We start from the raw sequence: 72089 nt of genomic DNA, 5'->3' as shown, positions 1-72089 counted from the left end.
ATATGAATGTTTCATATCTCAATCTTATATGTAATAATCTACTTGTCTTTGAACTTGCTAATAACAACAACAAAAAAGAATATTATATTGATCTGAGACATATTCTGAACTTCCTTAACAACACAGAGATCATTTACAAAAGACCTTGCAGGGCTGTAAATGATTAAATAGACATAGAAATGGGGAGGTGGATGGAATGTAACGCAGTACTGTTTTAGAAAAAAATAATTGACAGCACCAATAGTCGACTGGAAGAAGAAAATATTGTCTAAGAGAGTTGATGTTACTTTATAGCTATATTGCAAAAGTGCCTGGAAGACCCGCTGAGAACATTGCCCTACTGTATTAGAAGCTGTGTAAAAATAAAAATTAAAAAAAAAACAGCAAAAAAAACCCCATATGAATACCTTGAATTCAGTCTCCAAAGATTTCTTTCTCTGACAACAAATCAGGAAAGCATGGTTTAAAGTTACATCATGTCATGGATCAAAGTGGTGGTCCTCTGTCACAGCTATTAACAATTATACTGTGCTCTTTACAGTTACACTAGTAGAAAAACATCATGACATGGGAAAGAAATTTAAGAAAGAATTACAAATAATTTGAGGCTAATTTATATTGAAAAATTCAAGGTCCTAAACAGTAGAAATAGAAGATGATTAAAAAGTCTTTTCGAACATTGGCAGTGAAAACTTGAAAATCTGAAATGAAGTAACTATCAGAAGCACTTTTGAAAGGCAGAGAGAGAACACTTATGTATTGTTAATGGCAATGTCATCTTCAAAGGCAAACCTTAACAGTATTAGCATATCACAAAGCAATTAGGTTGTTTTTTTCCTTGTGCAATATGATCAAAAACTTCATATCCAAGAGTAGGAAATCATAACTACTTTACCAGATAGGTAGCATTTTCTCATACGACTTCATCACTAAACCAACAACAACAAAAAAACACCTCAAAATTAAATTAATCAAAATGTTACAGAATCTGACTCAGTCCTGCATGACATCAAAAAGAAATTAGGTTACGTTAATAACAAGTTCAATTTTTCAATATATACTACAGATCCCTGCCAGGATATTTATGTGTATTGAAGCAGATAATGAGAAGCTTTGCTGTTAGTTGTCTAATGCAAATGACATAGTAATGTTTAATGTTTAAGTAGCTTTGACTCACTTTGCAAAAAGGTATTTTGAGTTTGGAATTTTGGTAATCATAGGTTTGGGAGCTTATTTAGGCATGTTTGTTTTGAGTTTTACTGCTGTGGTAGTTCTCACCCTTTTTAAGCCAGGCCCTATTATTTTCTGACAAAATGCATAATTACTTGGTAACTAGCAGAATATTACTTGAACTTGTAGTCTCAGCACTGACTTCCCAAGTGGCTATCACAAATGGGCACTGGAGGATAATTAAACCAAGAAGATTGCAGCAAGAGGAAAGTTTGCTTATCTTGTACTTGTCAGTATGTATATAACACAGCTTTCCTCTCTGCCAGAGCCCCTAAAGCTCTGCAAAATTGGAACCTCCTGCTTCAGCTGATTGTTTGGAAACAAGCTGATTCTTGTGCTACAGTTGGGCACAGTTTTTTTGGCCATGGATTATTTTTACAATATTTTTAAAACACAAAACACCACAATAGAATTTTTTTAAACATGCAGTTTTGGTGCACTGTTGGCTAGTTGAGCGTCTTTATGCAAAGTCCATTCCAACAAAAAGCACTGTTTACTTCAACACTTTGTACGCTGACTGAATGTAAAAAGGTGTTTATTTTCTGAATCACCAGTGGTTCAAAACACTTAAGTTAGGTCCATCTACTGCTATAATCTTTCATGAACTAACCAACAGAAGCTGCCATGCTGTTGTAGGCAAATTATTAAAAGGAAAATCTTAGAAGCAACTCAGTGTTGAGTTTAACCACAAAAGATGTTACATTCTCTGGTCTTCAATCAGACCAAAAAACTTCAGTGGAAGGTTGGCCTGAGAAAGTAGTCCAAGATTAAGTTTATTACTGGTCTTCAGATCTATATCAAGTTAAATACTAATAGGGATTATCTGCCTTGTCTCAAACACTGACAACACTTATCTATGGCTTTCCGATAGACAGCTTTTCCAGATAGACAGCTTTCTGAATAGGTTTTTAATATCTGATGAACTTTATTTCAAATAGCAACTGCTTTTCGTGCCCTTTATTAACACTATAAAGTAGTGATTAATAGGCTAACAGATTAGAAAGCAAAGAACAGGGATCTATTGTGACCTTCAACTGTTTGCAAGGTGTCACTGGTAAATCACTCCTTTTCCTCTATTTCATGATCATTCTTTTCAACTGTCAAGGAATACTGAAGAAAAATACTGAGAATTGTTTATCATTCTTAAATATGTTTGTTTGGTAGGTTTTTAGTTTTGCTCTGGTCATCTGCATTGTATTGTTGTATTCTTGTACAGGGACACTGTTGAAAATCTCCCTGAATTTGCATAAAGTTTATGATTTGTCTCTGTTTGAACAACAGCAAAAGTAGCCCCAAAGGCCCATATGGCAACATGAATCAGTGAAGATCCACCCCTCTGTAGGTTTGAAGAGTGTCCTTATTTAAGTACAAGGATTACAGGTTAATGCTTTTCGTGGAATTCTCTAAATAAATGCTTGTATTAGGAAGCAAGATAGAAGTAATACTGAAATAAATACACCTGATACATGCAGCAACACTATAACAACAGTTTTGACCTAATAATGTAATTTTACACACCTTCTGGCTTCTAATGGCCACCAGACACAATAACAAGGTGTTAAATCAGGTAGGGAATATATTCAGTAAGGAACTTAAAAGTTTCTGAAAAACAACAACAGCATTACTAAGGGCTAACAACACTGCCAACTAAATTTGCATTGACCCTGATAAACCAATAATTAACTACTGTCAGTGGAAAGCCTCTAGTAAATTCAAAATATATTTTTGAAGAGGCGCAAGATACAGTATTACAACAGTTACTCATCCATCTTCAGTCTTTCCAAGGCAGGATTAGTAGTGCTTCAGATGTATTAGGGAACTTCTTTTCTCCATACTGCCTAGGAACATATCTGTTTATCAAAACTGTACCTGAGGAAATTCACTCCCTCTGCAGGTTGCCGTTTAAGATGGCAAGGGAAGCAAAGTCTATGTATCTTTGGCTTATTCAACCCCCTGCCTCCCAATACACTAACTCAGCTCCAAGTCTTTGCCAAAGAAACAGGAGCAATGGCAACAACGACAACTGTAGAAGCACAAAGAAATGTGTAAAGTATCAACATACACAGTTTGGGCATGGGCACAGAGCAGAGCAGGGAGACAGTAGGGCCAAACGAGGCTCTAGCAAACAAACATTTAGTAAATACTGTGTTTTTACAGAGCTACTGTGCTAAAGCCACAATTCTGCTGTGGTACTGGTATACTATTCATCACTACTTCACATTTGATAATCCTGCATATTTAATGAAATAATGTCTAGAAAAGTTATAAATTATCCATTGAGGAGACAGAAATAGCATCGTCATTTATTCGCTGCATCAACTTTGCCAGACAAGCCTTTAAATTCAACCACATTGAGTGATCATTATTACAGCATTCACTAGCACCTACAGGAAAGCGGTATGCTTAAACAGAAAAGATTCCTTCTAGACAGAGGATCAACAAACAGTTAATTCAAGGCTAGGAACAATTAAACCAGTAGGAGATAGATGCCTAAGGAGGGGTGGATTCACCAACAAGGCAGAAGCAATAGCTGTGGTAAAACAGAGCAGTATGAGCTTTCTTCTCATGCATCCCTCTCAGCTAGGCACCTCTGAATATCTGGCCACAGTGCCTTGCCCCAGGTCACAGGATACACAGCTAGCGAAGTCAAATCCATTTCTTTCAAGATCCAACCTAGCCCTTAATCATAAGAGAGTCTTTCCTTTAGGGGTAGGGTTTACTATGTTTAAAATAAGAACAGTGTACCCAGAACACCAGGACAGGAGTGAAATAGGAGTGCTAGGACAAAATTGTACTTTTTTGCCCCTTGAAGCAGTTGCAATTGTAGTTCAAAAGGTTTGAGGTTCTTTGGTTTTGAGGTTTTTGTTTGGTCCAGGAAGGAGAGATTGAAGGGGTGGGTGGGAGCTGTTAATTTGGGGGTTTTTATCTCATGCTCTGATTTGAAAGGTTTCAGGCATTAAAAGGTATAGTAAACCAGTCCCAGACTTCTTATTTCTTATGCCACAAATAATAAATTATATATGTTATCAATGGGTAACACACATCAGACAAATACATCAGTGTAGAAGGACCAGTTCTGGTAAGCAAACAACCCATTTGCAAACATTAATCAGAAAAAAACCCAAACCATTCAGGCACTTAATGCAAATGATTCACTGGAGTTTAATGTTTGTTATCCAACAAACGGGTTGCTAATTTATCTATATATATTGTGCCACTTGCACAAAACCTTCTATAACTGGGACAATAACTTTATGAACTATATCTGACTTATTAAATTCTATCCATTTATTAATGTAATAATCCTCCACAACACTTACAAAGCAGCAGTGTACTTGGTACAAGTGATGATGACAGTGTCATCTTCTCAACAGAAAAATAATCTTTCCATTGATTTGAAGGAGCTTAGGTTGACTGGGTTTCCCAGCAAAACACAAAAGCAAATGATTTGATCTCTGTTTCCTGAGACTCACCATGGAACAAGTGAGAGATTTTACCAGATGCAATTAACTTCATTTGGAACTATTTATCGGCACTGATCTGAAAATCTTGTTGACGTCAAGCTGTACCGCACAGCTCAGGAAATTATTTCTTTTTTTCACTTCCCATTTGCCCTTGGATTTCTTGCCTTAAAGCTATATTGAAAAGTTTAGCAGCATAACTTCTACATTTAAATCCTTCTCCACCAGCCGCATGCTTTCAGTCTCTGTAATTTCCTCTCAGTGAAATGGTGGTTAAAATCGTTTGCAACAGCATTCCTAGCCTGTTTCCCAATGGTTCCTTAATGCCAGAATAACCGATAGCTGAAGTGCTTTATTCTCAGTCATCAGATGTAATATGTATTTAGGTTCACATTCTTTTTAAAGATTCCAAATGCTCAACAGGGAGTTTCCATTTGCTATACAATCTACACTGTGGCTAATTCAGTCAAAAAGTCAGGCAGAAAGGTAACAGACACAGTAGAGCAGAATACACAAAAATAAGGAAGCAACAGCCAATTTGAGAGTAAAATTATTTTGGAAATTCCCTGAACATTTCTCTGACTTTTAAGATGCCCTCAGGTTTGACCTTGTCCTTCTTCCCCAATCCCTGCCTTTTTTTTAAAGGCTGGAGCTCAGTAAATATTTCAGCAAAAGCCTAACTGAGTATCTGCCACAGAGCAAAGTTTAGGCCCCACTTGACTATATTTAAACAACACAGTAAAGCATCATGTCATTAAAGAAAATACATTAGTCACCAGATAAATGCTAAGACAGAGGAAGAGATGAGATCATACTTGAACTTCATACTCCTCCAACATACTTGATGGAAAAAAATGAACAAGCAAGTCAATCTTTTATAGAAAGGTTTCACCCTTTCCTGGAAAAAACGGGAGAAATATGGAATCTTACATTTCCCGTTCCTGAGGAGAAAATGTCTCTAGTTGACTCAGTTACCTTTAGAATTTAGAATCTGGATGAGTATGGTCAAGAGAAGAAATTCTCTGCCATTAAGGTTGGAACTGAAGTCTTTGATCTCAGAATTCCCAAGCTCTGCACTGTGATGCAAGCCCCTGCTTTTCATTAAAAAAAAAAAAACAAAAAACAAAAAACTTTTTGAACAGGTACATACAACTATATGTAGCACTACTGCAAAGTGTTATATCTGATTATCTATTGATATTTTTATTATGTTCTTACCCTATGGCTAAAGTGTTCCTCAGTCATGCTGCTCCCATTTAAAGAGAAACTTTCTTAAGCAAAACTCAATCTTCAGTTCTCTGGTTAAAAGAGAACCATACTCACCATGTTCAAAATAGAAAATGCTGCTCAACGTTACTGTTTGCTTAAAAGGTGAGGTGTGCTTTTTTTGTAAGGTAAATGCAGTGTATTTGAAGTGAAGAAAATTAACATCTGAGGAGCTAGAGCTGGAGCAAATACAAAACTGTGGCAAAGAGGGAAAGGCAGATGAACAAGATCTGAAAAAGATCAAGCCCTACACTGAAGAATTCTATACCTATTTTAAGGTATAGAGGCTCTGCTTCTACAGTCTCCAATGTATGCATACACACTATTTATCCACTGGTTGTCAATATTAGCTGAAGTAGTCAAATTTGGTTTATTTCCTTTGGAATTTATCAATCCACTTATGTCAATTCAGTTTCTGCCGTTCAGCAGGATTTGTTGCCATTCAGTGGGACCTTGACCAGCTTGAGAGTCGGGCAGAGAAGAACCTCATGAGGCTTAATAAGGACAAGTGCAGACTCCTGCATCTGGGAAGGAACAATCCCATGCACCAGTACAGGCTGGGGTTGACCTGCTGGACTCTTGTGTCCAGTTCTGGGCTCCACAGCTCAAGAGGGACAGAGAACTTCTGGAGAGAGTCCAGCACAGGGCCACCAAGATGATCAGGGGACTGGAACATCTTTCTTATGAGGAAAGGCTGCGGGAACTGGGGCTGTTTAGTCTAGAAAAGAGGAAACTGAGGGGGGATCTTATTCATATTTACAAATATGTAAATAGTGGTTGTCAGGAGGTTGGAGCGTCACTTTTTTCTATTGTACCTAGCAACAGGACAAGGAGTAATGGGATGTAGCTGAACACAAAAAGTTCCATTTAAATATAAGAAAAAATTATTTTACTGTTTCACTGTGAGGGTGAGGGAGTGCGGGCACAGGCTGCCCAGGGAGGTTGCGGAGTCTCCATCCCTGGAGATCTTCAAGACTTGTCTGGACACATTTCTATGCGACCTGATCTAGGTGAACCTGCTTCTGCAGGGGGGTTGGACTAGATGATGGACTAAAAGTCCCTTCCAATCCCTACCATTCTACAGTTCTATGATTCTATGAACATGCATGAGGCATTTACTGAACCATAGACTGTTACACAATAATTTTTGCTATATATTTTATTATACTACATAACCCATATACATCACAAAAACAAACAATTCACAACACACGATTAATTTAATTATTCTGAAGATAATTCTGCATTCTGAATTTAAGGAAGTATAAAGTTTTTACTCTGAATCCAGCTTGCTTAGTGTCTACAAAAAAAGAGCAAGTAGTACATTTTCATTGTTTTTTTAAAAAAAAGTTTCTGAGTCTTTGAAATGGATATTGTTCAAATGAATCAGGTAAATACACATTAAAACCAAATTAATGCTGTTTATGGTATTTTTAAAATTGTTTTTCTATGTGAATTCTTTCCAGGTTCCACCCAACATCAGGATCTGACAAAGATATTGAAACAAAGCCAGGAAGGACACTTTTATGCTCTTCCCAGCTCCCATTAAGCTCCTGGCATACAACTTCTTCTGCCTTCTATGGGACAAGAAGAAGAAAGTGGCAGTGAAAAAAAGCATATGCATGACAGCAGTTAGTCAAGAGTCTACTCAACAAGGAGACCAAATATGACATTCAAAGCAACAGAAGTGGAAAAACACTCCACATCCTAACCCAGTGCAGTCATCTTAGGACACAATCTTTCTAATTTTGTCTATTGTTCTATAACATGAACTGGGATCAGTTCTAATTAACATGCTGAAGACATTAGTAAAGGTCCATTTTGGATATCTTCATAAAGTTGATTCTGCATGATGTTGAGTGCTTTAGTCAGTCTTAAGTTCATCAGAAATCAAACATATCCAGAGCTGCTTTGGATCAGATGCTCTTAAGAGATGCAACAAAAGCTGAGAATTTGGTTGAAAACAGGTAGTAGTCTGATGTAGCTTGTATGGAACAGCTCATTAGTGGTTTCTGACTACTACAAGGAAAGTTGGTATTTACTTGTAATGGACACATCTGGAAAGAATCAAATCATAAAAAAGGTCAAAAGAAAAATGAAATAATAAAACATTGCCAATACAGTTGTTCAACATAGTTGGGCTCCAGTTCAAAATACACTTGATGTGCCCTTTCCTGTAAAAAGGTGAAAGAAGTTACTTCTGTTCTTTTTCTTCCTGAATACAATGAGTCTATAGTGGAAAACAAATAGTAAACATTAATTACTTTTTTATTTACAATTGCAGAAACTCAGCTATCCAACAATTAAAGTAAATCCTACTCAAATTCAGGCTCCCGCTCACAAATCAAGACAGTAGTTTAATGTCCATTTTCCCTCTTCACAGGAACTGCACAGTGCTCTCTTGCAAGTAGGCTCTGTGTGACAGACAAGATGATTATTTGGGGAAAGGAGGTTCTTTACATTTTATTGCTCCTCTAAAAAGCTATGTGGACGGCTTAGAAAGGGGTAAAAAAGGCCATGCTTGGCAGACACAAGGCAAGATTGATGGAAGAATGCCAGAGAGATTACAAGATGCAGCAGGTCAAAGCTTCACACAGAGGACAGTGTCATGAAATCGACAATGATGAATCTGCAAAAAAAGAGTAGGTAGCAGAATTGTTGGGGGTAGGGGGATGGTAAGCACAAGAAATCTTTAAACCTGTCATACCATATCAATCACTTCTCACTTTTATCAAAAAGATAACGACTCTATTTTTTTTATTGTAGTCAAACCCAGCCTTGAGCTTAAAAGCAACTGAGACCACTCTATGGAAATCATAGGAGGGCTAAAGCATGCTACTAGTGAGTCATTTTTGGTCTCAAAGCCTTTTCTTAGAGTTTGCAAGGATAACTTTCTTACTTAAAGACCACAGTGAGAAACAATTGAGAAGACTATTTTTCCCCAGTTTTTTTGAAGCTCAGGAATTTTTTTTTCCTTGTTTTTGTCACTTAAGATTAATGAAGAGATGGTAGCTCCCATGGAGCAGATGTTCTTCTAAGTTGAGTAAGGTGATAAAGTAGAAACAGAAATAATTTTGTTGTCTTATAAGACAGGGGAAAACGATCATATATTTGGCTTTTTTAGAATAAGCAAAAGCAAGTATTTTTATTTCAACATGTGCCCTCAAAATGCCCAAGTTTTCTTCCATGGGTCAGTTTTAACTTTCTTCAGAGCAACAACATTTAAAATTTTTTTCCCCTACATAAAACCTTCCACTCTTCCCCCTTCTCTCCCAGGCTTCATATAATAACTTAGGCTAGAAGGGACCTGTGGAATTATCTGATTCAATGTTCTCTTCAAAGCAAGTTACTCAGGACCATGTCCAGCTGAGTTTTGTATACATCCAAGGATGGAGATTTCGTCTCCTCTTTGGGAAACTTTTTCTAATATCTGACTACACTTGCTGGATGCTTTTTCTAATAACTAACAATTTAATTTGTTGCCACTTGTGCTTGTTGCCTCTTATTTCTGCTATGTACTTCCAAGAAGTGTCTGTCTTCAAAGTCTAGCAGTTTTCTTCCTGAAGAGCTCAGATTAGGTCTTAAATTGTGAAAAGATGATTGGGAAAAGATTCAGTCTTAGAAATGTCCTTATAATGTGAAAACTACAATTAAAGCACTTTAGTAGGTGTTGTTGGGGCTACACTGCCATAACTTTGCATATTGAATAACAAAACAGGTATCTTTGCTTCTCAGTCCAATGTGATGTCTTAATAATTATTTTTTATAGAAAAATGAATTGTCTCAATGTGAGTAATAAATAAAAGGAATAATTTCATTTGCTTCATTTACAAATAACTTTGGTTTGAAACCAAACTATTTAAACTGTCATTTAAAAAGGTCAGCTAACCAATATTTATTATAGCCAAGAGACTCTTAAGCTTACATAATAGCAAGACACAGGAAGAATTTATAAAGAAACTCTTTTGAAATAAAGACCTTCTGAGGGAAAGATTATGCTGCCCTCATCATACAAAAAAAAAAAATCTTTATTATTCATTAAAATATTTAAGTAGTGTTTACAGCATTTTTTAAACATTTTATTTGTATGAAATTCACATAGATGACTACATATTTTGAATGCTTCTTTAATTTTGCACATCATAGAAGAAGTAAGTTCTCTCACAGTTAATAAACAAACAAAACATATGCTATTTGTAGTAAAACTAATGCATCCAGGTGGTATATATAAATTAATATAAATTTCTGACTTCCTCCCACAACTATATTTAGCATTACATATCACGATTAATCAAATCATCTCCTCAGACCTTGTTCTTGGGGTAAATGACAGTACATTTTTCTTTCAAGCATGGAAAGAGAATAGAGGAATTTTAAAAGATTCTAAATCTGAAGATGGGACACCAAATGCACTCAGCATTTGTTTTTCATCATAGGATGCCTTACCACCGTTATATTTCCTTATATTGCAATGTTCTATGGTACTGAAATGCTGTAAGGTCCTTAGCAGACCGCTTCCCAGTTAACTCAAATACAGAACTTTCCTTTCAGCAGGCACGTGCAATGTATGCCAGCAATAAAATAGCCATTGAGATCTCTACAATTCTCACACACTCTGGACAGACTTTCTAGCATATTGAATACAAAGAAGAAGGGTATTAAGTTCATGTGCTCCAAAAGTATACAACAGTTTGTCTGTATTTTCATATAGATTTTTAGAAAGATTTTATATAAATTTGCTTTTTTCAGAGTTCCTAACACAGAGATTTTTAGACGTATCCTAATACTCAACATTTCTAAGATGGCATAGAATATTCTGTGACAAAGTTTTTCAGCATTAATGTCAGACTTAAGCAACTATAGTATTCTATACAGAATGGTTGTTATCAATTGGTATGAGAGAAAAATATTCATTTGATATGATCATCAATGTGGTTTATACATATTTCATTTTTAGACAGCAAATGAACATGCTTCAAATGGCAAGATTATGTGATTATGAATGTGTATGCCTTTATTCTTGAATAGAAATACATACAAAAACCTTGAAACCTTCTGAAAAATGGCCACCTTCAAACTTGGGTGTTTTGGAGTGCACACACACACACCACCCCTAGCCTTTCCCCTTTGGTCCTATTAGTAGCCTTAACGCCAATATACAGCTCTCAGGATTTTAACAAAGGGCTACAAAGTAGAATGTTAGGGTAGCATTGGAAATACTTCAGTTCCTATTAAACAGTTAAGTTTCCTTTTTAATGAAAGAGGAGAGGTATTCCAACCATGGCAGACACTGGAGTTATTTTATTATCCATCTCTGTCTACTTGCACCTACTTTGCACTGTTACAACTCTCTCTCTCAGGATATTTCTATCAAAGTTCTTCACTTTCTACACATTTTTCTGCCACCAGATAAACTTACCCTTGGTAGGGTCTGGACTGTGTGGATACAGGAAGCCTACAACTCCAAAAGAACCAATGATATGCACACTTAACTTGGGTTACTCCTTTTGAAAGATGAGTAAATTATCATAAGGCAGTAGAATTAAGAACTTGCACATGCCAGCAATTTCTGGAAGCAGTTTGCTCTCTCTCTATGTTAACATCACCACATTCAACTACCAGTTTGTGAGTTTGCACCATTGACCTCTGTGAGTGTACCGGTACTCTTCTTGTGAAGACACTATGTATACAAGCTGTCATGCAGCAGCTACACTTAAAAATATTAGAAAGAAGCATATGTTAACAGGAAGAGTCACACTCCTTGATATAAACCACTCAAGTACTATTTTTTTTTCAACCACAATGAAGAATAATTTGCAGTTTGTTAGCAAGAATTTTCCAAAAATGAAGGGTTCCAACCCTCTCCCAGCAACAAAAACCACAGTAATGAGGGCTGGCAGTAGGCACACTCAGTTTCAGCTGGGTGAAATTAAAAATGCCTCATATGTGGGAGCTTAGGAATTGAATTTGCCTAGCAAAAATGCAATAATTCCATGTACAAACACTTCTGTTCTAAGAGGTTTTAAAGTCCCTCACAACCACAGATGTTTATTTCTATCCTTCTAAACTACAATAAACTAAGCATTGTTTAAGATATATTAATATCTTGTTACAAGAAAGAATAATTGTCTTAATTTTTTTTCTTTGCAATTACATCTTCTGTTAAGATTAGGCAAACATCGAAACTAAAAGCACCTGCCATCTTCATACATTCCTTGCTGAAATCAGGGTATGCCTCTCATAGGTACTCTTATTCATCATATTCACAGAAAATGGTTGCTGATACTATACTGATCAATAAAATACATCTTTTCAAACTGTTAATAAACCATTAATAACAATGGTGGGTACACAAGAATTTAAACTTAACAATAGTGAACACCAATGTCATTTGATAGTTAAGAGATAAAACATAGTAGTTTTAACCGTGGAATGAGTTCTCACTCAAATTGCTTGCCTGCTGTTTATGATTGCCACATTCCAAGAGTTTTCCTGTAATGAAGCCACAAAACCATCAGGTAATTATGCCTATTGGCTTTTCTAGAGCTCATAGATCCACCAATCACCATAATCAGGAAATACACTATTCCTCTTTTGACATCATTAGCCTGCTTATATTCCCCTTAACCTTATAAGGAGGAAGAATTTGGTCACAGCTGAATACTTACGCAAGTCACATCCCTTTGTCTCTGCAGTCAGTGACAAATACAATCCGAGAACTTCTCCTTCAGAAAGACAATATATTCTATAGAGGGATCAACTGTATATCTTTGTATACCTTCTCTTTCACCTCTTTCACGTGGATAGTCCTACATCAAGTCCAGTTTTGACTGTAAAACCATTCAAGGGCATGTGGTCTTTTTGTGAAACAAGAGAAACAGAAACCAGCACACCTCTAGGCAACTTGTTCCAACTGGTAATCTTGCTCACTACAAAATACATCTTTATTTCCCATTTGAATTTCTTTGAGCAGTTTTTGAGACACCATTGCTGTCTCTCTCTCTAGATCAAAGATCTCTGTTCCTCCCTGTTCTGGTTTAGCAAGGAGCAGCTTTTGGCTTAGTAACAGGGGGAACGGGTTGCAGTGAAGACCCGGTAAAGAGTTTGCGGACTCTCCCCCGGCTCCTGGGTTCAGACCCACCTCCGGCCCGGCTGGGCCAATCTGGCGCCTCTGCCATCACTATTTAGGGGACGGGAATTTGGAATGCGAGGCAGGAGGTGTATGAGTGATACAAGATGGAGGCGACCACGCGGACCCTTCAGCCAGAGGAGGAGGAAGGAAGGAGAAGCAATAGACCAGAGACCCTTCTGCAAGCCGTGGCGAGAATGCAAGCTGTGCTCCTGCAACCTATGGAGATCCATGGCAGGACTGAGAGCCACCAGCAGCTCCATGTGAGTGAGCCCGGACGGGCAAGGGACTGTGTGGGGAGACGGCCATGGCCCAGGCCGTGCTGGAGAGCCTGTGTGCCGCAGAGCAGCCCCACACGAGAGGCAGAGAGGAGCTGCAGCCTTTGGAATGGGTGCGCGTCGGAGCAGCCCGTGCAGGGCTGCCATGCGTGTGAGTTACCCCACGGACTTGCAGGGAGGACTGGTGTGGAGTTCACCCGTCCTTTGGAGGGACAAACGGCAGAAGCTATCGGGAACAGACTGAAACCCCCACTGTCTGCCCCCCCGAACCGTTCAGGAGGGGACAGGGTAAAAACCCCGGGATCAGGGCTCTGAGCCCGGGAAGAGGGGAGGTGTGGCAAGAAGGTGTTCTTAAAAAGGCTGGTTGGACTCTTCATTGATGTATTACTCTGTGTTGTTTCATTTTGGTTATGTTTTGGGTTTTTGTGGGTATGTTTTAGTTGATGCTGCATTAAATTGTTTTTCTGTTTTCTTCCCCAAACCGAGTGGCCTGGTCTGTTTTGTCCCGAACCTTAAGTGGCAATTAAGCTCTCCCTGCCCTTGAGCAATTCTCAGCCTCTTCGTTACTCGAGGCTAATCGTGGTCTTTGTTCCCTGATGGGCCTAAACCAGGACACTCCCCAACTATAACCTTAGGCACTTTCCCTTTTTTTTTTAATTAATTGAATGAATGAATTGGATGTCTTCCTGTAAAATATTTTCCAGTTTTAAATTTATTTTTATTTTATTCTGGGTTTTTTTTAATCTTTTATTCTTCCCTTCTGTGCTAATCAAAGACAGAATCTGATGCCAGTCTTCTGTAGAACGGAATCCCACAGCCCTTCCTATGGCTGCTCCTGTTTATAAAAATTAACTGCAGTTGCCATTAAACTCACTGAAAATAAATTTCCACCATTTTTCTCAATACAATGCCATAATCCATTTTAGTCTTCGCACCCTATGTAATCTGCATCCTGTAGTGATCTTCCCATTATTTGAACCACAGTTGTTATGAGAAATAAATGATGAATTCAATGTCTCACCTTGAAAAAAAAAAAGAAAAAGAAAACCACCAGAAAAAACCCTATAAGATAAGCCTCAGTGAAGGTTTAAAGAACATTCCCTGCTTGTCCCCTGAGCTTGGTAACTATCAATTATAAAACACTAAGGGCCATTAAAGGACCATTTTCTGAGAGAAAAGTGCATTTGTCATTGTTTTGTATAAAAGGAAGGTGTTACCTTCATTTATTTGAAGGTAAAAATCTAAACTGCAGATATAAATGAAACTACTAGAACTCATAGATTTCTGTTACAGTAAGACCACCTTCCAAGCTCACCTTGTAAGTGATATTTCATTTATTCCAAAATAAAAATAATATAATCTTATCCAAAGCTCTTCACGAAGTTACAAATATCTTGACACTGGGATCAACTAGAAGATAAACTACAGCAAAGGTGTTTAAAAAAGAAACGCAAAACACCATACTGTCTCCAATTCTCTTCCCTAGAATTTTTAGCAACAGGAATACAATTAATATCTTCTGATCAGTTTTGCCTTGGGCAGTACAGGTGCCCAAAATGCAGATGAAATTTAAGAGTTCATACATGCTTTCAGAGGTCATGTGTTTTGGGGTTGTTCCTTTCTAGTAATCTACAAGACTCCTTGCTATAAATTTTTCCTTCTAGCAATCACATGCCATGATTTTGCTGGCTATTTTTATTCATTAATACCAGCTGCTTCACAGTGCCTGAAGGTAACGGAAAAAATAAGTATATGTGCTTTAACCATATGGTAAAAACTGATGAAGGCCTTTTATGTAGGATAATCCATACATCCAGGCTAAAATTCACTCTATGCAAGACCAGATTAAAAGGCCTGTTCTCCACTTGAACCTTCAAGGACTCACATCACTTCAAGTTTCTGAGCCAAATCCAAATGTGTACAGTTGCACTGCTCCCATGAAGTCAGAGGAGAAATACTGGGTTTCCTTCAGTGTGGGTTTTCTGATCAAGAGGTAAGTGAGCCTTTATTAGCCTTTTGTACAGGGATAGATTTTACCATCACACTTAAAACTATAAAAGCATAGGCTCCCTTCTAACAACCATTTGTCATACTACACTTTGGTTCCAAAAGTGTTCTGTTGCCATCATTGCTAAACAAATAAGGTTTTCTCTGAGATGATCTAGTTCCAAAGTTAAATGTATAGACCAAAAAAAAAAAAAAAAGGATGATACAGCTGCAAAAATAATGAATTTGAATTACATGTTCTAATCATATAAAGTATTAAATAAAATCGAGGACATTAAGTGCTAGCACACAATCAAGTACAGAAGGCTTTACTTCAACAAATACTAAGTCCATGCAAAAAGTTTCATACCTCAACCACAACAGTCCCGAACACAGAATCACAGGACACACTGGAACAAAATATAAGATCAAAATAAAGAGGGAAATGGGGCTGACAGAAGAGTAACACCAAAAAGAAGATGGAACAGAGTTACAGATGGATTTATCCTGGGGTACTATTAGAATCTCAAGTTAAGTCAATTCCAGGAAACTCTTGATTTTCCAGTGGTTACACCTGGAAAAAGGTATATTCTATGGGACTCTTTCCAGATGATCTTCCAACTTAGTTAATGGATTATTTTGAGTTCATTATATTTCTGCTACATAACAAAGGGGGTGGTGGGGGATGCTATATATGCATTTTTGCATGCATTTGTGAATTTTCTTTTATATGTCTCCCATCTTCTCCTTTACTACTGCTTTCAAGTATGAAACATTTTCTCCTTAATATAGCCAGCATATCCTCTAATACAAAAGGACAATCAAGTATTACAAAATCTTGAGCATTTATTTGTGTTGCAATGTAATTTTAAACATGGACACAGATGAAAACACCCTTGTATCATTGGGTATAGAGTATCTTAAAGATTTGCCATTGGCTTAAATAAAAAAAAAAAAACTTGCAAGCATGGGACAAAGTTAAAACCTACTTGGAAAGATAATTCTCACAGAACTCCTCAGTGTTATAGAGTAGAATTAATCTCTCAACATGACTCTAAACCTAATTTTACCAAGTGATTAAATAAAAGTGAACAGTGGACTTTTTCTTTACTATACTCTCCATGACTACCAGGCTAAATCAAACCATCATTTTTCTATTTCGTTTATTTAAAAAAAAAAAAAAAAAACCTTTGCTTGAATCTAAAATAGCCTTTTTTAAAATCTTGAACAGTAACAAAATCTAAAAGTATTACAAAGTCACACAGTGGCTTTGAGCAAGGAGGAAACCATTTTGAATTCTAAAAAGCTTCTCATATGTCTTAAATGCTGACTTTGTTCTCTAATGACAATATTAAAAGGCCTAGGAGGTTTGTCTAGGCAACCTTGACTACTAAAGAGAGCAACCTGGAAGTGCTTAAAATAATATTCTGTGTACTCCCTTACTGTCCAAGAAACATTTCAACACTGAAAAAGATACTCTTTGTTCTTCCTCACTTATTTTCATTCTACTGACTTTCAATATGTAAAGCCTGTTTGTATAGTTTTCCCAACTGCCAGCAGAGAAAGAATGACACAATCTGAAAAATGACGTTGTATTATTTCTGCCAGAAGGTATGCATCTGTCCTCTGCACAAAATTAGGCAATAGTGGCATCCAGCTCATTCTTCCATGTCTGTATTAGCCTGCACTCCCAAAAGGGATAATCATGTGGCTTTGTCACTGAAGAAAACAGATGAAGCTCAAGAGAAACTTACATCGTGTTCTCTCTTTTCATGTATCTCTCTCTGTATACATCTACAAATGTATATACAAACACTTACAAATACCTTAGTATCTCTTGAATGTCAATGTCATGGTTTAGGCCCAGTCAGCAACTAAGCACTACGTGACTGCTCGCTCACTCCTCCTCACCCTGGTACGATGGGGAGGAAAATGGGAAGAAAAAGGTAAAACCTCATGTGTTAAGTGCAATTTAATAAAACAACACAAGGAGAGAAGAAACAATAACAATAATACTAATAAAAGAACATATAAAGCAAGCGATGCACAATGCAATTGCTCATCACCTGGAACCCAGTTCTCAGCTTCTTCCCAAGCCGCTGTCTGCTATCCTAGCCAGCTGTGTCCCTTTGCTACCTCATTTTAAGCCCAGGACAGTGAATAGAATAAAAAATTAGAATAGAATAAAAAAATATATGCCTCACAATTGTCACATTATTATTTTTTCAAAAAAAGTGCTCTTTCATTTTTAAATATCTCTTTCTTTAAAAGCTCTCTTGTATTTCTTACTTTGTGGTTCCCAGAATTAGTACCAGAACTTTGCAGAACTAATTCTGCAAGCCAGACATGATCAGTAAAAAATTCACCTCTCGATCGTAAGTTAGGATAAAACTCATCTAGTAACACGATTCCACCATAGGAAGTACACCTTGTTCATCCATCAGACAACTTGTGCTGTTAAAACAGACTAACATGTCTGGTGCATATTGCCAGTAAATGAGAAAATTTTCATAACATGAAAAGCAAATGCAAATTTAGTTTAAATTTCTTTTTTTGCTTGTAAAGATGGTTGAAGACTTATGTTTGGTTTTAATGTTAATTGAACCAGTTAAGACACAAGTAAAACATTTGGCTTATGAGTGATAAGTATCACTTAGCACCAATCCAGAGAAATAAATAAACCTGAAATTACAGAAGTTAGAATTGGCAAGCTCTTCTAAGAAGCAATGAAAAGCTCTATCAACGGGTAGAAAGATTAGTCTTGTCTAATTTTAGATCACTGACACTGATGAATTAAAGTTCCTTAAGATGAAGCTGAACCGTATAAAACTACATGCAACAGAAACAAAGATATAATTATTTTTGCTTAGGATATTCAGTGAGGAAATTAAAAAAATAATTTAATTATTTTCTTTATTACAGGAGTAGCCTGTTGTCATTACACTAAATGCAGGTTTTTGTTAGAAGGAAACAAAACCAAAAAAAACCCAACATAACATCAGTGTCTCAATATGGCTACTCAGATAAACATACACTCTACATATCTGAATAAAAGAAAGCTTAAATCAATCCATAATAAAATCCCATTTAGTTCCTCCTTTTTCATTTGGGCAAAAGATCAGAGCAAATACAAATAAGCATATTACATTTGAACAGCAGGTCTGTCTGGTATTTAATTCTGAGAAAGACCAAGACAGTCCTGCTTGTCCAATAGAACTCTGCAAAGACAAGATTTGTATTCTTCTACACATATTTAGAAGGAATGTTCCATTTTACCAAATAGGAGAGAAGGAGGAAAATAAATCCTTCAGCAAGCGCTGAAGTTTTCAACCTTATTCCAATCTTCCAACTAAGTCACTCTAATACATGAGAGCAAGACCTGTTAAGCAGTGTCAGAAAAGATCAAGTACTGACTCCTGTAGTGAATCCCAAAGTGTACCCATTTTTTTGCACTTACAAAATGACTTTCCAGAGACAGGATTCACTTCTCAGTATAAGAGGTCATTCGCCAGCACTGTCTGCCACAGAAAGAAGGTTGAAGTGTCTTGAAAGTGTACTAAGGCAAGAACATGTTAAGCCAGCGGTCCCCATAGCAGCCTGTTGTCACAGAAGTCTACATAGCATTTTGCACTGCACTCAAATTAATCCCAGAGTATGAGAAGTAAGGGCAGATCTGCTGTTATCCCACTAGGCATGACATCTAGTTAGTGCAGAGTTAACAGGTCCACAGAGAGGCTGTGACAGGGCTCATAAACATGCTCAGTATAACCATTCCTCTGCAGAACCAGTTTTGTATTTTCAGTCTGGGTTGAAAATACTCATGGTACCAGAAACAAGGGAAAATTCTAAAACATAAAGAAACTTAGCACTTCACAAGTGCACTTTCCTGTCCTCCTACAATTTAAAAGTGCTACTAAAACAAATTTAACAGCTCTTGGACAATTGAAAGGTAATTTAAAAAGTGGTGATATTCAGTTCTTTGAACAAGCTTAATCTTGCAGCTTTTATGCAATCAGCTCTTTACTAAAGAACCCTGCTTAAGACCAGTTAGGATTAAATTCCTTCAGCATTTTCTCAGTGCTTATTTGAAGTTTTCATGTTCCCCCATAATCTCTCCAACCTCCGACACCTCACCCCTCACAGGACTGGTATGTTTCTACTTAGAGAACCGCAGACTTCTTTTTTGGTCTTTGTTCCCAATGAAGCCTGTAACAAATAAGCCTTTTTGATTATTTCTTAGTTTGCGACTCAGTACCATGGATGGTGTTAGAACAGATCTGTTAACATTCTGCAAATGAAGCACTACCAGATGCAGCTTAACTGTGTCATACTGCAAACAAGGAGGCTTTCCTCACTATCAAAGTTTGTTCTTTTACCTTGAAATACTAAAGAATGACAGCCTTTATGTTAGATTAGTAGCAAACAAGGTTTAATTGCTTTGATCCATATTGTCTATGGATCCATATGAAAACATTAGAGAAAATGAAAGACAACAAAGGAGAGATAAGGTCAAAGGATTAAGTATGCATTATTAAGAGACATTAAGATAAGGTTGTAATTCAGAGCTCTTCACTTGCTTAATACTCAGAATTTCAGTAGCTTCCATGTCACTTAAGCTCATACTGTTTTTTTCCTCCATTTTTGAGAAGAAATTATTCAGACCGTTGTACTAACAAAGTGATATATCATTACAAGAATAAAAAAGTCCCACAAGTAATTGCAGTACTCTACCTCCAGATCTGGCACAAACTCTTTCAGCAGGCTTCACACTCACATTGCCACCTGGAGTTCCATACATAGGACCATACAGAAGTAGAGATGGTAACACATGGAGGTAGTCACAGGCAATTGCAGCTATCTTTACCATTTCTCTGGCTACATCAGAAGAGCAGTTTCTGCCCAATTTGGAAAAAAGTCAGGATTTCTGGAGTTGCAGCTGCTCTGGCCTTCAAAGCTCTAGTTAAGAAGCAAAGGTTTACTGAGTTTGGTTGGGATGGAGTCAACTTTCTTTACAGCAGTCCAGATGGCATTGCATTTTCATTTTGTGACTAAAATAGTATTGGTAACACACCATGTTTTGGCTACTGCTGACAGTGCTTGCACTGGCTTTCTCTGTTTCTCAGCAAGTAGGTTGATGACTGGAAGCTGTGATATGAAAAGCAGCAGCAGAAGCACAGAGAGATGGTGAACTAGGACACTTTGTTTCACACTACAGTAATTGTTGTGTATAAATACGAGGCGGGATTAAAAAACATAATCCCCACATATCCCCAAAACATAGATCATGAAAACATGCTCCCGACACAGTAAAAATAGCAAAGCTCACTAAAAAATGTGCTTAAGAAACCCAAAAAACCTGTAGCATCTGCTACAGCAAGAAAGTAGCTGAAAGTCCAAAGAGAATCAACTCCTGGAGCCCCATAATGACAGTTAAGAGTCCAAGTAAGCCTTAAGTATGAAAGATCAAGGTCATCAGACCCAAGACAAATAATTCCAAAGCAGTAAAAGTTAAGGCAGCAACCACATGGCAGAAAATGCTTCCTTCTCTGAGAAAAGCAAGTGGAAGAACATTAGTACTCCACATGATTTCATGTTCCACAGACAAGGTTCAACATTTGATGCACAAGACTATTCTAGATGAACATTTCACCAGATAAAGCAGTGGTATTGGCCTTGCTTCCAACTCTACATCTAATGTGTAAGTGATGCAGTCCCAAAGTTCAGGGTCTCAGTTTCTTCTTTGCTCCATTTAACTGGAGCATCTTCAGATGCTTGCCTTCTAAGCCTTGGTTGGTTTGAAGCTGTTGTCTCAGCTTTCACTGGGTTACCAGCATTTTTGGCAATGTACAAGCCAATATATACCAGCAACTTATAATCATAGAATGGTAGGTTTGGAAGGGACCTTTAGAGATCATCTAGTCCAACCCAGCTGCAGAAGCAGGTCCACCTAGATCAGGTTGCATAGGAACATGTCCAGTTGGGTCTTGAAGACCTCCAAGGAAGGCGACTCCATAACCCCTCTGGGCAGCCTGTGCCACTGCTCCCTCACCCTCACAGTGAAATAGTTTTTTCTTATATTTAAGTGGAACTTTTTGTGTTCCAGCTTCATCCTGTTACCAGCTACTATAGAAAAAAGGGATGTCCCAGCCTCCTGATACCCACCCTTTAAATGTTGCAGTCCCCTGATCATCCTGGTGGTCCTGTGCTGGACTCTCTCCAGCACTTCCCTGTCCCTCTTGAGCTGAGGAGCCCAGAACTGGACACAGGACTCCAGATGAGGCCTCACCAAGGCAGAGTAGAGGGGGAGAAGAACCTCCCTTGACCTGCTGGCCAAACTCTTCTTGATGCATCCCCGGATGCCACTGGCCTTCTTGGCCATGAGGGCACATTGCGGGCTTATGTTTAGCTTATTATCAGGACTCTCTCTGGAGAGCTGCTCTTCAGCAGTTCGACCCCCAGTCTGTACTGGTGCATGGGGTAAGTCACGGCATCGAAATGACTGGAACTTCCTCATATGTGATGGACAGAAAAGGAAGTTTGGCCAAAATGGGAACATGTTAACCACTAAAATACTGACTGCTCCATTTATAATGTTTATAATGTTCGTTTATAATGTTTCAATCTTTTTGTTTTTATTATTCTTTTTTTGAATGCTTCTGTACTTTGAAATTTAATAATGAACAAATTTAATGAAAACGTAACTGTTATTCTGGAACAATGGTTTCGAACTTGAGAGTTGCTCCTCCCAAAAAGGCTCACAGACTACCATTAAAAGAATGTCAGAAGATAATTAAACAAGAACACAGGCTAATGCTTACTAAAACAAAAAACTCTACACACCTGTAATAATATGCAAACCAAAAAATATTATAGGCCTCTGTCACATCAAACTTGATCAAAATAAAACTCCATTGTCACAGAACACTCTCCAGTCCTTTCTCTCATAGTTTTCACATAGTTTTGGCTGATAAAACTGGAAACCAGCATGAGTTCCCTTGTAAACTGTGTCGTTTTGCTCGGCACATTCAAGCCTGAAACAATTATAGAGTATTTTATGAGAAAAGGAAGAAAAAGATACAAGACAGGAATGCAATATGAGCACATATTTTAGTAAAATTGCACATGGAGTTTGAGCCAACATTGAAAATTCCTCAGGAACCACGAAATCCATAATAAATTCATACTGCATAAAATCCTCTTCAGTTTTAGAATTCTTCATGTTAGTGGTAGTTTCCCCAGGGATATACATGGGCATAAACCTCTGGGGTTTAGTGGGCAGGCCTTCTTTAAGTTGTAGAGATCATTTTGTAAGCCACTGGCTAAAAAACATTTTACATTTTTGTCTTTATTTGGCTACTGAAGATAAGGCTATTTCTGTTGAAACTCAAACTGTGTTGCTTTTAAGGAAAGTCACTTACCCTTTTTTTTTCAAAATGAAAAGGCCTGTGTATTCCAACATTCAGTCAAAGAGAGCAGAATTGGCACACACTGTAGACTTTCAATACAATCAGATTCATTTCTCCACAGGCTGCTAGATTTTTCTTCAAGTTTCACATTGATGGATATCAACGATGTCGTCCAGAGCTACCATCATAAAATCAATGTGGAAAGACAAGTCACTTACTTCCTTGGCATTAGTTTCAAGATCTACAGAGACACTAACAAAACAGCCAAGAGTGTTTATACAAAGAAAATATTTAATGTTCTTTGCAAAGTCATTTCATTGTGGAGCTCCCAAGTCTGTGTATGTATTTAAAAATACTCACAGTAAACCAGTAAAAACGAAGAAGAATCACTGTGACTGTCTCTAACTACCAAGTAAGGCAAAGAGATTTTCAGTTTTCAGAAAGAAGTATTTTTCCTTGAAGAAATAATGAACAAAGAAGCTATAAATAACTGCCTCTGATGAAGTGTCAATAACACTTTCAGCATTTTGTACTGTACTTCTGATGTTGACTCTGATGGCATGTTTATTGCTCTGATGTCACATAGTATGATAGGAAATTTTTGCTCATATATTTATAACACTGGATCTTTCAGATTGTATCCTAGTTTAAATATAAACTAATAGTGCTGAACTTTTTCCTAGTGGAAAGTTATGCTTAAACATGATCTTGTCTCGTAATTGTCTTCATTGTCTGAAAACAATTGAATCAAATGATCAAAATATTGTTTTTCACAGGTGGCAGATGAACTATAAACAATGCAGAACTCAATGACATATAAGGAATTCTGCAAACAACCTTCCATGGACTGTGTGCGGTTTTCCATTCTACAGCGTTGAACCCAACGTTTAAGGGACAAGCAGTCTCTTCTGCTTTCATTTAAGCCTTTGAGAAAGCTGTTCATGAAATCTAATTGCACAAAAGCCTAAATGTTTTTCTTTCTCTGAGCAGCACTCCTGAAATCAGAGATACATTTCCATGTTCGAGTGAGTCTGTCATCTTGAAAAAAAAGGTCCTCTTCTGTAACAAAATGCACCAAGGAGGTTCACAAAATATTAACACATGGATACTGGTGTGTCTCATCTATTATATCACAATCATTGCAACAAACTTTACTATCAATCAGTGCAGAAATAATTGATTCAGATCACAAAAATTCAGACACAGGTCACCTGGGTTGAAAGCCTGGAGATTTGCAGGTGCTCAGCAAAAGTGAATTGAAGTTTAGACTGTAAGTCTTCTATTTGTAATCATAACAGTTGTTATGAGATAAAATTAAGTGAATACGGTCAAAATCTTTGTATTTTTCTCATATGATGAAACTTATAGTAACAAGCGTAGGACTCCACGGACAAAACAACTTCGTTTCCAGAGGACTGGGCACTATTTCCAGTCTCTGTGAAGTTCTTATTGAAACTGATTTCTTTGGAGTTTTTTTACTTCCTTTATACATAAACAAGTAGCATTCTCACCACAAATCACACTTCAAAGCATTGTGTAAGATGGATTCTAACAAAGGTCAGGTGACAGTCCTTATACAGAATCCAAGGCTCCTTGAGGCTTTTGGCATATAAAATCTCTGTATTCTGTTTTAAGTTGGAGTCATTTTCTGGCTAAGAACTCCAGATGTGTCTTTAAAGTAGTCTTTTCTAGCTTTCAGTGTAGTTACTTTCCCCCCTCAACTTCAAAATGACATCAAGATGAGGCTTCTATGGGGAACCGTTCTGGAAATGTTGAAGGCACGATTCCAGCTCATGCATAGATAGAAGAAAAATGTTACTTTTCATAAAGACTAAATAATGAAAAGAGATACAGGCAAAAAAAAAATCCTAATACCACAAGATCAAATACAGAGCTTGCAGGAGACACAAACAAAATCCTTCAATGGACACTTCAAAAGCCCAGTAAAATTCCAGTTATATTCATAATCAAAAAAGCTTTTTTTGTGACATGAGAAATAAAATTGAGAGACCCTGCTATTCCAGTCCTCAGGCTTTCTTCCAGGTAAAACAACAAAAGTGAGCAGAAACTTCAGCACAGTCTCCCTTTAAATCACATTTACCCAACACCTGTTTGTCAAATGGCAAGGAACTCACATCTACGGAATTGGCCATTGAGGGCTTCGTATTTACCCTTGACATTCCAGCTTCTCAGCTCCATCTTATTAAAAAACAGAAAAAAAAAAAAAACCCACAAAAACTAGTATTACTCTCCTCTTCAACTGCATCTAAATCATGTGTTCTGGCAAGCAAGTTTCTGAGACCAATTCATAAATACCAACAAAATACCATTTCTGAGTTACCGGTTGCTTTTGTTTTAGCATTTAATTTGGCAAACTCACTCCAAGCTGAAGTCCTTTACAGGTGGTAGTGAAGGATTCTATGTCAGGTTTGAGAATACCATTCTTACACATTTCTTCCTAGTGTTTAAGCTCTGCAGTCAAACCTTGTTCCTACAGATGGATAAATAGACATGCATGCAAAGTTAAATAAAGATTCAATTTCCATCTTTTTTCCTCTGAATTCTCATATATTAAGTGAGGGAAAAGTTAGTTGATGTTAGAATAAACCCCAAAGCTTCTACAACACAGAGCCTTACAAGGGATATTTCCAGAAGCACTATAACAGCAGGGCCTCAGCATCAATGCAGATAAGTACGAAAACTATATCTGCTTGTTATCACTGTATTCATTTGCTTGAAGTTATTCCTGCCTCTAAAGTAACTTTACAGGATAATTCACATTCATGATCACCATTTCTACTTCTTTTCCAGGCTTCACATAGCACACACTACATTTTTAAAACAAACTTGCGTAGACTTTTACCTATGTTTGCTATTCTGCCAAAATATTTTTTTTATCTTTCATCATATCTAGTAGAGCAATCAAACCTGACAGCAGAGTACGAACTCCAACTTTCAATAGCAAAACTCATTTTAGCAGCTGATAACTCCTGTTTACTTTCCTAGTTCAACTTGAAGTTTTGCAGGAACAGCTGCACACAGATGAATTGACTCCTCCCGGATTTTGCAGATCCCACATAATGATACAATCTAAAAAGAAATCCAAGTTTCAAGAAAATTTGTTCTGTGGTTCTGAAGAACTAAGCTTTACACTACCAAAATATAGTCTCAAGTAACTGTTGTGGTTTGCTAATAAACGTCTCTTGTCTTTTCCCAATTTTGCCTTACTTTTTACCAGAGATGAGAATTCCATTAAAAGGTACTTTCTGCATCTCTTCAAAGAAACAGAGGAAGAAAAGAGGAAGTAATTCTCTAAGCATTTGTCTTGAATATAACCACGAACAAGCAGAATTTGTCCCATTCATTACACAGATCCCCTCATCACAATCTTCCCTTGTCAAAAAAAAATCTAAACATATGCTTCATCCAAGCTCAGCAACAGGCCAGTATTAGCATTCTAAAGACAATTTTGAGATGAGTCCTCCTATATACATTGTTTAACAGAGAAAAATTAAGTTTCTGTGAGAAGTATATGAGACAGTTTGTACACAATAGACTGAGTGGTTGTGACTGTCCCACTGATTACCTGTAAATGCTTGAAAAGATCCCAATAGGTTTGTGTTACTTTACACTTACAGAAGTGTTTTAGTTCAGCAGTTAATATTTCACATTATCAATTAATCAACTTCAGGATTTCTGAAGATTCTTAGAAGAACAACATATGCTTTGTCTTTCAAATAAGCAAAGCTGGATCAAGAGAAAGAGATTAATCTTTGGAGACATTGAAAAATAGCCAGAAAATTAACCTCAGGACTAAGCATTTCTACCACATGAAATGTCAAGATCTAAAGATTTTTTTAATTTTATTTTTCTTGGAATAATTAAATGTTAATTCCAGGTTGGCTTGCCACACTTCTTTTGTTGTTGTTGTTGTAGTAGGTCAAACAAGTATACTTGGAATAAAAAACTACAAGTTGTATGAAATGAAATAAAGCATTCCCTACAAACATCCATGGCAAAAAGCACATATAAAATTAAAAAAAAAAAATCTGGATTCGTTATTAATTCAAAGTGAAAACTAGATATTCTCTCATTCATTACTTCGCCATCTTTACAGGTCTACAGCACAAGAGAATCATCGGACAACTCAATAAACTCCAAAACTACACAAAGCAAGCAAAAAAGTTTAATTATGTTACATAAAAAAACTCCGCTTCTTGACTACATATTGGTAGGTGCTTCTGGTGATGATGATGAGATAAAGATGAGAATACTTTTACGGATGTTTTAGAGCCTATTTACTTTTACAATTTATAGATAATCTATCCATAGTTAAAGGTCTAACCATTACATTTTTTCCTACAAACTACTAAAACCAGACACTATCCAGCAGTTTAAATAACATATGGAAAAAGCTACATCTATTTAACAGCTGCAGAGTTCATAGGACAGAGGCAATAAAACATATAAAGAAAAGACAAGAGTTAAAAATCCTATGGCAAGAATATTAACTGTAATAAAGGAAGACATTAAAACCAGCAGCTAGTTAGGTGCCAGGACATAATAGAACCCAGAAGGACAGGCAAAGAATGATGCTAACTTAGGGAGAAAGAGTCTGTTTTCAGAAAAGAACTTCCTGACAGACACCACAACAAAGCAACATGAACGATGACTGTGTGGTCCCCTTCTCGTAAATAAATCAGGCGTCAAAGGTTGATCTGTAGTTAATAAGAGGCCTAAGCCTTCTCCAAGGATTTGTAGTATTCTGTCAGCACAGTCCAAGCCTTAGGAGCCATGAAGCCTTCCGGTGGGTTTTGTCCTTCTCGAGCCAGCTTGCGCATACGGGTCCCCGATATGAATTCAAAGTCTTCGTGGCTGAAAGTAGAAGTGAGGGCAAGGGGTAAGAGAGAGAAAGAAAAAAACATATTTTAGAAGCAGGCAAAATTGCTCATATTCCTTCTGCTTTCTTGATACTTTTTATAAATTTGTTATTGGGAGTATAATGCTGTACAGGAACTGGCATTTCCGGACATTTGGCCAATAATGCCAGTAAATCTCTAGAATATATACCTTCTACATTATTCAATCTAGGTAACTCCTGACAGTTAGCAGCATAGTGTAACCGAACTCGTGTAGACTGAACTAAGTCTGTACTTCCATCTAACCTGGCTTGCTCTCTCTAAGGAAATAGGGAACTGCAGGGACCACCTCGTGGGACGGGATTCATGGACCACACATCAGACCAATATGATCAATGCAAAAGCCGTTTATTTTAGCATTCAATCACATTATATATGTTATTATTTTCTAAATACATGATGTATTCTATTATGATTGGATAGCTCAGTGTATCATGTTCTGTTTATGCACCTAATAGCACAATATGATTCGTTAAGCTTTACTATGACCATATCTTCATAGCAGCAATTTCTACATTCCTTTACCTAATTCCTTATTTATCTAATTTCTATTCTAAGCTTACACAATTTCTCTCCCACACACACAGCTGCCTTCATATCTACATTCTAATAAGCAACTTGTCCTTGACTATTCTTCAAGGCCCATTGTTCACTGTCTGATATAGCTAAAGTCCGAGGCCTGCATCTGAGGCCTGATGCAGCTTACAGTCTCATATAACCAAAGTCTGAGTGGGTCACGTCCATTTTCCTTCAGGTACATTGCTACACGGAACTGCTGTTGTGAGACAAAACTATCTTCCCCTACCTCCTGTCTCAGTCCTCTCCCAAGCAACAGCAGGCTTCCTATTCTGCACCTTGCTCTGCCATGACAGCTGACTAACATTATTTCAGTGCCATCAGTGAACGTGAAAAACCAATATGGAATGAAATATTAGTGAAGGACAGTTTGCCAAATACAGAAAAGCCTCACAGCCTAGAGGCAAGCTCCACAGCTTCCACAACTTGGTCTATCGCAAGCCACGGAGCATGCATATACATATATGCATATCAGTAATATGGCACATGCAGTTCAAAATAAAGAAAAAAGCAGGTGAATGATAATAAAAATATCTTCCTCGAAAGATGTTTTTCCCTAAAAAAATAGAATTTAGTTGGACAACTGAACCCACATCAGTATTATCATTGTCAATGTGACAATTTAAATTAACTTGTCAGGTACATGATCATAAGCATTAAAAGCCCCACAAGTTAAGCTCTTGCTCCTCACAGGGCTGAAACAGTAAAACCAAGACAAGAATGTCAGAGTTCTATCAAACGCTCCAAAGGAAAAATTATCTAGTTTTAAATTAAACATGCAATTTTACTTATGCCATTTGCTCAATTTACAACATGTATGCACTACGCATTCTTTACTTGTCTGTTTGAAATAAAAGCCAAGTATTGATCTCAGATGTACATATCATGGATAGAAAGAAACAAGAGTATGTGCATCAGAGGGCAGAACTTGGCTCTAACTGCTGAGCTGTGCTAAGTAGGGTATGGAAGTGAACAAGATGCAGAAAGTATTCCTCAGTTCTGTTTCACAAAACCGCTAGCCCCATAACTTTTTGGTTTGCACTACATAAATTTACACAGCAGCACTGCTATATATATTTTTCCTTATTGCACTCAACTCAGGACTGTGGATTCCTGAAGTGTCACAATGAGGCAAAAAAACCTTACTGTGCTTCAAGTATGAAAAATACAAATTGCACAAAAATAAAAATTTAATGTTGATGTAAGCCCATGGGAGAAAACATTATGTTTCTGCTATTTATAACGCTTGAAAATTTTGTTCCTTGGCAGAGAGATGCCTACAGTACACTAACACTGCCTGGTTGGTTCAAGAGAAAAAATACTGTGTCTTCAGGTGATCAGGAAGTGAAGAGTAAAGCCAGTGCTATAAAGTTTCTCTGTGTGTTGTTTGCTCCACAGTGTGGTAGCACTAACAAAATTCAAGCTTTTTTAAAAAAAAAAAAAGTTAGCTGCTTTATCTCCTTTTTGCTAGCTAAGATTTCAGAAAAACACTCAACTTCTTCCCAAGCCTTACAAGTCAAATAAAGGTATTAAGACAACAAATTTAGATATATCGTTTAAGTTTACTTCCATAAGATTCTTCAGCTGCTTATCCCTACTTGCATAAAAAGCAGCTCTAGGAATCAGAGATATCAAGAAAGAGAGAAACACAAAAAGAAGCTAAGAGGACCTATAAACCTATAATGAGACAAAACCCCTGTGCTAGGATCATTTAAGAAACATAGTAGTATGAGATGCCAGAGCATTTCATAACATTTCCAGAACTGTTTGAAAGATAGCATTAAAAAGTGGAAAAGTACTAATGATGCCCTCTCATCCCAAATTTCCCTTTTGAATGTTTTTTTTCCTTTTTCAAAAATATTGCATTTGAAATTTGTTTCTAGTTTGATCTCCACTTTCATACCTAATACAGAGTACTTTAATAACTGCTCAATACTCATTGTCTTTACCAACAGTAAAAATCAAACCTCTTTAATATCAGAAACTGAGTTTTCCACTAAGCAGAAGCACCTTATCAGTACCAGCACTGGGGTGTGATGTTAATCACAAACATTTTGATATAAAATGTATCTGTATGAGTAATTGGCTTTTGTGGAAAAAGAAATCAGAGTCAGTAATTTTGTTCATAGTGAATTTTGAGGATATTAGTAGCTGCTCTACACAAAATGGATCTGAGCAGAGAGGAGACATTTGACCACTAAAGCTGCTATGAAATATAAATGCCAAAGCCATGCAAATGTCATTTTCAAGTGAGATTTGGAATGACTCTCAAAGAAACTTCACCCAAGCCTTTTCTGAGCATGGGATTAAGTGCCTTTGAAACTTTTATTCAGTGGCTTCTGGAACTGGCTTTCTCTGAGCAACATCATATGTTTGTAAATGCTTGTAATATTGATTTGATCTTTTACTACCAACTGAGTTGACTGGTATTGATATAATATTTGGTGCCAATGCAATTAAAAACATTCCCCAAAAGAAAGAAGGGAAATAAATCTACTGCAAAAACTTGTCAACAGAAGACTAGTCTTGAAACATCTTACACTGAGACTGGTATTTGCTCCATGGCATAGCATCCTAGAACCCTATTATATTCAAGTGTGGAAAAAGCCTCACATACACGCACTGTGAAATCTTCCTTATAGACCAGAAGGCCAGAGAGACAGAAAATAAGTAACTTGACTGTGCTCTCATACTTCTAAGCAAAAGGAAAAAAGGAATCTTTTCTTCAACTTCAGACTGCGCCCTCCTTCCACACAGTTACATGTACGTAAAGACGCTCACAGGTGCATAAATTAGTATTTTATATTTGAAAAGCAGTGATTTATTCAAAAAAACATAGATACAAATTTGTGCTGTTAATTAACCTTCAAATTATTCACAGTAACTGAGCCTCAGACTCCAAAGGACATAATAAAGCATGTAAAAAAGACTAAGAATTTTTTTAAAAGTTCTTCCTTTAATTTGTAAGGACTAATTTTTATCTGTTACATGGATTTCCCCTCTTTTGTGCATTTAGTAGTTATTTTTTACTATAATACCACAAGATTCTGTGAATTGACTCCAGCAACAACGACAGCTCTTTATGTTTTGTTATGAGCTGAAATCCTCTAAGAGCAGCATGAGGCCTTACAGTTCATGTGACAAAGAAGTTATCACCAGTTGGCAAGTGAGAAACAACTTGCATGAAGATACCCACAGTCCTACAGGAAACCTCTGTCATATCTCTGAGGTGTCAACACTGTGACAGAGAATAATTTTTTTTTCACTTCAACAATTATTCCCTATAGGTTTAATCTCAGTATAAAATATACCACATAATTGACTTTTCACTTCAGAGCACTAAAGATCAGTTATAACCTTGGAAACTTCTGTTAGGGTATCTGGCACTGTCCTAAGGACCATGTGAAACTTCCATTCTCTGTGGAGGGCAATTTCTGGTGTTCTCAAGGTCTGAGATACAAGGTCTTAAATACAAGACTCGTGATAAAAGTATAGACCATTAATTCATAGATTTGCTTATTCATAAAAATGGAAGGGAGAAATAAATGTATGGAAATAAAACAATAACATGACTTATTCAACCCTGGTCTGGCTTCAAAATGACGACCATGTTCTACTTAGCTGGTAAACTAAAATCCAATTAATTTCTAGAACAATTCATAGCCTCCTATCTGGTGTTCAGTCCCTTAACAATTCTCCTTCTCCAACTTCACACTTCCTGAACAGCATCTGTTATGAAGTGAAATCTAACCTTTCAGCTCTTTTCAGAAGGATTTTCACTGAATTTCAGTTTGCCTTTGCGCATCAAGACACGACTTACACCGTAACTCCTACAAAGAGAATGTTGTCCCTTACAGTGTTAAGTCTTTGTTATGTCAGTCTATGTCATGCCTTCATAATGCCCCATGATGCTGAATGCAGCAGCTAGAATCAGCTAGGTCCAAAAACTAACTGGTCACAAACAAACTCTTTGCAAATATAGAATATAATGTCATTAATATCAACCTATACAAAGCAAATTCTTTACCTGCTGTGAATGAAATTCCCTTCAGACTGGCAGGAGAGTTTAAGTCTTCTGAGTTGCTTTAGCATTTCAAAGTATCCTGGATTATGCACTAATGTTAATTGAGAAACCATTTTTCACATAGCTAAACTAAGACAGACAGCCAAATGTGCGTATTTTAGTTTCTTACTGACACTTTAAAAATCGGGTATCACACCAAACAATTTTGGGAACAGTATGTACTTAGTTGGAACAACTGTTCTGTAAGTATAACCGGATAGCATTAAAGCAGTCATGACAACCATATTAAAGGTCTTGGGAATAAAACTATATAAAGTTAAAATCTCTCCTCTTCATAGATACCGGTGCCTCATTCACTTTTTAGAGAAAGCAGAACAGTCTGCTCCAGTAACCTTACTTATGGCTTTCTTTTAGCCACAATGATGTCATCAGTTTGCTTTTAAGATAAAAAAAAAAAACAACAAATTCCATTTTTCCATGCACTGCTGTGGCTTTTTTAATTGCCACACTAATTTCCTTTTTTAATTGAGTTCTTTTCTCAGCAGCAGTCTGTGGCTGCATTTTATAGGACTGATCTTCTGTAAAGAACTGGGAATCTCTGCTCACCCAAATAACTATTATTAAGCCACCAATCCCAAATTACGCTTGTCTGTGGTAAGTGTTTAAGAGGTGTTTTTAGCTGAAGAAATACACTACCTTTTTCTCCAGGGATTTCAGCACTGGGTAGGAGTTTGGAGGAAAGAACGGAAGGTGTTTTTTGTTGCTTGCCTGGTTCTTTGCTTATTGTTTCTTTGCACTTCAGTCTATAAGTTGCTCACTATCCTCTTTTATAGCTTGAATTCTTCCAATAAACTTTTCCAAAACATGTTTGGACATATTCAACTACTGATCCAAAATTCTGTGAAATCTAAAAGGGTAAAATCTATGATAGGCAAAAGACTATACCAATATTTATAGCAGTTATTATACGTATTTCTTCATAACTCTACACAAGTGGAAATGCTCAAACTTTCCACAGAAACTTACATTAGGCTTGTCAGCTCATTTCAGCAACAATTAAAAGGGATTTGGAATTTTTTTTTAAGTTATCCTTATTCTGATCAAGTGGAATATAAAATTCAGTTAGTTGTATTTGTGATGTTATACATTGCATCAAGTTAATTATTCAAATCCCTTTCCTAAATCTTAGTTTCAGATGGAATTTTTTCATGAATATGTTTAAAACTGTGGTTCCATTAGGTGACAAACCTAGTTTTAAGATGCTCAACAAACAAATGAAAAATTGCAATGGCTTCACAAGGTGAAATACAAATACAGTTTCAAGTCATTGGTTGTCCACAGGTCTTAATGTTTTAAAAAGCAAGTTTAAGACACGTTGTTTATACAAATTAAATTTTGTGTACCATTCTGCAATTACAATTTCTGTGTAGCTAGTATAAACATCTAGCATAAACTTTCACATCAGTCTTTTCTCAACCCCTCCTCACATAAAATATTCCACAATTATCCCTGAATGCAACCAGGATATCTCTGCTTTTCCTTACAAACAGTGTACATGTAGATGCATCTGCTGCCAAGTTCCAACACAATACTGCAGCAGCTCAACGTTGTTAACCAGTAGTGTGAGGTCCTGACAGTCAAAGTTAACAGTCGCATTCTCTAGACTGTTTCCAAGCAGAGATACCAAGTCTATTGAAACTCTAAGGGCAGCACATGTTCTGGAGGATATTAATGGAAGTGAGAAACAAACTTAACTTCTACATCAACTTTGGGGTCAGTCTTATTCAACATCTTCATCAACAACCTCGATGAGAGGACAGAGTGTACCTTCAGCAAGTTCACTGATGACACCAGACTGGGAGGACTGGCTGATTCCCCAGAAGGCTGTGCTGCCATTCATCAAGATCTCAACTGGCTTGAGAGTTGGCTAGAGAGGAATCTCATGAGGTTCAACAAGGACAAGTGTAGAGTCCTGCATCTGGGAAGGAACAACCCCATGCACCCTGCCTGGACACATTCCTATGTGACCTGATTGAGGTGAGCCTGCTTTGGCAGGTGGACACTTTTGGGACCTGAAGGCCTTAAGAATGACAATCTCTTAGAAGCACAGGCAGCTCAGCTGAGAAGTAAGACCCTTTGTTACTAACTTGGAGGCACAGTCAATGGCAGGCTTTTTAATACTTCCCAGGCTCACTAGGTAACAAGCAGCTTAACCGCACAAAGGTATCACCCAATTGCTCTGTATTTTATTGTATATATCTGGCCAGTAGCAGCCTAGTATCTGAAAACTTACTCTTATATACATGGCATGCTACTAGCAAGTGCTACATCTGTCTCAAGAAAGATGAGCATGAATGTTTGGAGATGCCATAAGTAAAGCAATTTTCTGCCACTGCTAATGTTGCCACCCCAACTTGTCAGACATCCTCTGGCAGTTGGATCAAGCTTTTGGCAGCCTCTCACAGCTAGCCAAAGACTCAGTTTCTATCGTTCTAACGGCTTGAGATTGCCTTCAGAAGCAGAAAGGTAATTCACTAACATCAGCAAAGAGCCCAATGCAATAACCTCTGCATGTCTTCCCTGTCGAGACAGATGTGAGTCCAATTCTGACAAATTAGAGAGACACCCAAGACAGCAGCTGTAATGGACATCCATTACAGCTTATCACAAGCATCCTCCAGACCAAAGAGTCTTGTAGGCCTGAAAGAACAGAAGAGGCAGCTACTTGGAGAGAGAATAACTACTTCCAGCAGCTCAGCTCAGCTATAACTCAGCCCATGTGAAACCCACTTGCCATAATTTGCCATGCATCCATTAGTGATGTAAATTCTTGAATTGCCTAGTTGGCTGTCAGGTCTCCAAGTCTCAAAGAACTAAGATACAACAGAAGAAAATTATCTTTTTTAAAAAAAAGTCAGAGAAATGCTTATATGCATACAACCACATTTTACTGCTGTGTTTTTCACCAAATAGGTGTTAACCTCAGGAAAGATTTCCACAAACATCACTATTTTTACACTCAAGAATCTTCTACCAGTACTGATTTTTCACATTACCAGACAGTCCTATGTTCCCTGCCATCCTCCTTAAAGTGTCAAACACACACGGTCCAGGAACCCGTCATGTTTTCAGCATTACACAGACTATCTTGAAATGCAGCCAGCTTCACCCACCCAAGCTCTAACTGTTTGGAGCCTACCACAGTGTTCTGTCTATGGCAAACAGGAGCAATAATGGCTCTCTCTTCAGGGACTCTGCATGTGTCCGCATTGCCATCTAGAGGATTGCTGCCACACTCCAGTCCACCCCGCAGTTCACAAACAGTACCTAGAGAAGGATGCTACAAATGGTCTTATGTTCTAACAGAAGCAGGGCAAAACTGTACACCAATAGCAGCACAGTCTTTTTTTCAAGACAGTGACAGAAACAGATAAAAGAAATGCCTCAAACCAAAGAGTTGGCACAAGCATGATGAAAGGATAATAGGGTGCGCATAACACAGCCTGTGACAAAAAGTAAAACCTGTTACCTCAGAGATTTTTATCATTTACTGTAGCTAATGACAGGGGTACGATTTTACTTCCCTTCATCTAAACCAAATCTATCCTGCTAAGAGTATAGTATCAATGATCATAGATTCAATATTCTTCTATAAAGATTTTCTATTCCATGCAATGGGAATTCTGGTCTCTCACATTGCTGCTCCCCTTGTATTCCAAATTATTAAGAAGTAACACACTAGAGTAACTATTTCACTATTTCTTTGATTATTTATATTCTAAACTTACTGAATTACTTGGACAACAGGACACTTACAGAATGTACTATAATCAGCCCTTTGTTAAAATGTATACAGGTTTGCATAAAACTAGCATGATCTACTTACTATGCACAGCAATGAGGGTGTCTAGATAAATCTCAAATAATGAAAGGCACAAAGGCAGTGAAGTGTTCAATAGTTAGCTAAGAGGCAATAAGTTCAGGAGAAGACTTCCATATCCTATTACACTAGGAGTTCTTCCCTCCAATTTTATTCCTGCTAATGAAAATACTGTATGTATCAGGGCATAGGTCTGATCTGATGCTACTATCCATAGTTTTGCTTGAGGAAAAAAAAAAAAAAACACCTAAAAACCCTGCTGCAATGCCATCCAACAATAGGCTTCACAGCACTAGGGAGAACCTTACATTGGAATGCTGCCTATATGGGAGGGAGGAGGAAGGAAGAACAACATCGGCAAACTACAACTGTTAAATAAGACTCCCTGATTAGCTTCAATTTTAAAACATCTGCAATGTAGCAAATCATCAAATTTCTAAACACATATGGATGCCATAGAGTAATACAAAGCGAAACTTACTTTAATTATTGTCAGATTTCAACAGATTTGCCTTTATCATGCTGCTTATGATTTCCAAACAATAGCAGAACATACCATCAAGTTATATTTAGTTATGCAAGAGACTATAACACTTCATGGTTTTTAAAAATAAAAGCAGATGAATTCAGATGCTTGGAAGTTACTGCTGAAATATACAGCAGTTACACAACTTATAATCAAGGTTAAGCCAGCACAGTATCGACTAGTAACCATAATTCATTGTAAGAAAAACACAAGCTGCTGAGTAAAACTTGTTGTTTGATTGTCACAAACCACACTGTTATCCTTGAAGGCTTTTATACTCAGTGTAACTGCAGCATAGGCAGCTGAAGAATAAGAGATATGAGATAGTTTCACTGTTACAGATCAATCCATCCCATGCTGATTTCATGCTTTCAAAGATGAACTGTGACATACAGACATAATTCTTCAGTTACAAGCAGTATGAAACAGACAGAATATTAAAAGAACATTTCTTTAGAAAAAGGTCTTGCTTGACCATTTGTATTTCAGTACTAACTTTAACTGCAGTTTGATGTAAAACAAAAATACAGTTCAATAGTCTGTATAAAGTTAAACTAAAGTGACCTATCTTCCCAGTCCTACCCATTGGTACCACAGCAACACATACAGTGAATTTTACATTCTGGTATGCCATACAATTGAAAAATTATATTGGAACACGCACAAAGTGAAATTATGTGTCTTATCTGAAAACCCTGGGACATATAATGGACTTAAAGCATCATTTTGCATTATTGCTAAACAGAGTAAATAGTGGACAAGAGAAGGTGACAAATAGCTACCTCCTCCCTGCTGCACTCTCTCATTGTTTCTCTTCCATCCTATCTGATGCATACCAGACACTTGAGAAGCATATTTAGAAAGATAAACTAGTAGAAAGCTAATCTTGCTATTACAATAAATAGCATTAATTTTCTGTGGACTTACCAATCTGTACCAACATGTTCTAGAACTAGAGAAATTCCAGTACCTGTGAGGAAAAGGGGAACTTCCAGTGGCAGCTGATGTTGGATCATGTTAATTGTGCTACAAAACTAGACCCAAACCATGCTGAAGTCAAGTTGCATTCATGATCTAAAATCACATCTGAACACTGACATCTTTGAGCAATACGAATTTAATTCAAAACATTTTTTTTAATGGGGATAGGGAGTAAATGGCAGTTATTGCTCAAAAAGTCTTAAAAGAAAAATACAACTTACTGATTAGAGTCATAATAATCCATGCACTTCTTTTTCTTATTATAAGCTGCAACCCTGAAGGGTACAATTTCCAGTGCTCTGAGGCCTGGAGCCATTGTCAACACTTTGGCACCATGGGTTGGTTCATACAGATCTTTCCCAGTGTCAGGGTGCGGCATCCCTGCTGGATCTCGCCCTACAATGTAGAAGTTAGCTCCTGCAACCATCCGTGATCTGCAATGCCACTGAACCTAGAACAAAGACAGGGGAAAAGCAGAAGAAAATAGTTAAAATGTGATCCTTAAAATGTACATACCTTGTATAACTACCACTTTTTTCCTAATCAGACATGAGCTTTACTTTGGAGTCACAGCAAAACAAAGAATGAACTAGGTGAACCACAACCAAACTTATAGCTAAGACATACTGTTCTACTGTTCCGTTTGCAAATGAGAATATTTTAAAAGTTACTTTAGCACAGTATTTGGAATAGTACAATCAGGGCATGAAAGATGAAGTTCATCCATTTCTTAACTCAGATCTTCCTGATGTTGTCATCCTCTATCTCTTTTATATAAAAACGATAAATGCAAAAGTAAATGCTTTGGGAAGCTTAGTGGGATCTACTCATATATTGTTCTATTTTAAACACAGTAATTTCTCTAAAAGGACACCCTGACCAATAGTTAGGTGCCAAATATCTCATCAGAAAAAAGACAAGATAGGGTATTTAAATACAGTGTACATGAGTCATCTAATCAACCTATCTACACGTTAAAAAAAGAAAAATTACTCACGCTCAGAATTTTCACCTGATGTATGTTGCAAGGATATTGTCCAAAGTAGGACATGAATACTGTGTTAAGATCCAAAGGACATAAAAACTAGATACAGACTGCACATGAATGCTTGGAATAGGCTTTCAGAGCACTGAGGCTGCCTATTTATACCACAAGCTTCCAAGATGAAAACTGCTTAAGTAACTCAATCTTTAGTTCTTCCTCAGTTCATATAGATGGAGAGCAATAAAATAAGTTCAAAATGATAATGAAAAAGTGTCTAAATATTTACCAATGGCAAAATCGGACTCTTCAGTTTTACTGAATTTTTGCTTGGATGCAACAGTTCCCTTCCACCTAACAGATGAAGCATTGTAAATATTGACAGCTTTCCAATACCACTACACATTTGAAAATTAGTGGTTTCATAACAAATTAACTTTTACTTTTTGCCTTACAGCTCAGTTACTACAGAAGGTAAAAAAAAAAAAAAAAATTAATGGGAATTCTGCACAGACTATTCAAACCCTACAACCAAAGACATTATTCCAAATTATTTAGAAATGCATTTCTTACTAAATACAGTGAGAGGATGTTTTTTTCCCCCTCACAAAGACTGTTTACAGTTTTTACTAGATTCTAGATTGTTACATTTGTTACACTTATGATAGTTTTAAAACTTATGTTATAGAACTCTTGGTGAATTTTCTTAATTCACCAATTCATTTTTACATGTGATATTTTCAACAGAAAACTGTATAGCACAGGAAAATAAAAGAATTATTACATTAGGTAACAAAGACACATCACTTCAGCAAATATTAATATGTTTTCATACTGGGAAGTACTCCCTTGAAAAAAATGTCATACCATCTGTATAGCTTAGTATAAAGCTTTAACAAAAACAGAAAGTATGTAACTGCAGTTTCTTACATGTACAGCCTTATTTTCATACAAAACTAAAGGGTCTACCCAGTAACTACACAGTGTAAAACAGTTTCACAAGTCGAACAGCAATAAACATCTGTCAAGCACTAAAGAGAAAAGAAAAAAAAAAGAGTATGCAGAAGGGAAGAAAGCCATAAATTATAGGACAAAAGTTGCTGTCACTACCTTGTAGTTAACAGACAATGTTATGCATCATTTTTCCTTCCCTTACAAAAAAAACTGCATCTGCCTACTGCAAATCTTTACATAAATCAGAGTGCTTCTTATTTTAGTCACTGTGCACGCTGTTCTATGTTAACAAGCTTTAGGCATAAAGCTCAAAGGTTATTTCTCAAAGGAATAATTGTTAGCTCTGTGTTAGTTCTATAACTAATCACTATAGAAACTATTAAAGGAGGAAGTTTTGCAGTCAATAAGGACAGGATTCTGTAAAGCAGCAGACAAATAATGAAATTAGGAACCAGTTATGAAGGTACCATTTGTATCAGTTTTCATCTTGATCACTGCCAGACATTACACATGACAGATTCCACTGCTCTTCAAGCATATAGGACACTATGGAAGCATCAGGGTGTTGATAGTTATGCTAATAATTTTAATATTTACGTCACAAGCACACAGTGGGACACATATACAAAATGCCAGCATATCACAGCAGCTAACAGCATATTTTCTGAAACTATTCCAGCATAGTTAAGAAATTGAAGTTTCATGTTGTCATTTGGGTAACAGCAAGTAAGAACTCAATTCTGAGTAAGCGAAGCTACTTGACTAAGAAAACGTAGAACAATATAAACCACATGCTTTGATATAAAAAACTGGCAGCTCTTGTCCAATTTCTATATATCCATGCTACTTCAGAACATATTTACTTTCCTAAGCAGTGAATTTATTGCCTTTTGATAGTTTTCTCGTATAGAACTATTTCTTTTTTTCCAAGGTACTTTTCATAAATGTTAAAAATATAAAAATGTTCAATTAATGCTTATGAAACATGTCCACTAAAATCTTTACAGATTGGAAGGCTACATCCATCCGGTAGATAACCATACAGCTGCTTCTTGTTCTGTAAAGCACTTGTCCCACACGAACAAATCTGGTATCAATGTTTTTTAAATGACCCATGTAGATTTCTGCTGATTCTCACAAAGGCATATGGAAGACAGCACAAGATACCCTACAGTAACTCACTTACATGCTTGAACTAGATATGGACCACAGTTTTTCTACAAACTGAAAAGCAGAGCAAGCTCTGTTTGATCAGTCAACTGAGCAGCAATAAATAAGTGACACTTGCCTAATCTAATTCCACTGATGAGATCTCCTCTCTATCAAAAAACTACCACAGAGTTACACTCTTGAGCCTGGTCAGAATTGAACTTCCTGTGATTCATGGAGTGAGGAGAGGAACTAATAAGGTGGAGAACCGATATTCCCTGAAGAAATTGTCCTCAAATGAGTGCATTTATTCTCTCTGCTTCTTCCCACAAACCTCTAGGGATTCCAACCCAAGACCTAGCTTTTAAATAAAATGTTGCCAAGGAATTATTTCATACAAAAGTCTTGAAACAATTCTCCCTGAATTAAGCTTGCCAGAAAAATACACAAAACCCTTTTTTTCCTCCTAATTTGTGTATTGCTCTCCAACATACAAACTTTTTGCTTAAAGGTCATAAAGCTTAAGTATCTTAACACTCAGGACGACTATTGGTATGTTAATAGATCTTATAATCCCTTCTGAAAAGACTAAGTAAAAGGAGGAAGGATTAATTCATTAAAATACTCTCATAACTCTAAAGAAAGGAGCACATAAACCCAATATTGTCTTCTAACATTTCCAGTAAAATCCTCCAATACAAAAGTTTCTTCATAAAGAAACCTTGGTTGATGACAGAGGGAGCCTTTACAGCCTGGTTTCCCAAGGAAAATTAGTCTCCTCTCTCTATTTAAAAAAAAAAATATATTTTTTTAAAGTTAAAAATATCACAACGCATAAGTGTCAAGCATGGCACTAAATCCTTTATTGCACAATCAAAGGGGTTTGGTTTTGTTATAGTCTCTTGATTTACCTCAGTTGGTCCAGCATACATCATGGGCGAAGGGAATATAGCCACCACCGTTGTTTCTGGATTCAGAATTCCTTCCTCCAGTACTGCTGCATGTTGCTTCATGCGCCACGTAAGAGGAACATCATCCTCCTTTGTCCAGCCTCCGAGTGGATGCAGGAGTAAAACTGGGCGCCGGTAGCCACGCTCCAAAAGTTGCTTATGAGTATCCTGCATTAGACGAGCGTGCCCGTTGTGCACTGGATTGCGCAACTGGAACGCAAAGACAGCATCTGGGACCAAAAAACAGACAACAGATAAGGAAAGCAAGTTATTCTATCAGAACTTGTACAATCATAGAAAAATTTTCAAACAGTACAATCTTTCCTCTGAACTCTTATTAAACACAAATAACAGCAGTAGCCATAGCTTTTAGTTGAACCTGGTAATTTTTAAATTACATCCCACTGCACTTGCACCTTACCTCTTCTTGCATTAGTAACACGTCTAGTGTGCATAGAAACATAAAATTCAGAACTTCAGGCATTACCAGCTTTTTTTGTATATTTAGGCAATGCAATGCCCAAAATCATAAAAATTAATACCAGTAAAGGCAAAGAACACACTCAAAATCTTCAACTTGAAATGATGCTAGCACCTGTGGTATTAAAGCAGCAGGCATCTGGATAAATCTCTGCAGGAAGAAACAAAACAAGAAAAGATTTACTCACCAGCATTCATTTCCTTGAACTTCTGCCTTAGTTCAACTGGAGTGAGACGGTACTGATCAAGTCCATCATTCCAATAAATACGATCGAGGACTTGTAGATCTCCACCTACGAGCCAGTTTCCTTGCTCCATAACCATCTAAGAAACAAAAAATCATTTTTAGAGTCAGTTTCCCAGCGCATCGCAACGGGAGCACATCTCTACCAAGGGAAGAGTTCCACAGACTATAAATTAAAAATTCACAAGTCAAGCATCAATTAAAACAAAAAATTAAAAATCACTGGAACATTATCCAGACACGTTAGACGATAGTACAGGAGCAACGCACAAATTTTCAGTAGGCATATGTCTTTCTCTCAAAATCAAGGATTTTTTAATATATAGAAACTCAAGTAGCTATTACTTTTAACCAATATGATCTCATGACAAAAAGCTGCTTAATATGTTAAGTACAATGTCACACGTTTTATAGTTCGTAAGCAAAGCAAATGCAGTTGCAGTATCATCCTGCAGTTTACAAGACTGGTCAGCAATAAAGCAATAAAGTATTTCTGACCAACTACTCCCCTATTTCAATTTATGAATAAAATCAGAAACTTTGAAATAGGATATCTTTTAGATTTGTTTCACCATAGCACTTTACAAAGGCAACACATTGTACACTCACTAGAGCTATTTTGATATTTTTAAATACCACCTCATCCTTTATCAAAAAATAATTCTGACAAGCTGCTCAACATACTCTAGTAATGGTCATTGAATATATTTCTGAGAATGCATTAGGTTTTGAAGATGGAACTAAAAATACTTTCAAGTTTCATACATATTTCTGATAATTTTTTAGCCTTATATAACTTAAAGATGACAACAAATGTTAATGTAACACACGACATTTCACACTAAATCCACAAGCCATTAAAACTAAGTGTGGATTTTTCAACTGATTTTAGCTTTGAGACAGAGGATGTACTGAAATTAAATGATGATACATTCACCACCTCCTTCCCAAACAAAATGCCAGACTTTGACATCTTACTGAGGTGAAGAGAAGGTATGGCAAAGATATGAAGATGAGAAAGCTGCCCTGCAGTAACTCTCAGGCACCCAAAAATTTCTGATTAACTTAGAAGGGGCAACAGATTCAAATGCTGTCATTACACTACTATTCACACCAGTACAGACATAAGAACATGGTTCTTCATCTTCTACATTAGTTTCAGCCACATCATTCTGTAATCACTACTACAAGTCATTCGAATCTTGTATGCATGAGATTTTCTTAGAATTTCTTCAGTTCATGTTTTCAATAAAGAGGTAACCTTATGGTCATTACCACAGAATACATCAAGGGCTTTGAAAAATCTTCCAGAATACTCTTAACTGTATATAGTACATGTCCTTTTTCAGATGTACTCCTGAATATAACTTCAGTCAGTAAAACAATGCCACTGCACATTAATAAACAAGTAAAAAAATCCATAGTTTACACATAAGTATAGCTATTAGTTATACAGACACTTTTAGAACACAAAAGTTTTCTCTTTTTTAGAGTAAGTTCATAATTTGACGTGTTTGATTCCTTTTGATCTGATTTTAAATCATAACTGTAAAAAAGATACCATAGAGGCAAACAGAAGAGAAACATATTTTGGCTCTGAAGAGCTAAGATGCAACATTTACACCAGCTTACAAAATCAAACACAGCATTGAAATGAGTGTGTTACAATTAGAATATTTCAGTTATGATGTACACACAAGGTCAAGATAAAACATATTGAATACAATGGATGGAAAGTAACTTCCCAGGATCAGGGCCTATTTCAAAAGCATCTAAAGCAGGCAGTTCTCATGCCCCACACGTAGGCAGAGTAGAAGTTTTCTTCTTTCACAATGCATGTATCTGCCAATTAAGGAGCTTTGATGATCCATCTGGCCACACAGAGGAGGGTGTTTCCTAGGCACACTACACAGCAAAGTTCCACCTTCTATAGCACAGATTCTACAATACATTTCATGTTCATTCTACAATACTTTTTCACGTGTACATATTGACGTTAGATTTTCACACTAACAGCAGATTATTCAACAGCTGTGTAGAAAAAACCCCTTACCCTTTGTTTCTGCTCAAATGTTTGAATTACTTCTCAAAGTAGTTTTGCTGTTGAAATATAGTCGTGGACATCACTCACTTGCAGCTGCACAAACTATAGAGCTAATAGGACTAGATTTTCAACTTCTAAACACGCACCTTGATATAGGGATGTTCCTTGCATGTTGTTCCCCACTGCCTAGCACAGCGTTCTTCTTTCCTATGCTCATAGAACTCAGGATTACGGAGAATGGCCACACGGCGACCTTCATAAACCAATGCAATTGCTGTACACCCATCCAGCCTTTCTTTGTCTTCTTGAGTAGCCGTCAGCACTATAGGCACTGACAGGTTAATAACTCCTCCTGCAGGGTGAAGACAAAAACAGAAAAGCCCTTATCCTTAGTAATAGTCATTAATAGTATTATGAAAATCTACTTTCCTAACAAGTTATAACTTGTAGGTGTACCATGCTGTCATGGTTTGACATGACAGCCTTTTCTGGTAAGGGGGAAGGGGCTGTAAAGATGGCTCCTGTAAGAAGTTGCTCACAACTCTCCCAAGCTCTGAGCCAAGGCCCACTTCTGGGGCTGAGCCAATTAGATGCCTCCACAATCACTTTTTAAGAAGAAGCCAGAAGAGGAGGCTTCTTCTGTCCCTTCTTTTGGCTGGTGGTCGTGCAAAGAGTAGGAACAGTGAGAGAAACAACCATGCGGACTCCAAGGTCAGTGGTGAAAGAGAGGAGGAGGTGTGCTGGAGCAGAGACTCCCCTGCATTGTACGGAGAGAACTGGTGAAGCTGAGATTTTTTTTCATTTCTTTAAAGACCCTGCATCAGCAGTAGAGACTCATTATGATAATGACCCCGTAACAGGGGTAGAGACTCATTTTGCTAAAGCTGGCCCTGGAACAGGGGCAGCGATTCATTTCATTAAAAGCCCTGAGCCAGGGACAGTGATTATGGCCGTAGGAGGCCGTGTCCCGTGGGAGGCACCCAATCACTTCACTACAGACCCTGAGCCAAGGGCAGTGATTTTCTTCTTTAAAACTATGGCTGGAAGAGGCCGTGTCCCAAAGGAGGGACCCTTTATCACTATGGTCGAAGCAGACCATGTCCCAAGGAAGGGACCCAATATCCACAGCTGCAACTGGGGGAAAGAACCCACGAAAAGGCAGCTCACTAAACTTATGCCCAGAAGAGGCCTTGTCCCGAGAGAGGGACCCTGTAACTGCAGAAAGTTCAATCATGGCAAAGAATCTACACCAGAGATATTCACCAAGAACTGCATCCCATGTGAGGGACCCTGTATCTGTAGAAGCCACAGCTGTTGGGAACAACCCACACCACAGAAGTTCGTTAAGGACTGTGTCCCGGGGAAGGAACCCTGTGTTGGAGGAGGGTAAGAATGCCAGGAGTCGTCCTTATCTGAGAAGAGAGAAGTGGCAGAGCCCATCTGTGAGAGACTGACCACATTCCCCATTCCCTGCCCCCTTGAGCCATTGGGGAGGGGGAGGTAGAGCTATCGGGAGCAGTGAGCTGGGCCCGGGAAGAAAGGAGGGATGGGGGAGGGAGATCTTAAAGTGCTGGTTGTAATTTGCTCATCATCCTACTTCCTTTTTGCTTTTATTCTGTTCTATTTCGTGTAGAATAAACTTTCCTACTTTCCTCTCTAAGTCGAGTACTGGAGTCTGTTTTGCTCAGAACCATAATTGGCAGCGAGCCCTCCCTGCCCTTGTCTCAATCCACAACAACCTTGCTTATCTTTTTACTCCCATTTTGCTGGGGCCTCCGCCATCCTAAAGAGGGTGGGGGTGAATGGGGGCACGGAATGAGAGAGTCGTGGTGCTGCTGCGCTGGCTGGGCCAAACCATGACACACGCAACAGGGGTTAAAAGCAACTTTTAGAGTGAACCTTTAAGATACATGTGCTATAAAAATGTGCAAGCACCAAGGTTTGAGAAAGAGCAAAGACTACTGAAAATAGCAAGTACTTTTAGATGCACGCAAGCTTTTAGACTGTAAGGACACTACTTTTTTATGATCTCAAATATCCTGTTAAAGAAGCTATATAGTAAGCAGAAATACACAACTCACATTTATTAAACAGATCACCTAAAATACTAAGCAAGATTGCTACTGAAGTGGATAATGAGTCAAAAAGAAATAGTATTCTCAGTAGCGATACTTTTGGTCCATAGGAATAGTTCAATAGAATAGAAGTAGTCAAATATACCCAAGTACTTAGCATATGCAATTTAACTGTTTCAAAAGGTAACTTTTGCTGTTTACTTAAAACTGTATTCAGATTCAAGCATAAATATTTCAGAAAAAAAACCCAAGCACTGAGTCCAGCTGACATTTTGCATAGTTTGTTCAGCTGAAAGCTTACTTACAAGTTACTTTACCTCTAAAACTAGACCAGCATAAGTTAAAGTTATGTGTGGTCCTCATTTTTAAGCAATTATTGCACTGCTAGATGCTGGAAGTCTTGTTTTTTTGACTAGAAGAGTGAGATTTGAGAAACCCAGTGGAGTAAATACTGCAAGTCTCATACAAAGGATTGAATTCTAACGAGCATCCACTTGCTGAAAAAGTATAAAACTTTTGGGTGGTCTTCCAGGAGAAAAGCCATGGGCCCCTTGAAGTTAACAATAGTTTTGCTGTTGGTTTTAGTGAGGCCAAGACTTTAAATAAGGCTGATTTCCCTGTTATTTGACCAATACATTTTTTATAACCTCCTCTCAATTTTACCTTGTGTGGCAGCAAGTTTAAAATTATTAAGCTGGTTAAAAAGTTAAAAAGAAAACCAGGTTACCTCTTCCTTCATAATGCAAAATGAAAAGCATACTGCAATCCTAGTTGCTCAGTTATTTTCAAAGCAACCAGGTCATAAAATTGATCTTGGCAATAGTTACAGAGAAGGCAATTTGCCATCTCTAATATGGTAATTTAAAAAATTCTTTTGCTTTATGAACAACTAAATAAATGTTTCAAACTGGGAAGAGATCTCAAATCTGATGATTAAAATTTTGTTAGTGATCAATAATATATAGTATCTTTGACATCTGTCTTCAGCCACAGTATAAATGAGAAGCTGAGGCAAGGTAGTGTAGTGAGTTCAAGTCACACAAGCACAGTGTCAGCTTCAGACTACTTCATCTAACTTAAGCTTTAAGGTGAGAATATCAAACACAGTTGCACTGTTTTCCATAACGTAGAAGTCAGTAGTATAAACATTGCATTTAGAGCTTAAAGTACAAGACCCATCATTGTGGGTATTCAAGAATTTCCCTTTTTTCAAAATGAAAATCCTGGAAAATTATTGCTTTCCTGAGACCTCAGAACTAACACACAGAGCAGGAAGGAAACTTTGTGTGTGTTGTTTTGACTTAACTGTTGCCACTACTTCAAGCAGCAAAACAGCTTTAGGGCAATTACATTTTTCTCAAAAAGTTCTCACAAATCATAGTTGCAGTAGATACCTAAGAGGAGGAAATACGGTAGCATCTAGAGGAACATGACTGTTCTATTCAAGTTTAGGATTGAAAACTGTTACCATCAATAAGTTATTTGTTATTTTTCATTATTCATTTTTTTCTAGTATATGTGAGGTTGTGAGGTACTAAGAACAATTTCAGGAGAATTTTAAAAACTTGTAATATTGCCATATCTGAAACATCTATATAAGGTCTTATCAAAATTTTGATTTACAGAACACTTAAGGATGGAATAATGAGCTATAAGCTATTTTAGGAAATCAAGGCATATAAATACTAATGAGATCCCAATATTAATGAGATCCCCCTAGGAAGCATCAACAATATTTTAGAAGTAGGGTTAGTCTGCCCACTTTTATAAATGTTAAGTTTTACCCTACCATCAAGGAGACAGTCGAAGTGAAGGCACTGTAGGTATTCTCTCTCTCTCATAAAGCCACTCAGAGGAGTTGCCCAGCCTTCTGCTAGCACTTGCACCCATTGCATATCCACCTTGTAAAGAAACAGAGCAGATAAAAGTTGTTTAATGATTAACACCAGATATTCATCATGATAGATCATGATTTACCCATGAAATGCATGACAGTATAAATGGAAGTACAGCAGTTTTTAATCACAAAGAATTCAAAGTTCCTACAAGTGAAAAAAAAAAAACCCAAACCATTTGTTCCTCACTGTTCATATTTTTGGCTATTTTTCAGTCCTTACACTAGATCAAATTTCCATGCATTAAATAACAAATGAACGAACAAACAAACAAAACATACAACAAACTTTATTTGCAAATACTGGATAATGTTCAAATTAACAGAATTAGAGAGTCTGAATCTCACTTGCTTTTTTTTTTTTTTTAAGATAACCAAAAGCTTAAAAAAAAAAAAAAGGGAAAACACCACATACAAATACCACAGAAATATCAGAATTATGTGAGTGAATATTAAGAGATTTACTCTTAAAACAGATTAGAATTTTTTTTTTCTTATTGCAGAAACTAGTGAGACAATCCAGAAGCAAAATTCTCTTAGGACTAATACTTAGTTTAAGAGGTATCAGATTACAGGGAATTTCCTTAAACAGTCACACTGTGACTTAGTGTGTGGCCTCTATTATTTCTGCTGTGTATTACAAGGACTTGGTCAAGCATGTGACAAGGACAGGCTCTCCTTGTGCAAGTCTCTTTTGCAAAAAGCATTACTAATTTTATTGCACTGTTTAATTCATGCTAAGGCAAGTACAATACACATTTTCTTCCCAAGCTTATGTTAAATGATTGCTTGATATTTAACAAGCCACTGGTTGGAGGTGGAGAAAGGATTGTTTTTCTAGATAGGGAGCAATTTAGAATGGGACACTACAGAAACTTAATAATGGTAACCTTAAATATTTATTCCTCATCAAAACAATAAATAGTTTTACAGAACATACATGTTGAAAGACTTTAGCACAGAGAAAGCAAGTATTAAAATTTATTAACAGTAAAAGGCTAGGCAAATTTTAAGACTTTATTTCAGTGTTTAACATGTTGTCTTGATCCTTCAAAGTCAAGTTAGTGGATCCAGATGCTCAACTCTGAGCTTAGTCAGCATCTAGATTGAAAACTTGGCTTTAAGTTCTGTATGTACAGTGAAAAAAGCCCATGCATTGTACCTGTGTTTAGGCCTCGTTCTTAGGAAAAGATGAGGTAGAACAGAAACACAAACAAAGGCTACTTTGTCTAATTTATTCAAATTAGAAAAAATACATTTAATCAAAACAAGAATAAAGTTAATGAAGTTTTTACACATTTTCTCAGCTGGAAGACAGAAAAGCAGCATGAATATATTCTAACTAGAAAAACAAAAACCATACACCCAGAAAAAAACACTCAAAGAAGTAGATTTTATCATCTCTCTGTAGATAATAAGTTTGCAACTGTTTGAGCATTGCATGTAAGGCTGCTATCACTCAGCCAAAGGTTACCAACAAGGAGAATCAAAAAGCAGTAAGTGATTTCCTTTGTATTTATAGGTTATTACAATTCGAGATAAAATGATCTGTGTAAGTAAATAGAAAAAAAAAAAGTTACTAAAAACAATTACTCACACAAGGCACGCCAGGCATGGTTTAGTCCACAGACGGGAAAGAGCAGCGGATGGGGTAAAAGGCATGGCAGGAAGTCACTGTAAATTTAATCTCCAGGCTTAGGAAAAGCTAAGTAACATCATACCAGCCACTATTTATAAAATTATGAATATTCAATTGTTATCTCCAGTAAATAATCAAAGAAAACACAGATGTTGTGACTTCTCAAGAAAAAAGGGAAAAAGTATATCAAGATACATTCTGTAACCAGCACAGCTATTTTGACTATATCTAGTTTCAATGAACAACAGCTTAGACTATCTTTCAGCTTCAGCAATGAGACAATTGAATACACAATACCTTATTTATTTCCAATGTTAACAGAGACTCAGCATCAGTTTTCGCCAACTGTAGCTTGTTTTCTGCCACATAAAGTTCTTTCACCTCATCAGAGGCATCCACTGGTACAATGTCCTGTACACAAGGAATAAACAGAAGTTAGTGTTTGCTCAGAATGCTTCTTGGACACTGAACATGTGGTCAAGAAAAAAAATTTCAATATTGCACTACTCTTATTTAGAATTTATTTATTACTTTTTACTCATTTAAAAAACAGCACTAGACCACGACTATGATATGTTTCTAGCCAAGCTGTTGGCTTGAGTTAAAGTGAAACACTCTAACTAGAGATTTTTTTTTCTAAATGTGAAGTACCTCATTACATTTACCTAGTATTTAACTATTGAATTAAGTGCAGTTTTTATGACTCACATTATCTACAGCAGAAAGGAAGTCCTTCACTGTACAACACATATTAGAAGTGTTAAAAAAAATCAACTGAAAGTGATTAACACATAAGTAAAAATGAAATGTTCAACCTACAGCTAATGACATAACACCAGCATCCTAACCTATATACAAACACTTAGAACATTTCCATGTCAGGGCAGCTTTGCACATATACATATAATGAACCGAATCCAGTTTAATAACTTGAATACCACAGAGTATCAATTTTTTGTTTGAAAAAAGATTTACTTTTCCTCCATGTGTTCTAAACAGGATATTCTCACTCCATGATACTTAAGACCTTAAAACCTGTTATAAGACATGAAGATAAGATTTTTTTTTTTAAAGGGAGAAGGCAATCACAATAAAACTTGAGTCTCCTCTGCCAAAGGACAGTACAAAATGTCAAAACACAGTCTAATGTTCCAGTGACATTCAGTAGCATAAAATCAGTGAAAAGCTGACAGTTTTTTAAAAATACATTTTTAAGTGTTTTGGAAACTTTTCTAAAGCAATGCTTTACTGCAAGAAAAAAAGCTCTCCCTTACAGCAAAAGTATATTCTTGTAATGGATCTGTATAAAGAAATTATTTTTCTAGAATATGCAGCCCAGAGTAAACTGGTATGCCTGTAGCAAAATAAGTTTGCCCAAGCATTTTCAAGCATTTATCCAAGGACTTAGCAGACATTAGGAACCATCTCCATGGAAACTAAAAGAAAGTATAATTGGCTAGGTAGATGAGGGGAAAGTGGTGGATGTTATCTACCTTGACTTCAGCAAGACTTTTGGCACCATTTCATCCTCAGCAAAAAGCTCAGGCAGTATGGATGGGATGAGTGGATGGTGAGGTGGATTGAGAACTGACTGAATGACAGAGCTCAGAGGGTGATGATCAATGGAGTCAAGTTGGAGGCCTGTGGCCAGTGGGGTTCCACAGGGATCGGTTCTGGGGCCAGTCTTACTCAACATTATGAATGACCTGGATGAGGGGACAGAGTGTACCCTCAGCAAGTTCAGTGATGACATCAAACTGGGAGAACTGGCTGATTCACCAGAAGGCTGTGCTGCCATTCAGCAGGATCTCAATCTAGGCAAACCTGCTTGAGCAGGGACCTTAGACTAGATGATCTCTAGACATCCCTTCCAACCCCTACCATTCTGTGATTCTGTGAAAGGAAGTAGAATGATGAATGGAAGTGGGAGCTAAAACAACAGCAGGAATAAAAAAAAAAAAAAAAAAAAAAGAGTCTCATGGGCTGTTACGCAATTCATATCCCCCAAGACAAATAAAAGGAAAACAAATTAAACTAGCACTTAGAAATTGTGTTCTATAAATAAAACCTCAGTCTATTATATATCAAATATCATTTGGGAGACTGATTTTATTAGACAGCACTTTGGGCACACCTGCCCTCAATTTTCTCTGCCTGAGCAGCAGCACTACAGCCCAGCAGAGCTGCAGCAGACTCTGGTTCAGTGGAGTCCTGCCACAGCAATAAGTCCAAAATCAAATAAAGGTATGGTTTGTTGTAGAGACCAGCAGACTTTACAAGCAAAGTATAATGACTGTGTACACATTATGCTGCTTGACAGAGATTCTTGTCGGGGCTCTAATGTTCTGATTTTACAAACCATCAAAAGCTTAACTTCAAATATTAACCTGTTTCTAGTGTCTTACTAATGGGCAAAACAACAGAGTAAAAAAAAGGTTTCATAACATAGTTTCTGTCAACAAGCTACCTGATCATAAGGACATCAACAGTCTGAAGACAGTTCTAGCAACACAGATTCAGAGATGTAGAGAATTTGTAGGACTAATAGACCTAGACTTCCTTGCAGATAGAAGAATGGTATTTAAAACAACATCTTAATTTTTAAAAGGAAAAACAAACAAACTAACCAGAAAACTAAACAAACAAAAATACCCTAATCAACAGCAACAGGTATCCATAGGTCTTTAAACTGTAAATTTTAGGAAAATGTTAGGCTAGTAAGCCATCTAGTGACCACTGTAAGATAGTAGCTTTACTCAAAGGTTCATTCTACCAAAGGACATGTTACATAATATTCCTCAGCATTTATTATTTCTGAATGAATTAATATAAATAACAAGACAATAAAAAAAAAAATAACTAGGTGCTTTATGAGAATGTGCTTCCTCAGAGTGCAGTGGTAGGTTCTTTGCTGTCTAAAATCCTCAATAGTCTGTAAAGAAAGAGACTTGAAGCAAGCTTCCAGTAGATGGGCATTTACAAGTGACACACAATCTGCATTATTGAATGACTACTCTTATATGTTCATATTGAGGTGTGAGGTGAGTGAATTACACATGGAAGAAACAAACAGAAGTATTTGCTTGACTGTAATAATCACTGATATTTTGCTATCTACAGCTTGCTGGGAAGCTTGTCACTACTTTTAAGTACTGGGAAAACTGAGAAGTGCAATGACAATCATGACTTTAACAGAGAGGTATGGTTTTCTAGACTGAGGGCCTCATCTCTGCCCATCAGTGGTATCCTATCGTATTTTGAATTAACTTGATCCATAGACACTCTTCTGTAAAGAAGAGGAATTTCTGATCCCAGCCACTCTCTGCTGTTTCTCCCTCAAATGTATAAATACACCCTTCATACATTTGTTTTGGTTAAAATAAGTCCTGTTTAGTTTACACAGTGTATCTGTATCAACTTGAAACATTTTGTCTAACAACATCTAGGAAATGCACATACAAATTCATCAATCAGCACATCTAATCAGATGATTGTTGTCTAATCAAGAGTCTGCAATTAACATAGAACGGCTCTGAACCAAAGCCCCGTTGTGCCTTCTCCCAGAATACAGAAACAAGAAAGCAGAAGAAAATAGTAACAAAATCAACACCACTGAAGTATTTATTGATTACAGAATTCAACTTAACAAAAACTTGTTCTTTAATAACACCAAAGATACACAAGCTTTTTTACCAATTTGAGTTATTGAAAGCTATTTCTATAACACTAAGTAGTATATTTTCAGAAGAAAATAACCACAACCAAAACTTAAAATACAGGAAGTTCTGCTTACTCTCCTAAACATGAAAAGAAACAAATGTTTTATTGATGTGAGAATTACAGATGTTGGATATTGAAGTGTGGGGGTTTTTTTCATTATGCTTAAAAGTTTATTCTGGTTTCTGCTCACTCTGGTTTACATCTTTACTGTTGTATGTTTAAGTCTTCAGTATAACAGTATAAAACTAACAGTATAATCTTGCATATCCTTTATTCTCCAGTTTCTCACACAAAATAACTATTAGCCTTATCATGAAGTCACAGAGGTGCTGCTGGAGGTCAAGGCCAGCGTCCTGCTCAAAACTGATCCCATTGCAGCAGGCTTGGCCAATCAAGGTTTGGATATCTCCAAGGATGAAGCATCCACAAATTGTCAGGGTAACTTGTCTAGTATTTTACCATATTTGTAGTGAAAGGGCTTTTTCCCCCATGTCTAGTTTGAATTTCCCATGTTTCATCACATGAGATGTCTGTTGCCCTTCATTCTTCCCTTGTGCACCTCAGAAAAGTCTTCATCAATCTTCTCTACACCCTCCCATTGAGGTGCTAGAAACAGCAACAAGGCCTCCTTTAACCTTCACTTCTTCAGGCTGAATAAGACTCATTCCCTTCAGCCTCTCCTTGTACAGTGACCTTCTCCAGCCCCTGACCATCTTGGTGGCATTCTGCTCAACTCTGTTGAGTACATTAACACCTGTCTTCTACTGGGTGAGAGAGCGGGGCACAAGCCTTGACATGGTATCCAGATAAGGTCTCAAACACTACATAGAACAGCAGGCTTGCTTCTCTCAACTTGCTGGCTATGCTCTTGCCATTACAGTACAGTATGCAGTTGGCTGTCTTTGCTGTAGGGGCACATGTTTTAATAATGCTGACTAATGTTGTTATAATAGTGGACAGTCTATTTCAGTTCTTCATATCCTCCTCATTTTGATAACTTTCTTTAGTTATCAAAAAGTTGAGTTATCCCACACAGTGTCAGCTAAGTATACTGCAAGTTAGTATCGTTGTACTGTCCTTCATACAGATTCTTACTTCTAGCATCATAAAACATTTATAAAATCCCCAGGATCTGTACTTGGTGTTATGAATCCCACTTAGTCTCATTCAATTGCCTTTCACTGTAGGGATTTGGTTTGAACACTGCATCCCAACAAATAACAGTTGTATTCATACAAATGCTCTGCCGAAATGATTCTGAAAGCAGGAGACAGGAAACAAAGATTCATGTAAAACAGTAAGTCAGTACCCAGCTAGTGCTGATTGCCCAAATTACAGTCAAATAATGATAAATTGGGCTGAAGACCTGTAGTATCTACTCTACTTCAGTGTTACAGATATTAAAAATACTAAGCTCCTACATTTCCAAGTTTCTCAATAAAAATGCTGAAAGATGTTTTGGAGCCTCCTGTAATTCCTGACAATGACTGAGGTGATCACACAGAGTATTCTTTATTGCCAAAATTTTGATAAGTAAATGAGAAACTATAAAAGAATGAGAACTTTGCTCTAGAGAATCATTGTGTGATTACAGGGATAGCTGCAGTATAATCTGAGGTAAAAGAAACCCAAAACAGAAAAAAAAATACAACTCTATGTACAGAACAGTGAAATCCATTTCCACGTATTTTCCAGTAACCAGTAGCCTCAACCTTCACATCTTAAAAAAAGAAAATTACCTCATACACTACAGCAACAAAGAACAACCCTAACTTCTACTCTGCTCCAAATTCTCACCACTCTAAAACACAGAATTTGGATACATTTGCAGAAAATGTGTGAATAGAGCTAAGAAATCAATACTATATGATATTATCAGGACCACCACCTCAAACAGAATTCTAATACTAAGCTTAGATAAGAACTTGGCTGTAACTGTTGGGGGATGGGTGGTAGAGGGGAAAAAAGGGATAGATTATACATACACTCACAATAGATTGATCTAAACAGAACTGCATCATTAGATTCCTTCTAGGGGGCAGCATTCACAAAGCCAGCATAAGTTGATGTCCTTAGAATGGGACTTTCGTATAAAGTTAGTTTAAAAGTTCAAAGTTATCTCGTGGAAATTAAACTCTTTCCATGTACACTTTTGGACTTATTTAGTAAAGGAAGGTGACATTCCTGAGCTATGACTTGTTCAGAAAATACTTTCCAGGTTAAACATTGAACTTAAAGTAGGAAATAGGAACTTTGTGTAAGCAGCTAGATTAGCCTTATTTGTTAACAAGAGACACAGGAATGAAAACAATGAAATCTTTATAGCCAAACACCTGCCCTAGGCTTGTCTGACTTCATTACAAAATATCAAGCTCAAAAACCACACAAGCCTTTCTGATAGGAAAAAAAGATAAGTGTGCCAGCACTGATTTGTATTGTACTGAATGCAAGTGGGTGTAAAAAGGAATCTTTCATATGACTCAGACTTGGTAGCTTTTAGTGCCTTGCACACTTGGTCCCTAAGAAGAACCTTGAAATATCTATTGCCTTTATATGCAAATAAATCAAACCAGACAGCCTTCAAAACCAAGTTATACTATGTAAGAACTCTCCACATTCAACAGCTGCTTATTACTCCTATTTATGTGTGGTCTCCTCTCTTTCTTGCATAAGCCGTGCACATGTTTTTGGAAAAGATCTGATAAATTCATCTGAGTTCTTTCCAAATATTATGAAAAATTCTAAGAACCAAACAATTGCACTATCTATAAAAGAACAAGGTTTCAAATTCTTGTTTAATAGATTTATATATATCTGTCTATATCTTAACATACTTTTATACAGTTCTAGTTGCGTTCCCTTTACTGTCATTATTGTCTGAACTAGTATAAAAAAAATCCAGTCTTTGAAATTCAAGAATTACCAAAACTTTGAGTGGACTTCTTCCCAAAGTTCTCACAGCTAGTGAAACAAAACAAATATCCCAAATTATTTTTAATGCTGATGGCCTATGTTCTTTTTCTTTACTAATCACAGTGGATTATTAAAGAATAACAGTTACACTTTGCTCCAACTAAGGGAAAACTACAAAAATTATATTCTCACAATATCACTGTATTAACATGGCCTAAAAACAAGACATGTCTGCTCAGTCATGCTTCAGTTTCATCTTCAGTAAAGTAAGCAACTACTGAGATATCTTGGTATTCATGATGCTGCTGTTTACACTACAAGAAAAAGAAAAAAGCGCTAAAGTGTGCCTTAAGCAAAGGACAGAGCAAAGCTGCCTGGGCCAGAAGTCAGCATTTGGCACAGTATATCAAGTGTACTAATGCAAGGCTTTGTAGATTTCTGTCTTAGCACACATGACATTGGTTTTTACAACTAAAAAACCATACTAAACTGTTTTTATGAGCAGGAGGTGCAGGGCCTCCCACACTCAGGAACTGGCACCTTCCATAGGTAGAACTCCTACACAGCTTCTCATTTTTCATTCAAAAAAACAACAACCTCGGATGAGAATTAGGGTAAAAATCTAGAATTCTGCTGTGGTTTGCTGTCCTGACTTATCTCCTGGGCAACCTTGAGTAAGCAGTGCTGTATTAACAGAGTTTTTTTAAAATTTAGACACAAGAAAATAAATCTCTCCAGAGCTGTACTGGCATAGAGAGTTAAAACTAATCTCATGCTAGCTACATGATGAGCTATTTTGCTTGTACCAACTTCAACACTTGGTGGAGCTTTACTCAAGCTGCTGCCTATATACTAGATTTCCAGAACATCCACCTCATAAGAATTCATGAGTAACTGTCTGCTAGAATATCTAAATGTAAGTAATTGTCTGAAATGTCATTCCACTGCCCACTGACTATAGATAAGAACATAAGGAGAGACATTTCTTCAACATGAAATTTAGCAAATTCTGGGGATATGGTTTCAAAAGAACAAAGTCATTTCATGACCATCTTCACTTTTAGTGAGTTTTGAGTTTGGGAGGCTTTTTTGTCTGTTTTGGTTTCTGTGGGTGATGTGTTGAGGCTTTTTTAATTGGTTTAGGGCTTTTTTAGATTAGGTAATGAGTTGAATCCATCTATCATATAACAAGAAGAGGCCTGGAAGCTTCAGAAGGGATGGTGTAGATTGCCAGCATGAACAAGGAAGGAGATATACCTTTTCAGAAGCTATGAACTATTAACTCAGTAGTGTCAAGAAGATCAGTTTCCTGGACCGGTATTTACACAATTGGAGGATGACTTTTACCAATGCAAGAAACAGAGTGGAAACCAGGGAAACCAGACACAACCACAGCAGTCCCTATTTAAGCTAACTCAAATTACTGTGTAAGTGCATTCTTGTCTCTTCATATCTGCAGTATGTATAATAATTTGTACACTACAGTGAGACAAAGCACAGAATTTCAGACTCTTAAAATGCTGGCAACATATTTCAAAGTAGGCAACCATCATTGGTTCTGTAACAACTAAGACAGCCTTCTTTCCCTTCCAGTTATTAGTTATGATAACATAAATTTATTTTCCACTTCTCAAAATTTTATTTCACTTTGAGATCAATGTTGTTACAACATTTAGATTTGAAAAGGAAACACATAATAAGACAAGTTTAAAAGCTAGAATTTAAAGATGTGTAAGTCTAAGTCTTTAAAATCTTCTTTGCTTTTCTCAGTATATACATTCAGTTTATAAGCACAAATACATTGAAAGGAGTTACTGAGCCATATCTGCATTTCTGCTCACCCTCTCTTGAAGAAGTTCCACAACTTGTTGTATACAATCATTCACATCACAGGAATCAGTTTTCAGCACAAGCTCTGGGGCTTCCGGTTTTTCATACTCAGAGTCAATCCCAGTGAAACCTACAAATATGCAAAGATCACATAACAAAAACATGAAGCGACTTTTTCTAAAAGATGCCTCCATTTAATATCGTTCACAGACAGTTTTCTACATATAAATCAAAAGGCAAGAGAAGAGTTTTAGCTTCCTTAATATAGGATTACTTGGGGAAAATCAATAGTTTTTTTCTTTATCAGACCATCTGCTAGTGCTACTACATGACTGCATCAAACTTCAGCATTCTGCAGCATATACATGGCACATTTCTGTTGGGTGAAGTTACTTGATCTATACCGTGAATAAAGAAAAGACAGCACTGGCAGAAGAACAGTGCACACCACCACCCACAGTGTGCCATCTTTCATTATTAGCTCTTGCGGTTGGGTTGCTTTTTCTTTAAATACAAATCCCAATGTGAAATGACTAGTATATATGTACATTTACACTGATGCCACCAAGTAGTACTCTGAAGAGTACAGAACTCCAACATCTGTTACCTTTAGCTAATATACACAGTAACAGCTTTCTTAAGATGGGTAAGGTAGATGGGTGTGTTTATTACAGTTTAAAAACTATTATCACAGACTGTACAATCTATAAGTGACACTTGTTCTGGCCTACTTAGTGAGCAACCTGCTTTGAAATGGAGGTCATTCTGGCTAACCATGCATAAACAAGAAGGAAAAATCAAGCACAAAAGCACGGTCAGATCTGAGCAGAAATATCAGATGGGCTACAGTAGCTGAATATCTGCACTCTCTCCAACTGCAAATATGAAAATTTGAGTTTTTCACTTCAGACTTAAACGCTCTGAAAATTAGTAGCTTAATTCCTCATCTAAGAAAAAGACTAATTGCCACAATACCCCATGGGATAAAAGAAGGCCAATATCTGTTAAAAAAAATCTACAAGTATCTCATTACTCGAGGAGTGGGAATAGGGAACAAAGAGTGTATCATTGCCAGAGAAGAAGATAACAGTTGCTGAAATTTCTTGTGAACAGGCTGGTTCACTTAATTTTTATTCTTTATATATCAGATTGGTAATAAGCTTAAGCCACTGCTAGACCGACTTCTAGCTTACTCATGCAGTGTGTACCTCCTATCACTTTCCAAGTAACACAGTTCATTTGTGGAGCTTGTAAAATTAATAAATTAAGGAAGTTCAACAGCACAAATAAGAATTGTGTACAGAACAGTATCTTTGTATCATGCCATCTCAAGGCATCTTGCTTTGATTCTGAGCAAACCTTAGTTCAGTTGTATTTATTCCTGATCTTCATATGATGTATTTGGCAGTGCCAGAAGTATCAAGAAGACACTCATGTGGAATGTCCTACATTTCTTGAATTATGTATCACCTTTGATTAATGATGACTTCATCATTGCAGCATCTGCAAACTTGGCCCCAGAAAGTGATTATTTTAAAAATTGCTTTGTCTCTTAAACAGGTAAAAAAATGCTACTGTCAGCCTGTACAAACTATAACACAGAACAAAGAAGCACTTGGAATAATACTTGAAGTGAATGATCACATATTTAAGGGGGTTTTTTTGTTGCAGGCTGTACTTAAGTCTTTAGCTGAGGCTGGGGACAGGAAATCATTTTCATGAGTACTTGCACAGAACTCTCCCATTCCATCCCATTTTCTTCAGAAATGTTCTTAATGCTCTTTAAAGAAAGATGGTGACCCTGCTTCAGTTTTTGGTAGTAATTAGTAACTCTTAGTAATGCAATTCTTTATAGACTTTAGAGAGAATCATGCTCTTTTTTAAGTTAGTCAATGGGCACATCAAGGAGATAGCTTTATCTTCAGCCATAGGAGCTTGGAATAGAAATTATGCCCAAGGTTTTCTGAAGTGAGAACAGCCACTTTTTTCCTTTTACTGTCCTATGCAGTTAACTAGTCAGTTGCATGAGCTGTAAGTCAATTTCCAGCTCAGTCCTGACCCCATACCATGCTGCTTTTAAGGATGCTACAATCAGAAAGGAGCACATCCACTTATGTGGAATCAAATTACACCAACATTTTGTTTATGCAGAAAAGTGTGACTGCATCTAGGTTCACCTTTAATTTCTCCAGCCCTGGCTTTCTTATAGAGTCCTTTAACATCTCTCTGCTCACAGACATGCAATGGAGCATCCACAAATACTTCAAAGAAAGGCAAACTTGCCCCTTCATGGATTTGTCTGGCATTATTACGATCCTGAAAGAAAACAGAAGAAATCCTTAAAAGATTGCACCCACATATTATTATTGTCTTTCTGCTTTCAAAGTTTATTTTAAACAAGTTCATAATAAAGTGTAAACCACTTCTCAAAGTTTGAGAAAAGAAACACAATTTGATCAAATGATGCCCTGCAAGCTACATCAGTTCAGGCACAGTTCAGCTACCTGCCTAACTCACTAAAGTCAGAGGAAGTATTACCTGCTGCTTCTGATATAATCACTCTTCCTTCCAATGCAACAGATGTCATTAATTTAACAAGACTTGTTTTTTTAATATTGTTTAATACAAATATTATTTGTATGGCTTGTCAAGCATTGAAATCACTGATTAATTTCATTTAGAGGATAAAAAAACTTTTAAAAAATCCACTAAAATCATCTCTTACTAAACAGGGTTATTCTTCCTTATATCTGAAGTCTTTTCTTTTACTGCAAGACTTTGAGTTCCCCAAATTATTATCATAAGAACTGTGTGTACCACTGTAACTGACGAAGTAACATCTTCTCATACTGTGAAACATCTTAGCTACAGCCCTTAAGTCATTCTTCGAGATACCTGGTGTTCACACCTTCCTTTTGTCTCTCCCATTCGTTTTTAAACACAGATGAAAATGGTCTTCATAAAACAATGAAAATACGGATTTTGGTTAATTTTCACTGTCGTCTAATGTCATGATATATACATAGCATGAAATACAGTAAAAAGAACTATGGGCAATTAAACATTTTTCCCTTGGTCTGCTTGCTAAAATACACCATTTATTCTCTGAGGAAAAGTTGATTTTAAAAACAATTTCACTTAGTCTTCAAGTTAAGTTTATAGCTAGTCTTCATATTAATAAAATATTGAAATCTACACGGATCAAACCAGACATCATAATTTTAGGACTCTTTTTTGGAGTATCATTTAGTTTTGCTCCTAATATATCTGCCTAAGAGACTGGAAGACAGTTCTAGTTATAGGACTAATGCACACTTTTTTTTTTATATTCAAGAATAATGTTTCTGAAACATGAGTAAACATCTCTAGAAAGCACAAATGTCACAAAAAAACCCAAGCAAGCATTTGATTCTGGCTAAGTTCAGCAAGGGATTCCTATACCTACAATTCTGACTGACATTTTGCATTGTTTTACATTTTAGTGGGTTTCCCTATTTACCTGAGTATAAGGAGAGATGAAACTAGTAATGCACACCAAACCAGCATCTGCAAACAGTTTAGCAACTTCAGCAATACGACGGACATTTTCTTCTCTATCTTCTGGTGTGAAACCCAGATTTTTATTAAGGCCTTGGCGAATATTGTCACCATCCAACGTGTAGCATGGAATTCCATGGCATACCAAATACTCCTCCAGTGCCATGCTCACTGTAGTCTTTCCAGCTCCAGACAGACCTAAAATATTCAATAATAATAATAATACACCTATTATAAGCATAGAAACAAGTTAGAAGAAATTGTAGTGCATGTATCACTAATAGTATGAAAAACTCAATGTGACAGCAGTCAGCAGCAATGCCTTTTGGAGTTGCTAACCTGCTAGGTAAGCCAAGTGCCTTTTTCACAGACATCAGAATAAGGAGAGTGAGAAACAAAATCAAGTGTGCAATTAGGAGATAAAATAGTTTGGCCTTGAGAACCACTGCAGTGTAAAGAGATGGTGCACATTCTCAGTGCTACCACTGGCAGTTGATACTACATGAGCAAACTAAATTCAGAAACTCAACACAGAGTTAAGATGTTACATTTACATCACAAGAGGAAGATCCTGAGATGAAAATAACTTCACTAATCAAAAGAAATGAGATCAGGCCAAAACCACGCTGTTCTTACTCCCTGTAGAGTAACAGCAATGAGTTAGACACCACAGACAGACAAAACTCACTCAAGACTCTCACACAGCAGTGATATTCCACTAACAGGAATGTGTTAGCAACAGGCAAAGACGACTTCAATATTAAACTTTGTCCCAGTTCAGAATCGTCAACAAACTTTTAAACCATTGAGAAGTCTTATTGGCACTAAAAGGTCTACTAAATGCTTTAAGTTGCTGAATGTGACTTAGGCTAGAACCAGCTTCTAAAAGGGAGGTTGTGCTCTTGCCTTCCCTTTTCTCCACTCACACTATACCGCCCTTATTATTGCACCACCTCTGATGCCCATTAGCCAGCTCAGTTTGCTAGTCTTTTTTCTCTTTTCTTTTTATCCCTTTTTTGTGTGTGAAAAGGCTGCCTTGCATTGGATGGTGATTTAGCAAGCTGAATTGGCTCAAGGTTGGGTTATGCAAACACTACAGCTTATGCAAGACAAGATAAGAAAAGCAAGACTGGAAACAGAACACTCTTCTTTTTTCAGCATTAAGTACATCCTCATCCTAGATAATACGCATGGCACTTCAGGTTTAATATTCCAGCAACTTCACCATTTACTTCTCACTGATGCAGTCTTTGACTTGCAATTTTTGTCCCCATATCTATCTTGCTATTCACTCAAATGCCATGCCCTAGCTTTTCACACATCATCTTCTCACATGTAATAAAATGCAAAACTTAAGGTAACAGAATAATGAATTTTAAGAAGAGTTTTTCAGCTGACAAGACTTTAAAATAACTTACACTCTCAAAATTGCTTATTATTTTACACGTGAACATAATGCTTGTCCGTATTTTTCATACATTCATCAGGGTTTGGTTTTTTTACTAGGATGCTCTGACTCGAAAGCACAAGACATTCATTAAAATTAGCACTCAGATTAAATTTAGTTTAAAAATGAAAAGTAATCTCTTAACTTTCCATCCACTCCCACCCCACGAGTGCTGATGAGGTGAGAGAATCTTGAAAAGAATACACCCCCATTTCAGCTCTTATTCTGAAGCCCAGCAGCGTTCTGAAAACTTGCATTTGCACAGTTCTAGAATGGGTAGTATTGCTTATTTCAACACTTAACAGTCCATTTCACTCCCTGAGATTAGTGCTCAAATATCTTCAATAACTAGCTTCCCCAACACATTCTTCTTAATATCTTACACCCTTCCCAGCTTTCTGTATTCTACCACCACCTACGGAAATTGGGCAACACGATGACGTTTGTTTAAAAAGAATGACGACTGGAAAATGTTGCCATGTAGATAACTGAGAAAACATTTTTATCATGACCTTTTTCAAAAGGATATTTAATGAATTACCATGAGAAACAGAAAGGCAGCTTACCAGATCATTTGAGCACTGAGACATGGGTTGGAGCTACATGACAGAAAATAAAGGGCCACATTCTTAAACAACAACAACAAAAAATGACAGGATATTACTGTATCAAATCTGTTCAGAATTACTCTCAGCAATTTGTTATCAACTACTTCTTTACATTTCACACACATTCATTAACACTAATGGAAACAAGTTTTAATTAGTGCAGTAGATCTCTAATACTCTGTGAAGAACTTTTGCATCACAATCCAACAGTGCTCTGAATGGTCTACAAACTAATTAAATAACATATTTTGTTGTATTTATTTTTTTTATTTTCAGTTGTAACTGAAAAAAATGCCAAAGGAAGTATGGTAAAGCTTCCAAAACTTTGAAAGACAGAGCAAAGACAAATCCCCTCTAGTTATGTAACAAAGCTATCTTCCAGAATTTACATAGTCCATCTTTTTACAATCAAAACAACTCAGTGAAAAAAAAAAAAGTTACTCTACCTAAGAAGAGTAATAAAGTTGCATCAAGGTCTTATGATTCCACAAACATTCAACTTAGTATGAAAAAATAAAGGAGCTACAGGTAAGTAGCTTTTCAGAGGAGAAAGTACCTGTTAACCAGACTGTGCATCCACGAAAACCACTTCTTGTTCCTACCACTTGGCCTCTCTTGTTCCTGCTGACATGATGAGCTTGGTAGGTAACATTGGTAGCCCTCTGCATTCCCTGTAAAAGAAGTTGATTAGGTCTTTAACTTCTGAAAGGGTAAGCTGGCAAAGCATACTAAAACAAATTTACAGGAACAAAGAAAGACTTGGAGACAAACCAATGGAAGTAAAAACAATGTTCAACCCATCAGAAGCAGAACAGATCAAAGGACACAAAGCCAATTAAAAAAACCACACATAGCAAACCACATTCCTTGTGTTCCTTCAGTGAAACTTGGGATAGCAGGTCAGTCAACTACTACTTTAAGAAAAACATCAAATATAAGAATAAACTGCTAAAGCTTCTAGACTTAACTTTTATTCAAGTCATTGAAATCTAAGAAGATCAAATGGATTCTCTCTCTGGGCTAAATGTTTGTCTTAAAACAGCCAAACACTGCCTCATTATTGACTCTTAAAAGGCCTTTTCATTGTGAACTACTCACATCTGGTACAACTTTCAGTATAGCAGACCTCCAAACCACTCTGCCTTTAACCATACCTTTAGTCCTCAGAATTGAGACAGATATCGTACATTCTTAGTATTTAAATAAAGTACTATTTCTAAGCAATTTATTAAAGGATTTACTTTAAAAGATGTGATTTTTGTAGTATAATTTTAAACAAAACAAAGCTGGTTACAGACTTTCTTAATACTCTTTATTCATCATATAAGTTGCTGTACAAATATCTTAAGATGACACTGCTGTCAAATATTTCCCGATTTAAGGCTAGGGCACATACAACAAGATCAGCCTCAGCACCCTCTTAAGCTTTACTGGTATCTAGTTTCATGAACTTTGTTCATGAAAGATCAAGACCTTAGATAACCAGACAGAGTATGAACAATCAAACAGAAAGCTTAAAAATAATAAGGGGACTGTCAGGGATTGTTGTGCTGCTTTGACTTCTCTTGCTTACAAACATATTGCAAGATATTTGCACTATCTTCTTTCCTCATTGTGTAAGTGCTAGCTGGAAACAAAAACATGGCATTTAATATGAAAGAAAGAAGGGTATTAGCAGAAAGCTGTTCATAGTTTTAGGGAAAGGCAGCACAAAGTAGGTTAACAGAAAAATATCTACTTGCAGCTTCAACAACTGCTGCTACTTCGTCCTGTAGAAAAATTGAAAAGTTCACAATGTGACTAGAAGTTATGGATTTGTCCCCATTTCTATATACAGCTGGGCTCACTATTAACAGAAACAGAAACTCGGTGTAGGAACAGATGTTCAAGTTTTTAAATACAACTACTCTGTAATTCAGTGGTGACAGTCCAGTATCTAAAATTAGATGAAGAATGAATACCAACCTATAAGAAACCACTACCTGAAAATTGTTTATAACTATATAAAATGAAGTTATACTTGCCAACCATATTATCTTCAAGTAATTTATCTCCTAAAACAAAGCTGTTTTGCATACAAAGTCCATGCAGCACATCTAACATTTTAAAATCAGAAGACAAGTCAAGAAAATCAAAGTCTTTCTTATTATAGTATAAACCACTGTCTCAGTGAGCTCTTTTACATTAAAACATAAAACCACACATGCTTTGCTTTTACCTTCTGGCAGTAAGTCTCTTATCAGACTCAAATACTTTGGAGGTTAAATGTCTCATCCAAGGAGACTTCTTCCAGTCCCTATTCAGTATATTACACCACTTTGTTTTCCAGAACTAGTAAGGCAGCAATGAAACTGATAAGGGTATGGCACTAGGCTTATAAAACACATGAAACCCAGAGGAATCAGGCAAAAGAGATCCTTAAAATGATGAAAAGACACAACTTCAAAAGAGAAAAATCACAGGAGTATCAAGTAATAAACTAGTAGAGATGACAAATCAGTGCAAGAGACCGGCAAAGTCCAAGGCACATAAGTGCAGCCTGCAAACCCAGAGGTGCGACAATAATCCATCTGTAGGCACACACCTAAGACTAAAAGGTTTAAGTGCCCAAACAGTCTGCATGCATTCAAAACTCCTCCCTAGCAGCCCCACCTTTAGTTGATGTGTGCAAGCACACAAAAGACAGTTCAGGACTACTCCTATGCAAAGCAGTAACAAAATCCTCCTTATCTTCCAATAGAAAACAGCTTTTAAGAGAGGTGCTCTGAAGAGTTAATAATTTAGCAAGTCATTCTGTCTTGCTAGTAATATTTCCTAATCATGTCCACTTTACTACTAGATGATTCACTACCACCACTGAGCAACAAATGCTGAACACTGGATCCTCACCAGTACACATTTTTTATTACTATCTTTCCATATAAACTTACTAGAAATATGGATGTGGCACAGAAAAATACTCAGCAGCAAAAATCAGTGGCTCACATTGGTTGTGCTCTTAAATTATTTAGACAATCTTCAAACTCCGGAACATAAATTTTAATGAATATCAACTGATGAAATTAAATGGCCATGCAAAATGACAGCAGAAATAAAGAAGTAATCTCTGTTTACAGTGTATCAAAGTATTGCTCACTTTGGAAATCTCTATTAACAATATTAAAAGAAATGAAACATAAAAAAATGAGAAATAGAAAAATACAACATGATGACTAAGTACTCTTTAAAAAGCTATTTTAAAATTCTTAGCCTAATTACTTTCACTATAATAGCTGCTACTGAAGGGACACACTAGGTTATTCTAAAAGAGGATAATGAATAAAAAAGCATTAATCTCAAAGGGCTGTTTATCTGCTTTTTTTACGGCTCTTTGAAATTTCCTCTCTGATTTGCTCACAGAAATACTTCTTCCACTGTGTTACACATTAAGGGCTTCCACACTAGTTATATAAACATAGCAGTTAGATATCTTCCCTCCTATCCAACATGTTAAACAGAAATACCATCTCACTGCACTGTTTCATTGTAACAGTGATATCAGCTGAGAACGCTGACATATCCTGAAGTGTCATAATAGGCTACTATCTTTGTACTGAAGATAAAAAAAAATGGAGTATTAAAGTAACAAGCCTCTCATAGATGTACAATGTAAAGCTGTAATGATAACAGAGTAAGGAAAGACAACTCTGTAATTTAATTTTTTTTTTGCATAAAAGTAACTTTTTCGATTTGCAGGTAGTTGATCAGGGAAATGAATACAGACATCTAAGAACTATGAGAACAGAAGAAAGAAGATGGGAAACAACAAGCCATTTACTAACTCTGTCAGTTTCTCCATGTAAAGATTTGCCAAGATAGACCTAGCTCTTTTTTTTTTACTTTATTCTTGAAGTTTTGCCTGGTTGCAACTTTTTTTTTTTTTGCCAAAGCCAAATCTATCAGTACCAAACACCTTTGATGTAAGAACTCAGGTATCCAGATGAAGGCAACCAAACCCTGGCTGCAACACCAAGATCAAAAGAAAAAGATTGCTGCGTAATTGTTTCACAGTTAACAGACAGATCACTACATTGGCACAAACTGAATTTATTCTTCAAACTGAATTTATTCTTCATTACTTCAGAGCAACAGTGGGGGTTGGACTAGATGATCTCTAAAGGTCCCTTCCAACCCTACCATTCTATGATTCTACAGTCACTTTAGATAAAATTTTAATTTTTCACAAAGCAAGACCTCTGGGACAGGAAGCAAAGCTTTCAATGACAAGCTCCTGAAGCCATAGAGGCAACTTGAGACAGCTTTGAGGTTCAAAGCATCAGGAAAGAACTGTGTAAAGAACAGGCATGGTCTCTGTAAAAACCATACTCAAGAAGCTGTGACTAATGCTATATTCTTCTGCTCTAAGATGACCACATTAATTCCCCAAGCTAAAACGCCCATAAGCTAACAATAGCAACACATCCAGCATCACCTCTGAAATGTGGTCTTACCTTTAATGCCTTGTTTACTGTGTGCTTCTCATAAGCCAAGGATACCATGATAATAACACATTTTTATTATATTTCTTCTTCAGCACTGATAAGCAAATGGTAAGTTTCTTTTTCTCTCAGAACTATTCTCAATAGCTGAAGAGCAACTCAAGCAGACTGAACATTGCCTGTTTTTTTTTGTCTACATACAGATCTAAGTAAGAAGAACAGAGTTCCAACATAAAAATTCTACTACCATGAATACTACAACAACAGGACTTCACTGGAGAGTCTGCTAGTTCGCATATTTAAATGAGGTTTCAGGATCTGTTCACCAAATAGCTGCCAGGAATGTGCTTAGGAAAGAAATGCAAAGCCAGAAATGACACCTGAATAATGTTTTAAGGTTATTATAAAAATAACAATTACCAATCCATACTCTGATGTGGCCTGAAGCATTAAGTTTCCTCCCATTTACAACACAAATTCTTACTTTTACTCTGACGTCTGCCCTACAGAAAGCAGACACAGCAACACTCATACAATAAGGCATCTAAACACCTTTGCACAATAGCACCACCCAATCTGACAAATGCACTCTCTCCTGCCACTTAGACAGCCTGTATTTGCCAGATGTTCTAATGCCAGCACAACTTCAAAAATCACTGCAGCAGAAAGCAGACAATCTTCTGTTTACTGTGAGGGGGACAGAGCACTGGAACAGGCTGCCCAGAGGGGTTGTGGAGTCTCCTTCTCTGGAGGTTTTGAAAACCCACCTGCACGTGTTGCTGTGTGACCTAATCTAGGTTGACCTGCTTTGGCAGAGGGGTTGGACTAGATGATCTCTAAAGGTCCCTTCCAACCCCTACCATTCTGTGATTCTACATCTGTGACAATAGTACTATAAAGAGTATCTCTTCACTTGCTTGACACCTGCTGCAGTAAGAGCACAATAAAAAGCAGAGGCAGATTATTCACCAGTGCTAGAGCAATATCATTAGCTGGCATCACAGTGAGTGGACAAAAATGAAGCCTGCAAAGCCTCTGCGAATATGAGCTCAGACACAAGAATTGGAATTAAGTCCTCATTAGGAGTTACATGCAAAATGATGCAATATCTCAGTCACGTTCAGAATTTGAGCAACACTAAAGAACATTTCCCTATCAAGCTAGTGTAAGGGCAGTTATTTGTGGTTATCACAGAATCTTAAGGGTTGGAAGGGATCTCACTGAAAATGTTTGCTGTGCTCAGAGGTGGGCTTGGTGAGAAGATCTCCACAGCCAGAGGTGTATTTTGAATAGTGCTGGATGCTCAGAGAAATTTTGCAAGACAAGATTCTGCCAGCTCTCCTAGAGACTACCAACTTCATCAGGATATAATAGGTCCCTTTGACTTTGCTCTCATCTGAACAGACACAGTCAGAAATGCCAGAACATTTCCTTGTAGAGTATGTGAATCAGCAGCATTTTTCTTTCTGGTAAAGCTTATGGGATATACGGAACATTTCAGCCGAGGTCTTCTAAAGCAAAAAGGAGAAACAGAAGACTTCCTCTGCTTGCCATATAACACAGAAGGGGTTGCTAATGTCAACTGAACTCAATCAACGGTTAATGTCAGTTAACTTTTTTTATATATGATTTCCCAGTTTGGACAAATTCATCTTGGCATGGCTTCTGACAAATTAAATGATATCTTTTGAATACACTTTGTTAACCCCACTCAGAAATTATTTATTTCATAGTCTTCATAACATCTGATTTTGTCTTTTCCTCATAGAAATTGAAGGAATGTAACTTACCAATAACTTTCTTATGTAAACAAGTTTGAACCTGTACACAGTGGAACAGGCTGAGAGAGGCCCAACACTCATTGAGACTTTTTTGGTACAATACCAACTTCCCTGTTTTTCAGGCAACTATAAGGCTTTCCTTTAACAGATTTCTCATTCGAACAAGAAATTTGTGCCCTGTATTACTTTATTTTTGTGCCCTCAGAGCAAGACTTCAAAGACAGTTTTACATTGTTGCTTTTCTAAAAATGTTTTCCAGATCTTATCCCTCATCTGTTTCGGGTCAAGATGGTTTGAAAGAAATCATGCTTTTTCTTTTTCAGTTATCTTGCATCATTAAAGGTATGAAACGTTCTCAAAGGCCTGCAATGTATCTTCTGAACAGCCACATTTTGGTCTTTCCCCATCTTTATGAACAAGAATGAAAGCTTTGGTTAGATTTTTTTTAAACCCTGTCTCGACAGTTTTCCACAGAACACCCACCATACAAAGAACCTCAGTCTTTAGCCAACCCAGGTTTATGAATGGTCACATTGTACACCGCATTCTTAATTCTTCCTTCTTCCAAAACGCTGGAAGCTGAGGGCTCCGACGGATGGGGCAGGGATGAGACCCCCCCAGTCCTCTCTGAAGGGGCTTCCTGACCTTCCCCACAGGCAATCCCCATCTTCTCGAGGGCAGAGACCGGAAAAGCGGCACAGGGCGCCTTCGGCCCTGCCAGGCTCCGTGGCGACTCTCCCCTGAGGGAGCCCGCGCGGCCGTTCCGCTAACGGTCTCGGCTCGCGGCGCCCAGCAGCTGCGCCCGCTCGCGCCCTCCATCCCTCCCCGTCCCGGCTCCCACTGCCGCCCACTGCCACATCACCACGGTGCTCGACGGCTTCTTTCTTTCTTCCTTCCTTTTTTTTCCTTTCCTTTCCCCTCCCCTCCGCCCCCTTTCCGCATACCCACACGCCCACCTGCCCACCGGCGCTGCACTCACCCAGCTCGCCACCCTGTTGCTCAGCTTGACTTTCTTGCACTGACTCTCGGGCAGCTCCATGGTCGCGGAGACAGCAAGAGGAGGTAAAGGAGGAGAAGGCGCTTTCCCAAGTGATGCTTGACGCGGACGAAGCCGGGAAGCTGCGCCGTATGCGCGGCCCTGCCCACGACTCGGGTAAAGGTGGTGCAGGGAGGAGCCGTAGCCCCAGCTGAAGGGAGGGAGGGAGGGAGAGAGGGAGGGAAAGCGGGCAGCAGCAGGGGGGGAAGCGTGGGCCGGGGGCCCAGCGCCGCGCGTGCGCCGCGCCGTGACGCCGAGCCAGGGTGGGCGGTGGCTGCGGGAGGCGCCACTTCCGCCACGGCAGCACCGTTCCGCTCTCTGCTGTTCCTGGCGGGCGGTGGGGCTTGGTGCTGCCCGCGGGCCCGGCGAGGTCCTGGGTCGCGCAGCCCGCTTGATTCCTGCTCGGTCTGCACGGGTAAAGCGACACTGGGGTGGCGGCATGGAGGCATCGCCTCCTGCGTGTGATGCTTGGATTGCGCAGTCACTCGCATCCCTTTGGAAATAAAAACCGCAGCAAAAAGAGGCCGTTTGCCTGCTCTAGTTTCCAGGATCCCTCACAGCTGGCACCAGTAACCCCGAGGCTCCCCACCTTCTCCAGTACCACACAAAGGTGGAGGAGAGGCTGCTGTGCCCCTCAGGAAATGCTGAGGAGGGGGCTTGAAGCAG

The 72089-nt window shown here is 37.4% G+C and overlaps 1 protein-coding gene across 1 annotated transcript; it reads right to left on the bottom strand.

Moving 5' to 3' along the window:
- Positions 1-26602: 26602 nt before the first annotated feature.
- PAPSS1 (3'-phosphoadenosine 5'-phosphosulfate synthase 1) lies at positions 26603-71672 on the bottom strand. Its single transcript, XM_061993546.1, has 12 exons — positions 71367-71672; positions 64685-64799; positions 62036-62271; positions 60714-60852; positions 58548-58666; positions 50371-50484; positions 48330-48441; positions 44612-44817; positions 42366-42501; positions 41659-41927; positions 37884-38113; positions 26603-27631 (listed from the first exon to the last, which is right to left on the bottom strand). The coding sequence occupies exons 1-12, from the start codon at positions 71424-71426 to the stop codon at positions 27493-27495; spliced, it is 1875 nt and encodes a 624-aa protein (XP_061849530.1). The 5' UTR covers positions 71427-71672; the 3' UTR covers positions 26603-27492.
- Between the last annotated feature and the right edge of the window lie 417 nt (positions 71673-72089).

Source organism: Colius striatus, chromosome 3 (assembly GCF_028858725.1).
Source record: "Colius striatus isolate bColStr4 chromosome 3, bColStr4.1.hap1, whole genome shotgun sequence".
NCBI classification, from domain to species: Eukaryota; Metazoa; Chordata; class Aves; order Coliiformes; family Coliidae; genus Colius; species Colius striatus.
This window is presented reverse-complemented; position numbering and strand designations above follow the sequence as displayed.

Bases quoted from the DNA above. Each gene is read 5' to 3' on its own strand.
- PAPSS1 (XM_061993546.1), bottom strand. From the start codon at position 71,426: ATGGAGCTGCCCGAGAGTCAGTGCAAGAAAGTCAAGCTGAGCAACAGG. The intron at 48,442-50,370 runs GTATTGTGTATT...TTTCTTTACAAG, and splicing joins TAACATTGGAAATAAATAAG to GTGGATATGCAATGGGTGCA. The intron at 42,502-44,611 runs GTGCGTGTTTAG...TTTGTTTCTTAG, and splicing joins AGGAACATCCCTATATCAAG to ATGGTTATGGAGCAAGGAAA.